The sequence below is a fragment of the Hyperolius riggenbachi genome, chromosome 4 (genome assembly GCF_040937935.1).
Source record: "Hyperolius riggenbachi isolate aHypRig1 chromosome 4, aHypRig1.pri, whole genome shotgun sequence".
NCBI lineage: Eukaryota > Metazoa > Chordata > Amphibia > Anura > Hyperoliidae > Hyperolius > Hyperolius riggenbachi.
Genome location: NC_090649.1, coordinates 7,482,924 through 7,555,012, shown reverse-complemented (window position 1 = coordinate 7,555,012; position 72,089 = coordinate 7,482,924). Strand labels below are relative to the sequence as shown.

General features: G+C 48.3%; 1 protein-coding gene across 1 annotated transcript; it reads right to left on the bottom strand.

The window, feature by feature from the left end:
- Positions 1-38,382: 38,382 nt before the first annotated feature.
- LOC137571119 (E3 ubiquitin/ISG15 ligase TRIM25-like) lies at positions 38,383-53,770 on the bottom strand. Its single transcript, XM_068279827.1, has 2 exons — positions 53,572-53,770; positions 38,383-42,610 (listed from the first exon to the last, which is right to left on the bottom strand). The coding sequence occupies exon 2, from the start codon at positions 42,602-42,604 to the stop codon at positions 41,042-41,044; it is 1,563 nt and encodes a 520-aa protein (XP_068135928.1). The 5' UTR covers positions 42,605-42,610; positions 53,572-53,770; the 3' UTR covers positions 38,383-41,041.
- Between the last annotated feature and the right edge of the window lie 18,319 nt (positions 53,771-72,089).

The following is a 72,089-nucleotide window of genomic DNA, read 5'->3' as shown; positions in this document are numbered from 1 at the left end:
GTAAAGCAAGGTCGGCAACAGGAGATCAGATTGGCAAAAGTACAAGAGGATTAGGCAAGGGCAAGGTCAAGAACGAGCAAAAAGGTCAAAGGCACAGATAAATCACAATGGTATGTTTCTTCCAGTACTTATATATTGGCAGTACCAATATATAAGTATACTGTGGATCCGAGAGCTAACACAGGTGTGATCGCTACAGCGGACACAGAATACTGACAGTCTGCTGCTTAAATGCAGACTGTCACTTCAGCAAACTCCACCCCCCCCGATGATGTCAGGAAGGAGGCGGCAACTGTCCCGGCAGCCTGCTCATGTGATTTTCCTCCTCAGGGCATAAAGGGCGTGACGCTCCGTGCGTGCGCGCGTTGCCCTGCCCTGCTGAGACATGCTCCTGGTGGTACGCTGAGCGGAGGAGGATGCCGCCGGGACAGACCGGAAGTTCGGGGTCCCGATGACGTCAGCCGCGAGCGCGGCGTTCGCACTACCGCTGGCGGTGGGGGTGAGTCCATGCCTGACATTACCCCTCCCCTGAGGCGTGGTCTCCGAACGCGCCAATGAAGGTCTATCAGGGTTTGTATCATGAAATTCCCGTATGAGTTCCTGTGCATGAAATTGATGTGCTGGTACCCAGGATCTCTCCTCCGGACCATAACCCTTCCAATGAACCAGATACTGAAGAGAATTCTGAACAAACCGGGAATCCAGAATTCTCTCAACCTCATACTCAGGTTCACCGTCAACAAGCACAGGAGGGGGGCCAGAGTCCACCTGTACTGCGGGTTTCAGCAATGACACATGAAATGTTCTTACTCCCCGCATTGACTGAGGTAATGTCACTTGATAAGATACCCTATTGATCCTTTTGGCTACAGGATATGGACCTATAAATTTAGGTCCAAGTTTAGCTGATGGCTGTCGTAAGGCGATATGCCGAGTGGAGATCCAGACAAGATCTCCGGGAGAGAACTCCCACTCAGGAGAACGCCTTCGGTCAGCCTGTTGTTTCTGGGCCGAGACTGTTTTCCTTAAATTATTATTAACCTCCCTCCACAGAGTTCTTAGCGTCTCTTGCCAGACCTCTAGGGCAGGAAAAGGTGAGGACCTGACAGGGAGTGATGAAAACCTTGGTGACCTTCCATTGACAATTTGAAAAGGTGAAAACCCAGAGGAAGAACTCCGAAGATTATTATGGGCAAATTCAGAATATGGTAAGTACTGAACCCACTCTGTTTGATTGTCTGCCACATAACATCGGAGGTATTGTTCCAAGGACTGATTCATTCTCTCCGTTTGCCCATTAGTTTGGGGATGAAACCCAGATGAAAAGGAGAGGGTGATCCCTAATGCCTTGCAAAATTCTCTCCAGAATTCTGAAATGAACTGCACCCCCCTGTCAGATTGTAAGGAAACGCGGAAATGCCGCCGTCTCTCAAGGTGAGGCGGCTGTTTCCGCGTCCAGCATGGCGTCACAACGCGGAAAAAACGCTGCATGCCGCATAGGCAGTGCGGCGGAATCCGCATCAGAGGCGGCCCCCGCACTAGATACATTGCATGACAGTACTGGTGTGGCTGGGACTGATAGTCCACCAAGATTCAGACTTACACGCGCGCGAGCAGAAAGGCAGAGTTTAAATAACAGTTAGAAGGGTGTCGGCTGACCAGCTGGGTCAGCTGACAAATTCCACTGCTCTCATTGGACCAGCAATTAGGGAGGTCCTGGAAAGGTCCTAGAGTATATATACTGCTGGTTGTTCACTTGCTCTTTGTCTGGCGTGCGATCACATACGTGGGAGCACCCAGATCCGTAGTCAGATCCTGAAGTGTGCCGGGACCAGCTGGAGCTGTAATCCTACACTTAGCTAGATATTTGATAGCTAAAGTACTAGTTTGATTGTGATTATATGTTATGACTTTTGCCTGCCTCGACTATCCTCCTGAACTCTGACCTTGTACCTCGATATTTCTGATACTCTGTTGCCGAACCTCGGCTCGTTCCAAGACTCTGTTTCTGCCTCCTGATTTTGTACCCCGATATATCTGATACCCCGTTGCCGAACCCTGCCTGTACTTTGACTCCGCCTTTGCCTACTGTATTTGTACTTTATCTGTCCGTGTGTGTACGACCTGGCTTGTCTGACCTCGAGAACCGACCTCACGATTGGAGGCGGTTCCCAGTCCTGTTAGTGACACTTCTTCCTGAGTGTCACTCTCGGACTTTCCTTCCTACTGTCAGTCTGACTCCTCCCGTCTTTGAGAGCTCAGGTCTGCAGAAGGAATACGTGCAGTTCCCCTTGCTGCACTGAGGCCTAGGCCTCCTAGTGTTACTGTTACACCAAAACACTACACTCTACTCAGGCGAACAGAGGTTAGTTTGTATATCGGATTATCGGTGAGACTGCAGATCACTTATAATCTGGTATATATCTGTATTTCCGGCGATACTGCAGATCACCGGTAAATCAGATACTCTCTGCGCCCACCGATCGTTACAGAACGCCAGACCAAAATACAAAATGGACGCAAACACTGATTGTCTGGGTGTACTTGCCGCTTCGGTGGACAACATCAATCAAGTACTGGGCACCCACATAACTCTTATTGATGCCCTATCAGGGTCTGTACAAACCCTCCAGACATCAGTGAATCATGTGCGATCCTCTCCTAGCTCTGACATACGTATGCCTGTCCCTGAAAGCTTTTCCGGCCACAGATCTTACTTCCGGAATTTTAGGAGTAGAGTATTTTCCTATTTTGAGTTGAGACCCCAATCTTCGGGTACTGAGACCCAGAGGGTCACGTTTATTAAAACTTTGTTGTCCGGCGACTCCCAGTCATGGGCATATAGCCTGCCCACCGGAGACAAAGCGCTTACCTCTGTAGAGGAATTCTTTAAGGCTATGGCGGTAATTTACGACGATCCAGACCTTGCCTCGACTTCTGAGCGGAAGCTCAAGCTATTGCGTCAAGGCGAAGGTCCGGTCGAAGATTACGCGGCCGAGTTTAGGAGGTGGTCAGTTACGGCCAGGTGGGACACTCATGCCCTGTTAGATTGTTTCTTGTCAGGGCTGTCCGATGAGGTCTCTGACATGATGTTAAGTCAGCCCGAACCCAGAACAGTCGATGAGGCCATCTCAGCGGCCATCCGGATCGACCGCAGGCTGGGCTACCAAAGGCAGACCAGGGGTAGTTCCCGTGTCAGAGGGGTGTCTTATGCCACAGCCCCAGTGATTCCACCTCCTACTGTTTCGTCTTCTCCGGTCTTGCTTCCATCCGAGCCAATACAGATTGGTCGGTCAAAATTGACACAGGTGGAGCGAAGACGGAGAATGATCGAACAGCTGTGTCTGTATTGCGCTGAAGGGGGGCATATAGTACGAAACTGCCCTAATAAGCCGGGAAAACGCTACCGCCTGGGAGTGGTAGGGGGTAACACCCTGGGCGTCCGACTTTTACCCTTAGAAGAAAAACGGTTGCTTCTTCCCTGCACCATTACGTGGGAAGATAAAACCGAGGTCACGGAAGCCTTTATCGATTCAGGCTCCGTGGCAAATTTTATGGATTTTGAGTTTGCTAAGAAATTGGGTATCCCACTCACACCTGTACAACCACCCATCTAGGTTACGGCAGTGGATGACTCTCCTCTGCAAGGGAGTCACCCACTGTCTCAGACACCAGAGGTGGGAGTCACCATAGGGGTTCTGCACTGGGAAAAATTACAATTCTTGGTGTTGCATATGTCTACTTCCACCATTATACTCGGCATGCCATGGTTGCACCTTCATTCTCCGCACATCGATTGGGCCACCGGCCAACTGGTTTCTTGGTCAGCACGCTGCTTTCAGCAATGTTTAGGGAAGGTGACACTGGGCCAAACCAGGGTTCATGTACAAGGGGTACCTGAGCAATATTTAGAATATTCTGATGTGTTCTGTCCCAAGGCAGCAGACAAATTACCCCCACATCGCTCTTTTGATTGCCCCATAGATATCCGTTCTGGTTGTATGCCTCCTCGGGGTCATCTGTACAATTTATCTGGGCCAGAAAAGTTGGCCATGCAAGAATTTATCCGTGAGAATTTAGCCAAGGGTTTCATTCGTCCGTCCCGATCGCCTGCTGGAGCAGGTTTCTTTTTCGTTAAAAAGAAAGACGGGGGCCTGCGGCCCTGTATCGATTACCGGGGACTGAATAAAATCACGGTAAAGAACCGATATCCGTTACCCCTGATAGACGATTTATTTACGCAGGTCACAGACGCCAAGATCTTCTCAAAACTGGATTTACGGGGCGCGTACAACCTGGTACGCATAAGAAAGGGTGATGAGTGGAAAACGGCCTTTAACACGCCAGACGGGCATTACGAGTACCTAGTGATGCCCTTTGGGTTATGTAATGCCCCGGCCGTTTTCCAGGAACTCATCAACGAGGTCTTCAGAGAGGTGTTGGGGAGATTCGTGCTGGTCTATCTAGACGATATACTTGTTTTCTCCAACAACCTCTCTGAGCACAGAACGCATGTGAAATTTGTACTCAGCAAACTAAGACAAAACTCGTTATACGCTAAACTTGAGAAATGTATTTTCGAAGTAACATCTGTCGCCTTTCTGGGTTACATTATTTCCACCACGGGCCTGTGTATGGATCCCGCCAAAGTCTCTGCTGTGTTAGAGTGGCCCCAACCCGTGGGGTTAAAATCTTTACAGCGGTTCTTAGGCTTTGCGAACTATTACAGAAGGTTCATAAAGGGGTATTCCACGGTCATTTCACCCCTCACCAGTCTTACAAAAAAAGGGGCAGATACTAACCACTGGACTCCAGAAGCTCTACGAGCATTCTCCACTCTGAAAGACTTGTTTTGCTCAGCACCCATTCTGAGGCACGTTGACACTTCTTACCCCTTTATTGTTGAGGTGGACGCCTCAGAGGTCGGGGTAGGGGCTGTGCTGTCTCAGCGATCAGGGTTGCAGGGAAGATTACATCCCTGTGCCTATTTCTCTCGTAGGTTCTCTCCGGCAGAGAGAAACTACGATATAGGCAACAGAGAGCTCCTTGCCATTAAACTTGCCTTTGAGGAGTGGCGTCATTGGCTGGAAGGAGCAGAGCATATGATTACGGTATACACCGATCACAAAAACCTGGAATACATCGAGGGGGCTAAGAGGTTAAGTCCCCGTCAGGCTCGATGGTCGTTATTTTTTTCGAGGTTCAGGTTCCTGATTACATACACCCCGGGCAGCAAGAACGTTAAGGCAGATGCTCTGTCCAGATGCTTTGAGCCAGAGACAGCCGAGCCTCCTGCCCCAGAGTCCATTATCCCACAGAGGCTAGTGTTAGCGGCAGCTGAGACTTGGGAGGACTGGACAGAGACCCTGAGGCCTTTTCAGCAGGATGTCCCCGAAGGGAAACCTGAAGGGGTGATGTTTGTACCCCTACCCTTTCGTCTCCGCACTTTGCAGATGTTTCATTCTCACAAGAATGCGGGACACCCTGGGGCATCTAGAACTCAGGATCTAGTATCCAGGTGTGCCTGGTGGCCTTCTTTAGCAGCAGACTGCAAGGAGTTCGTTAGGGAGTGTGCAGTTTGCGCTAAGAGTAAACCCTCCCGGCTGGCACCTGTGGGTACCTTGCAGCCTTTACCCACCCCGAGTGAGCCATGGACTCATTTGTCCATGGATTTTGTGGGCGAACTTCCCAAGTCAGAAGGTATGTCGGTCATTTGGGTGGTAGTCGACCGCTTCAGTAAAATGGCCCATTTCGTGCCCTTGAAAGGACTCCCCTCAGCCCAGGAATTGGCCGACTTGTTTATTACACATGTCTTCCGGCTGCACGGCATTCCGGAGAACATAGTGTCGGATCGGGGAGTCCAGTTCGTTTCTAGATTCTGGAGGGCATTCTGCCAACAGATGGGCATGAAGCTGTCATTTTCATCGGGCTACCACCCACAGACCAATGGGCAAACGGAGAGAATCAACCAGTCATTGGAGCAATTTTTGAGGTGCTACGTTGCGGAGACGCAGAGCGACTGGGTTAAATTTCTGCCCTTCGCGGAGTTCGCACAAAATAATTTGAAAAGCTCTTCCACCGGATTCTCTCCGTTCCAGGTTGTGTCTGGAAAATTGCCCAAGTTCTCACCATTTCCAGTGGCCTCCACCCCGTTTCCAGCTCTGGAGGCCTGGCAGAGGTCTTTTAAAGACATTTGGCGCACGGTGAGAGATAGTTTACAAAAGGCGTTTTTGAGTCAGAAGGGTCAAGCTGACAAAAAACGCTCAGTGGAGTGGAGGTTCAGACCAGGGGACTTGGTCTGGGTATCTACACGTCACTTGACCCTGAGACAACCTTCTGACAAACTTGGTCCCAGGTTCGTGGGTCCATTCCCGGTTGCTAGGAAGATCAACGAGGTCACATATACCGTTGATCTTCCCACCAGCATGCGGGGAGTGAGGTCCTTCCACGTATCACTTCTTAAACCCGCAGTCCAGGTGGGTCCCACTCCTCCTCCTCCTGTGTTAGTAGATGCCCAACCTGAATATGAAGTGGAAAAGATTTTAGATTCCCGCACGGTTCAAAACTCGGTTCAGTACCTCGTACATTGGAAAGGGTACGGCATTGAGGAGAGACAATGGGTACCGGGTTCACGCATGCATGCAGACGAGTTAAGAAGGGAGTTTCATGCCTTACATCCCGAGAAACCTGGTAGGAGTTGTCCGGAGTCCACTCCTCGGGGGGGGGGGGTACTGTAAGGAAACGCGGAAATGCCGCCGTCTCTCAAGGTGAGGCGGCTGTTTCCGCGTCCAGCATGGCGTCACAACGCGGAAAAAACGCTGCATGCCGCATAGGCAGTGCGGCGGAATCCGCATCAGAGGCGGCCCCCGCACTAGATACATTGCATGACAGTACTGGTGTGGCTGGGACTGATAGTCCACCAAGATTCAGACTTACACGCGCGCGAGCAGAAAGGCAGAGTTTAAATAACAGTTAGAAGGGTGTCGGCTGACCAGCTGGGTCAGCTGACAAATTCCACTGCTCTCATTGGACCAGCAATTAGGGAGGTCCTGGAAAGGTCCTAGAGTATATATACTGCTGGTTGTTCACTTGCTCTTTGTCTGGCGTGCGATCACATACGTGGGAGCACCCAGATCCGTAGTCAGATCCTGAAGTGTGCCGGGACCAGCTGGAGCTGTAATCCTACACTTAGCTAGATATTTGATAGCTAAAGTACTAGTTTGATTGTGATTATATGTTATGACTTTTGCCTGCCTCGACTATCCTCCTGAACTCTGACCTTGTACCTCGATATTTCTGATACTCTGTTGCCGAACCTCGGCTCGTTCCAAGACTCTGTTTCTGCCTCCTGATTTTGTACCCCGATATATCTGATACCCCGTTGCCGAACCCTGCCTGTACTTTGACTCCGCCTTTGCCTACTGTATTTGTACTTTATCTGTCCGTGTGTGTACGACCTGGCTTGTCTGACCTCGAGAACCGACCTCACGATTGGAGGCGGTTCCCAGTCCTGTTAGTGACACTTCTTCCTGAGTGTCACTCTCGGACTTTCCTTCCTACTGTCAGTCTGACTCCTCCCGTCTTGGAGAGCTCAGGTCTGCAGAAGGAATACGTGCAGTTCCCCTTGCTGCACTGAGGCCTAGGCCTCCTAGTGTTACTGTTACACCAAAACACTACACTCTACTCAGGCGAACAGAGGTTAGTTTGTATATCGGATTATCGGTGAGACTGCAGATCACTTATAATCTGGTATATATCTGTATTTCCGGCGATACTGCAGATCACCGGTAAATCAGATACTCTCTGCGCCCACCGATCGTTACACAGATACTATGTTCTCAGGAACCCCGTGAAGACGAAGAATGTGGATTACGAAAAGATCTGCAAGTTCTTTAGCGGAAGGAAGTTTCTTCAAAGGTACAAAATGAGCCATCTTAGAGAATCGGTCCACAATGACCCAAATCACCGTATTACCGTCCGAGGGTGGTAATTCCCCCACAAAATCCATGGATACATGAGTCCAGGGCTCGGAGGGTATAGGCAGCGGCTGGAGGGTACCCATCGGAGATACACGTGAGGGTTTACTCCGTGAACACACTGAACAAGACACAACAAAATCCTCAACATCACTCCTCCACGAAGGCCACCAGACGCTCCTGGACAATAATTCTCTAGTTCGAGCCACTCCAGGGTGACCAGCTAGCTTATGAGCATGAAAGAATTGAAGTATTTGTAATCTGAACTGTAACGGTACAAACATGAGGTCAGACGGTTTCCCTACTGGACTATCCTGTTGGTAGGGAAGCAGGACAGAGGCAATATCCCTCATAGAGTCTATACTGGCTACGACAATTTTCTCAGATAAAATTGGATCTGGTTCGGAGGGCAGTACTGATTCAATGTCAAAACATCGTGAGAGAGCATCAGCCTTGATATTTTTGCTTCCAGGTTTAAACGTGATGATGAAATCAAACCTAGAAAAGAATAAAGACCACCGTGCCTGCCTGGGATTTAACCTCTTAGCCCCCTTCAGATATTCCAGGTTCTTATGATCCGTATAGACCGTAATCACATGTTCCGCCCCCTCCAGCCAGTGTCGCCACTCCTCAAAAGCCAACTTCACGGCTAATAGCTCCCTGTTCCCGATATCGTAATTCCTCTCTGCCTCAGAAAATTTTTTCGAAAAAAACGCGCAAGGGTGAAGTCTCCCTTGTGATCCGGAGTACTGTGACAAGACTGCCCCAACCCCGATCTCTGATGCGTCTACCTCCACTATGAATGGCCTGGACGAATCGACATGGTGCAAAATGGGGGCCGAACAAAAGGCAGTTTTAAGACTCGTAAAAGCAGAAATGGCTTCGGGAGACCAACTGCTAACATTAGCCCCTTTCTTAGTCATGTCAGTGAGGGGAGCTACCAGAGCGGAGTACCCCTTTATAAATTTCCTGTAATAGTTAGCAAACCCCAGAAAACGTTGTAGGGCCTTTAGATCAACTGGTTGCGGCCAGTCTAAAACTGCCGCAACTTTACTGCTATCCATAGCTAACCCAGATCTGGAAATGATATAGCCAAGAAATGGGACTTCATTGACTTCAAACAAACATTTCTCCAACTTGGCATATAATGAATTCTCCCGTAACTTTTGTAATACATACTGGACCTGAGATCTATGTTCCCTGATATTGCGAGAAAAAATCAGAATGTCGTCCAAATAAACGACCACAAATTTCCCTACCACCTCCCTAAAAATGTCATTAACTAATTCTTGGAAAACAGCGGGGGCATTACACAGACCAAAGGGCATGACTAGGTACTCGTAATGCCCATCCTGAGTATTAAATGCCGTCTTCCATTCGTCACCCTGTCTAATTCTGACCAGATTGTAAGCTCCCCTGAGATCTAGTTTAGTAAAGATCTGGGCACCTGTGACCTGAGAAAAAAGATCATCAATCAGTGGGAGTGGGTATCGGTTCTTTATCGTTATGGCATTAAGAGCTCGATAGTCGATGCAGGGACGCAGCCCCCCATCTTTTTTCTTTACGAAGAAAAATCCTGCCCCCGCGGGTGATCTAGAGGGTCTAATGAACCCCTTATCTAAGTTTTCCTGAATGTACTCCCTCATGGCCACCTTTTCGGGTCCCGTGAGATTATAAAGATGACCTCTAGGGGGCATGGTTCCTGGTCTAAGCTCGATTGGACAGTCATAAGGCCTATGAGGTGGTAGTGAATCGGCCGATCGTGGACAAAACACATCAGCGAAGGAGCTATAAGGCTGAGGTAAACCTTGAGGGGTTAATTGAGTGGAACGAAGAGGGCATTTTGATATGCAGTGCTTCTGACAGTAGGTTGACCAAGACAGCAACTGACCAGAAGACCAATCAATCTGTGGAGAATGTAACCGTAACCAGGGAAGGCCCAATATAATCGAGCAAGAAGGCATTCTGATAAGGTAAAATCGTAATTTTTCACAATGTAAAACCCCAACGGTGCAGATTAATTCAGGAGTGATAGAGACAGGTTGACTATCTTGTAATGGGGAATCGTCGATTGCAGTGACTATGATACGTTTCTCAAGAGGAACCACCGGTATGCCTAATTTAAGTGCTAAATTATAATCCATAAAATTGGCTGCAGCGCCCGTATCAATAAAAGCCTGCAGTGCAATGTCTTGTTTGTCCCAAGAAACGGAAATGGGAAATAAGATTTTATCTTTTGGAGGTACGGAATTCTCGCCCAGGGTAGTACCCCCGACTAACCCTAGGCGGAGAAGTTTTCCGGCTTCTTGGAACAAACAGAGGCAATATGACCCTTGTCCCCACAATATAAGCACAGACCCTCTTTTCTCCTTCTCAATTTCTCTGTCTCGGATAATTTAGAGTGACCCAGCTGCATGGGCTCCTCAGTAGAAGGGGAAGTGGTAACACTTGTGGAAGGTTGTGAGCGCATGAAGGGTCGCTGCCTGGTAGACCTGTGAAAACGTACTCTGCGGTCTATTTTGATGGCAAGACTTATGGCCTCATCTAAAGTTCTAGGTTCAGGATGACTTAGCATTAATTCCGACACAGAATCAGACAACCCCGTTAGGAAGCGATCCAAAAGAGACTGCGCCTCCCACCTGGTAGAAAATGACCATTTGCGGAATTCCGCAGCATAGGTTTCCACTGAATTCTGACCCTGTTTGAGTCTTTTTAGTTTCCTCTCAGCTGTGGCGGAAGTATCTGGATCGTCATACACGACCGCCATGGCTTCGAAAAAATTTTCTACAGAGGTAAGAGCCTCATGACCCAAGGGTAGGCTATAGGCCCATGTCTGTGAGTCTCCTTGTAAAAGGGTTTTTATGAGCGTGACCCTTTGCAACTCAGAACCAGAGGAAATGGGACGCATTTGAAAATATGATTGACACCGATCCCGGAAATTACGGAAATCGGAGCGTTCTCCTGAAAACAATTTGGGTAACGGCATTTTGGGTTCAACCGGTAATACAGGAGCGGGATTAACTGGTGCTTGCAGGTTTTGCACAACCTCAGCTAGTCGGTTAAGCTGGACCTGCTGATCTTTAACGGTCTGGTTTAATTGAGCGACGACTGTCGTCAAAGTGTTAACCTGCTGGACCAGAGCATCCATTTTTTGGTCCGCTGTACTGTCACGATCTGTGACGATAGGTGGACGCAGAGAGTGTCTGATTACCGGTAATCTGCAGTATCACCGGCACACAGACGTATATCTGATTATGGGTGAGCTGCAGTCTCACCGACAATCCGATATATAAACTAACCCCTGCCCACTCAAGGTGTATAGTGATTGGTGCAACAGTAATAGGCACTACGCAGTGGCGAGACACACTGCTAGCGGCAACTTCCGTCCAGCGGCAAGGGCCCGCTGGAGGAGGATAGTGAAACAAGCAAAATTCGGCAACAGAGTATCAATAAAGCAAGGTACAGAATCAGGAGGCTAGGACGGAGTTTAATAACGAGCCGGGGTTCGGCAACAGGAGATCGGAATATCAAGGTACAGTATCACAGATCAGAGGCGAAAACGTGAGGTATAGCAAGGTCGGCAACAGGAGATCAGATTGGCAAAAGTACAAGAGGATTAGGCAAGGGCAAGGTCAAGAACGAGCAAAAAGGTCAAAGGCACAGATAAATCACAATGGTATGTTTCTTCCAGTACTTATATATTGGCAGTACCAATATATAAGTATACTGTGGATCCGAGAGCTAACACAGGTGTGATCGCTACAGCGGACACAGAATACTGACAGTCTGCTGCTTAAATGCAGACTGTCACTTCAGCAAACTCCACCCCCCCCGATGATGTCAGGAAGGAGGCGGCAACTGTCCCGGCAGCCTGCTCATGTGATTTTCCTCCTCAGGGCATAAAGGGCGTGACGCTCCGTGCGTGCGCGCGTTGCCCTGCCCTGCTGAGACATGCTCCTGGTGGTACGCTGAGCGGAGGAGGATGCCGCCGGGACAGACCGGAAGTTCGGGGTCCCGATGACGTCAGCCGCGAGCGCGGCGTTCGCACTACCGCTGGCGGTGGGGGTGAGTCCATGCCTGACAGGTAATGTATAAATGTGCATGTATGTGTGTATATATACGTTACCTCTCCTGTGTCACGGTGCCGTCCCTCTTCTGAATCCATCAGCCCCATACATTATTATACATTAGCGTGTATAGGGCTTATGGAAGAGAGGCGGATTCAGAAGGAGGATGGGCACCGCGACACGGGACAGGTAATGTATAAATGTGCATGTGTGTGTGTATATATACGCTACCTCTCCTGTGTCACGGTGCCGTCCCTCTTCTGAATCCATCAGCCCCATACATTATTATACATTACCGTGTATAGGGCTTATGGAAGAGAGGCGGATTCAGAAGGAGGATGGGCACCGCGACACGGGACAGGTAATGTATAAATGTGCATGAATGTGTGTATATATACGCTACCTCTCCTGTGTCACGGTGCCGTCCCTCTTCTGAATCCATCAGCCCCATACATTATTATACATTACCTGTCCTGTGTCACGGTGCCGTCCCTCTTCTGAATCCATCAGCCCCATACATTATTATACATTACCGTGTATAGGGCTTATGGAAGAGAGGCGGATTCAGAAGGAGGATGGGCACCGCGACACGGGACAGGTAATGTATAAATGTGCATGTATGTGTGTATATATACGTTACCTCTCCTGTGTCACGGTGCCGTCCCTCTTCTGAATCCATCAGCCCCATACATTATTATACATTACCGTGTATAGGGCTTATGGAAGAGCAGCGGATTCAGAAGGAGGATACGCACCGCGACACGGGACAGGTAATGTATAAATGTGCATGTATGTGTGTGTATATATACGTTACCTCTCCTGTGTCACAGTGCCGTCCCTCTTCTGAATCCATCAGCCCCATACATTATTATACATTACCGTGTATAGGGCTTATGGAAGAGAGGCGGATTCAGAAGGAGGATGGGCACCGCGACTCGGGACAGGTAATGTATAAATGTGCATGTATGTGTGTATATATACGCTACCTCTCCTGTGTCACGGTGCCGTCCCTCTTCTGAATCCATCAGCCCCATACATTATTATACATTACCGTGTATAGGGCTTATGGAAGAGCGGCGGATTCAGAAGGAGGATGGGCACCGCGACACGGGACAGGTAATGTATAAATGTGCATGTATGTGTGTATATATACGTTACCTCTCCTGTGTCACAGTGCCGTCCCTCTTCTGAATCCATCAGCCCCATACATTATTATACATTACCGTGTATAGGGCTTATGGAAGAGAGGCGGATTCAGAAGGAGGATACGCACCGCGACACGGGACAGGTAATGTATAAATGTGCATGTATGTGTGTGTATATATACGTTACCTCTCCTGTGTCACAGTGCCGTCCCTCTTCTGAATCCATCAGCCCCATAGATTATTATACATTACCTGTCCTGTGTCACGGTGCCGTCCCTCTTCTGAATCCATCAGCCCCATACATTATTATACATTACCATGTATAGGGCTTATGGAAGAGAGGCGGATTCAGAAGGAGGATGGGCACCGCGACACGGGACAGGTAATGTATAAATGTGCATGTATGTGTGTATATATACGTTACCTCTCCTGTGTCACGGTGCCGTCCCTCTTCTGAATCCATCAGCCCCATACATTATTATACATTACCGTGTATAGGGCTTATGGAAGAGCAGCAGATTCAGAAGGAGGATACGCACCGCGACACGGGACAGGTAATGTATAAATGTGCATGTATGTGTGTGTATATATACGTTACCTCTCCTGTGTCACAGTGCCGTCCCTCTTCTGAATCCATCAGCCCCATACATTATTATACATTACCGTGTATAGGGCTTATGGAAGAGAGGCGGATTCAGAAGGAGGATGGGCACCGCGACTCGGGACAGGTAATGTATAAATGTGCATGTATGTGTGTATATATACGTTACCTCTCCTGTGTCACGATGCCGTCCCTCTTCTGAATCCATCAGCCCCATACATTATTATACATTACCTGTCCTGTGTCATGGTGCCGTCCCTCTTCTGAATCCATCAGCCCCATACATTATTATACATTACATACCGTGTATAGGGCTTATGGAAGAGAGGCGGATTCAGAAGGAGGATGGGCACCGCGACACGGGACAGGTAATGTATAAATGTGCATGTATGTGTGTATATATACGTTACCTCTCCTGTGTCACGGTGCCGTCCCTCTTCTGAATCCATCAGCCCCATACATTATTATACATTAGCGTGTATAGGGCTTATGGAAGAGAGGCGGATTCAGAAGGAGGATGGGCACCGCGACACGGGACAGGTAATGTATAAATGTGTGTGTGCATATATACGTTACCTCTCCTGTGTCACAGTGCCGTCCCTCTTCTGAATCCAGCAGCCCCATACATTATTATACATTACCGTGTATAGGGCTTATGGAAGAGCGGCGGATTCAGAAGGAGGATGGGCACCGCGACACGGGACAGGTAATGTATAAATGTGCATGTATGTGTGTATATATACGTTACCTCTCCTGTGTCACGGTGCCGTCCCTCTTCTGAATCCAGCAGCCCCATACATTATTATACATTACCGTGTATAGGGCTTATGGAAGAGCGGCGGATTCAGAAGGAGGATGGGCACCGCGACACGGGACAGGTAATGTATAAATGTGCATGTATGTGTGTATATATACGTTACCTCTCCTGTGTCACGGTGCCGTCCCTCTTCTGAATCCAGCAGCCCCATACATTATTATACATTACCTGTCCTGTGTCACGGTGCCGTCCCTCTTCTGAATCCATCAGCCCCATACATTATTATACATTAGCGTGTATAGGGCTTATGGAAGAGCGGCGGATTCAGAAGGAGGATGGGCACCGCGACACGGGACAGGTAATGTATAAATGTGCATGTATGTGTGTATATATACGCTACCTCTCCTGTGTCACGGTGCCGTCCCTCTTCTGAATCCATCAGCCCCATACATTATTATACATTACCGTGTATAGGGCTTATGGAAGAGAGGCGGATTCAGAAGGAGGATGGGCACCGCGACACGGGACAGGTAATGTATAAATGTGCATGTATGTGTGTGTATATATACGTTACCTCTCCTGTGTCACAGTGCCGTCCCTCTTCTGAATCCATCAGCCCCATACATTATTATACATTACCGTGTATAGGGCTTATGGAAGAGAGGCGGATTCAGAAGGAGTATGGGCACCGCGACTCGGGACAGGTAATGTATAAATGTGCATGTATGTGTGCATATATACGTTACCTCTCCTGTGTCACGGTGCCGTCCCTCTTCTGAATCCAGCAGCCCCATACATTATTATACATTACCGTGTATAGGGCTTATGGAAGAGAGGCGGATTCAGAAGGAGTATGGGCACCGCGACTCGGGACAGGTAATGTATAAATGTGCATGTATGTGTGCATATATACGTTACCTCTCCTGTGTCACGGTGCCGTCCCTCTTCTGAATCCATCAGCCCCATACATTATTATACATTACCGTGTATAGGGCTTATGGAAGAGAGGCGGATTCAGAAGGAGGATGGGCACCGCGACACGGGACAGGTAATGTATAAATGTGCATGTATGTGTGTATATATACGTTACCTCTCCTGTGTCACGGTGCCGTCCCTCTTCTGAATCCATCAGCCCCATACATTATTATACATTAGCGTGTATAGGGCTTATGGAAGAGAGGCGGATTCAGAAGGAGGATGGGCACCGCGACACGGGACAGGTAATGTATAAATGTGTGTGTGCATATATACGTTACCTCTCCTGTGTCACAGTGCCGTCCCTCTTCTGAATCCAGCAGCCCCATACATTATTATACATTACCGTGTATAGGGCTTATGGAAGAGCGGCGGATTCAGAAGGAGGATGGGCACCGCGAGACGGGACAGGTAATGTATAAATGTGCATGTATGTGTGTATATATACGTTACCTCTCCTGTGTCACGGTGCCGTCCCTCTTCTGAATCCATCAGCCCCATACATTATTATACATTACCGTGTATAGGGCTTATGGAAGAGAGGCGGATTCAGAAGGAGGATGGGCACCGCGACACGGGACAGGTAATGTATAAATGTGCATGTATGTGTGTATATATACGCTACCTCTCCTGTGTCACGGTGCCGTCCCTCTTCTGAATCCATCAGCCCCATACATTATTACACATTACCGTGTATAGGGCTTATGGAAGAGAGGCGGATTCAGAAGGAGGATGGGCACCGCGACACGGGACAGGTAATGTATAAATGTGCATGTATGTGTGTATATGTACGTTACCTCTCCTGTGTCACGGTGCCGTCCCTCTTCTGAATCCAGCAGCCCCATACATTATTATACATTACCGTGTATAGGGCTTATGGAAGAGCGGCGGATTCAGAAGGAGGATGGGCACCGCGACACGGGACAGGTAATGTTTAAATGTGCATGTATGTGTGTATATATACGTTACCTCTCCTGTGTCACGGTGCCGTCCCTCTTCTGAATCCATCAGCCCCATACATTATTATACATTACCGTGTATAGGGCTTATGGAAGAGAGGCGGATTCAGAAGGAGGATGGGCACCGCGACACGGGACAGGTAATGTATAAATGTGCATGTATGTGTGCATATATACGCTACCTCTCCTGTGTCACGATGCCGTCCCTCTTCTGAATCCATCAGCCCCATACATTATTATACATTACCTGTCCTGTGTCACGGTGCCGTCCCTCTTCTGAATCCATCAGCCCCATACATTATTATACATTACCGTGTATAGGGCTTATGGAAGAGAGGCGGATTCAGAAGGAGGATGGGCACCGCGACACGGGACAGGTAATGTATAAATGTGCATGTATGTGTGTATATATATGTTACCTCTCCTGTGTCACGGTGCCGTCCCTCTTCTGAATCCATCAGCCCCATACATTATTATACATTACCGTGTATAGGGCTTATGGAAGAGCAGCGGATTCAGAAGGAGGATACGCACCGCGACACGGGACAGGTAATGTATAAATGTGCATGTATGTGTGTATATATACGTTACCTCTCCTGTGTCACGGTGCCATCCCTCTTCTGAATCCATCAGCCCCATACATTATTATACATTAGCGTGTATAGGGCTTATGGAAGAGCGGCGGATTCAGAAGGAGGATGGGCACCGCGACACGGGACAGGTAATGTATAAATGTGCATGTATGTGTGTATATATACGTTACCTCTCCTGTGTCACGGTGCCGTCCCTCTTCTGAATCCATCAGCCCCATACATTATTATACATTATCGTGTATAGGGCTTATGGAAGAGCAGCGGATTCAGAAGGAGGATGGGCACCGCGACACGGGACAGGTAATGTATAAATGTGCATGTGTGTGTGTATATATACGCTACCTCTCCTGTGTCACGGTGCCGTCCCTCTTCTGAATCCATCAGCCCCATACATTATTATACGTTACCTCTCCTGTGTCACGGTGCCGTCCCTCTTCTGAATCCATCAGCCCCATACATTATTATACATTACCGTGTATAGGGCTATGGAAGAGCGGCGGATTCAGAAGGAGGATGGGCACCGCGACACGGGACAGGTAATGTATAAATGTGCATGTATGTGTGTATATATACGTTACCTCTCCTGTGTCACGGTGCCGTCCCTCTTCTGAATCCATCAGCCCCATACATTATTATACATTACCGTGTATAGGGCTTATGGAAGAGAGGCGGATTCAGAAGGAGGATGGGCACCGCGACACGGGACAGGTAATGTATAAATGTGCATGTGTGTGTGTATATATACGCTACCTCTCCTGTGTCACGGTGCCGTCCCTCTTCTGAATCCATCAGCCCCATACATTATTATACATTACCGTGTATAGGGCTTATGGAAGAGAGGCGGATTCAGAAGGAGGATGGGCACCGCGACACGGGACAGGTAATGTATAAATGTGCATGTATGTGTGTATATATACGCTACCTCTCCTGTGTCACGGTGCCGTCCCTCTTCTGAATCCATCAGCCCCATACATTATTATACATTACCGTGTATAGGGCTTATGGAAGAGCAGCGGATTCAGAAGGAGGATACGCACCGCGACACGGGACAGGTAATGTATAAATGTGCATGTATGTGTGTATATATACGTTACCTCTCCTGTGTCACGGTGCCATCCCTCTTCTGAATCCATCAGCCCCATACATTATTATACATTAGCGTGTATAGGGCTTATGGAAGAGCGGCGGATTCAGAAGGAGGATGGGCACCGCGACACGGGACAGGTAATGTATAAATGTGCATGTATGTGTGTATATATACGTTACCTCTCCTGTGTCACGGTGCCGTCCCTCTTCTGAATCCATCAGCCCCATACATTATTATACATTATCGTGTATAGGGCTTATGGAAGAGCAGCGGATTCAGAAGGAGGATGGGCACCGCGACACGGGACAGGTAATGTATAAATGTGCATGTGTGTGTGTATATATACGCTACCTCTCCTGTGTCACGGTGCCGTCCCTCTTCTGAATCCATCAGCCCCATACATTATTATACGTTACCTCTCCTGTGTCACGGTGCCGTCCCTCTTCTGAATCCATCAGCCCCATACATTATTATACATTACCGTGTATAGGGCTATGGAAGAGCGGCGGATTCAGAAGGAGGATGGGCACCGCGACACGGGACAGGTAATGTATAAATGTGCATGTATGTGTGTATATATACGTTACCTCTCCTGTGTCACGGTGCCGTCCCTCTTCTGAATCCATCAGCCCCATACATTATTATACATTACCGTGTATAGGGCTTATGGAAGAGAGGCGGATTCAGAAGGAGGATGGGCACCGCGACACGGGACAGGTAATGTATAAATGTGCATGTGTGTGTGTATATATACGCTACCTCTCCTGTGTCACGGTGCCGTCCCTCTTCTGAATCCATCAGCCCCATACATTATTATACATTACCGTGTATAGGGCTTATGGAAGAGAGGCGGATTCAGAAGGAGGATGGGCACCGCGACACGGGACAGGTAATGTATAAATGTGCATGTATGTGTGTATATATACGCTACCTCTCCTGTGTCACGGTGCCGTCCCTCTTCTGAATCCATCAGCCCCATACATTATTATACATTACCTGTCCTGTGTCACGGTGCCGTCCCTCTTCTGAATCCATCAGCCCCATACATTATTATACATTACCGTGTATAGGGCTTATGGAAGAGAGGCGGATTCAGAAGGAGGATGGGCACCGCGACACGGGACAGGTAATGTATAAATGTGCATGTATGTGTGTATATATACGTTACCTCTCCTGTGTCACAGTGCCGTCCCTCTTCTGAATCCATCAGCCCCATACATTATTATACATTACCGTGTATAGGGCTTATGGAAGAGCAGCGGATTCAGAAGGAGGATACGCACCGCGACACGGGACAGGTAATGTATAAATGTGCATGTATGTGTGTGTATATATACGTTACCTCTCCTGTGTCACAGTGCCGTCCCTCTTCTGAATCCATCAGCCCCATACATTATTATACATTACCGTGTATAGGGCTTATGGAAGAGAGGCGGATTCAGAAGGAGGATGGGCACCGCGACTCGGGACAGGTAATGTATAAATGTGCATGTATGTGTGTATATATACGCTACCTCTCCTGTGTCACGGTGCCGTCCCTCTTCTGAATCCATCAGCCCCATACATTATTATACATTACCGTGTATAGGGCTTATGGAAGAGCGGCGGATTCAGAAGGAGGATGGGCACCGCGACACGGGACAGGTAATGTATAAATGTGCATGTATGTGTGTATATATACGTTACCTCTCCTGTGTCACAGTGCCGTCCCTCTTCTGAATCCATCAGCCCCATACATTATTATACATTACCGTGTATAGGGCTTAAGGAAGAGAGGCGGATTCAGAAGGAGGATGGGCACCGCGGCACGGGACAGGTAATGTATAAATGTGCATGTATGTGTGTATATATACGTTACCTCTCCTGTGTCACGGTGCCGTCCCTCTTCTGAATCCATCAGCCCCATACATTATTATACATTACCGTGTATAGGGCTTATGGAAGAGCGGTGGATTCAGAAGGAGGATGGGCACCGCGACACGGGACAGGTAATGTATAAATGTGCATGTATGTGTGTATATATACGTTACCTCTCCTGTGTCACGGTGCCGTCCCTCTTCTGAATCCATCAGCCCCATACATTATTATACATTACCGTGTATAGGGCTTATGGAAGAGAGGCGGATTCAGAAGGAGGATACGCACCGCGACACGGGACAGGTAATGTATAAATGTGCATGTATGTGTGTGTATATATACGTTACCTCTCCTGTGTCACGGTGCCGTCCCTCTTCTGAATCCATCAGCCCCATACATTATTATACATTACCGTGTATAGGGCTTATGGAAGAGCGGCGGATTCAGAAGGAGGATGGGCACCGCGACACGGGACAGGTAATGTATAAATGTGCATGTATGTGTGTGTATATATACGTTACCTCTCCTGTGTCACGGTGCCGTCCCTCTTCTGAATCCATCAGCCCCATACATTATTATACATTATCGTGTATAGGGCTTATGGAAGAGCAGCGGATTCAGAAGGAGGATGGGCACCGCGACACGGGACAGGTAATGTATAAATGTGCATGTGTGTGTGTATATATACGCTACCTCTCCTGTGTCACGGTGCCGTCCCTCTTCTGAATCCATCAGCCCCATACATTATTATACGTTACCTCTCCTGTGTCACGGTGCCGTCCCTCTTCTGAATCCATCAGCCCCATACATTATTATACATTACCGTGTATAGGGCTATGGAAGAGCGGCGGATTCAGAAGGAGGATGGGCACCGCGACACGGGACAGGTAATGTATAAATGTGCATGTATGTGTATATATACGCTACCTCTCCTGTGTCACGGTGCCGTCCCTCTTCTGAATCCATCAGCCCCATACATTATTATACATTACCGTGTATAGTGCTTATGGAAGAGCGGCGGATTCAGAAGGAGGATGGGCACCGCGACACGGGACAGGTAATGTATAAATGTGCATGTATGTGTGTATATATACGTTACCTCTCCTGTGTCACGGTGCCGTCCCTCTTCTGAATCCATCAGCCCCATACATTATTATACATTACCGTGTATAGGGCTTATGGAAGAGAGGCGGATTCAGAAGGAGGATGGGCACCGCGACACGGGACAGGTAATGTATAAATGTGCATGTGTGTGTGTATATATACGCTACCTCTCCTGTGTCACGGTGCCGTCCCTCTTCTGAATCCATCAGCCCCATACATTATTATACATTACCGTGTATAGGGCTTATGGAAGAGAGGCGGATTCAGAAGGAGGATGTGCACCGCGACACGGGACAGGTAATGTATAAATGTGCATGTATGTGTGTATATATACGCTACCTCTCCTGTGTCACGGTGCCGTCCCTCTTCTGAATCCATCAGCCCCATACATTATTATACATTACCTGTCCTGTGTCACGGTGCCGTCCCTCTTCTGAATCCATCAGCCCCATACATTATTATACATTACCGTGTATAGGGCTTATGGAAGAGAGGCGGATTCAGAAGGAGGATGGGCACCGCGACACGGGACAGGTAATGTATAAATGTGCATGTATGTGTGTATATATACGTTACCTCTCCTGTGTCACGGTGCCGTCCCTCTTCTGAATCCATCAGCCCCATACATTATTATACATTACCGTGTATAGGGCTTATAGAAGAGCAGCGGATTCAGAAGGAGGATACGCACCGCGACACGGGACAGGTAATGTATAAATGTGCATGTATGTGTGTGTATATATACGTTACCTCTCCTTTGTCACAGTGCCGTCCCTCTTCTGAATCCATCAGCCCCATACATTATTATACATTACCGTGTATAGGGCTTATGGAAGAGAGGCGGATTCAGAAGGAGGATGGGCACCGCGACTCGGGACAGGTAATGTATAAATGTGCATGTATGTGTGTATATATACGCTACCTCTCCTGTGTCACGGTGCCGTCCCTCTTCTGAATCCATCAGCCCCATACATTATTATACATTACCGTGTATAGGGCTTATGGAAGAGCGGCGGATTCAGAAGGAGGATGGGCACCGCGACACGGGACAGGTAATGTATAAATGTGCATGTATGTGTGTATATATACGTTACCTCTCCTGTGTCACAGTGCCGTCCCTCTTCTGAATCCATCAGCCCCATACATTATTATACATTACCGTGTATAGGGCTTATGGAAGAGAGGCGGATTCAGAAGGAGGATACGCACTGCGACACGGGACAGGTAATGTATAAATGTGCATGTATGTGTGTGTATATATACGTTACCTCTCCTGTGTCACAGTGCCGTCCCTCTTCTGAATCCATCAGCCCCATACATTATTATACATTACCTGTCCTGTGTCACGGTGCCGTCCCTCTTCTGAATCCATCAGCCCCATACATTATTATTCATTACCATGTATAGGGCTTATGGAAGAGAGGCGGATTCAGAAGGAGGATGGGCACCGCGACACGGGACAGGTAATGTATAAATGTGCATGTATGTGTGTATATATACGTTACCTCTCCTGTGTCACGGTGCCGTCCCTCTTCTGAATCCATCAGCCCCATACATTATTATACATTACCGTGTATAGGGCTTATGGAAGAGCAGCGGATTCAGAAGGAGGATACGCACCGCGACACGGGACAGGTAATGTATAAATGTGCATGTATGTGTGTGTATATATACGTTACCTCTCCTGTGTCACAGTGCCGTCCCTCTTCTGAATCCATCAGCCCCATACATTATTATACATTACCGTGTATAGGGCTTATGGAAGAGAGGCGGATTCAGAAGGAGGATGGGCACCGCGACTCGGGACAGGTAATGTATAAATGTGCATGTATGTGTGTATATATACGTTACCTCTCCTGTGTCACGATGCCGTCCCTCTTCTGAATCCATCAGCCCCATACATTATTATACATTACCTGTCCTGTGTCACGGTGCCGTCCCTCTTCTGAATCCATCAGCCCCATACATTATTATACATTACATACCGTGTATAGGGCTTATGGAAGAGAGGCGGATTCAGAAGGAGGATGGGCACCGCGACACGGGACAGGTAATGTATAAATGTGCATGTATGTGTGTGTATATATACGTTACCTCTCCTGTGTCACGGTGCCGTCCCTCTTCTGAATCCATCAGCCCCATACATTATTATACATTATCGTGTATAGGGCTTATGGAAGAGCAGCGGATTCAGAAGGAGGATGGGCACCGCGACACGGGACAGGTAATGTATAAATGTGCATGTGTGTGTGTATATATACGCTACCTCTCCTGTGTCACGGTGCCGTCCCTCTTCTGAATCCATCAGCCCCATACATTATTATACGTTACCTCTCCTGTGTCACGGTGCCGTCCCTCTTCTGAATCCATCAGCCCCATACATTATTATACATTACCGTGTATAGGGCTATGGAAGAGCGGCGGATTCAGAAGGAGGATGGGCACCGCGACACGGGACAGGTAATGTATAAATGTGCATGTATGTGTATATATACGCTACCTCTCCTGTGTCACGGTGCCGTCCCTCTTCTGAATCCATCAGCCCCATACATTATTATACATTACCGTGTATAGTGCTTATGGAAGAGCGGCGGATTCAGAAGGAGGATGGGCACCGCGACACGGGACAGGTAATGTATAAATGTGCATGTATGTGTGTATATATACGTTACCTCTCCTGTGTCACGGTGCCGTCCCTCTTCTGAATCCATCAGCCCCATACATTATTATACATTACCGTGTATAGGGCTTATGGAAGAGAGGCGGATTCAGAAGGAGGATGGGCACCGCGACACGGGACAGGTAATGTATAAATGTGCATGTGTGTGTGTATATATACGCTACCTCTCCTGTGTCACGGTGCCGTCCCTCTTCTGAATCCATCAGCCCCATACATTATTATACATTACCGTGTATAGGGCTTATGGAAGAGAGGCGGATTCAGAAGGAGGATGTGCACCGCGACACGGGACAGGTAATGTATAAATGTGCATGTATGTGTGTATATATACGCTACCTCTCCTGTGTCACGGTGCCGTCCCTCTTCTGAATCCATCAGCCCCATACATTATTATACATTACCTGTCCTGTGTCACGGTGCCGTCCCTCTTCTGAATCCATCAGCCCCATACATTATTATACATTACCGTGTATAGGGCTTATGGAAGAGAGGCGGATTCAGAAGGAGGATGGGCACCGCGACACGGGACAGGTAATGTATAAATGTGCATGTATGTGTGTATATATACGTTACCTCTCCTGTGTCACGGTGCCGTCCCTCTTCTGAATCCATCAGCCCCATACATTATTATACATTACCGTGTATAGGGCTTATAGAAGAGCAGCGGATTCAGAAGGAGGATACGCACCGCGACACGGGACAGGTAATGTATAAATGTGCATGTATGTGTGTGTATATATACGTTACCTCTCCTTTGTCACAGTGCCGTCCCTCTTCTGAATCCATCAGCCCCATACATTATTATACATTACCGTGTATAGGGCTTATGGAAGAGAGGCGGATTCAGAAGGAGGATGGGCACCGCGACTCGGGACAGGTAATGTATAAATGTGCATGTATGTGTGTATATATACGCTACCTCTCCTGTGTCACGGTGCCGTCCCTCTTCTGAATCCATCAGCCCCATACATTATTATACATTACCGTGTATAGGGCTTATGGAAGAGCGGCGGATTCAGAAGGAGGATGGGCACCGCGACACGGGACAGGTAATGTATAAATGTGCATGTATGTGTGTATATATACGTTACCTCTCCTGTGTCACAGTGCCGTCCCTCTTCTGAATCCATCAGCCCCATACATTATTATACATTACCGTGTATAGGGCTTATGGAAGAGAGGCGGATTCAGAAGGAGGATACGCACTGCGACACGGGACAGGTAATGTATAAATGTGCATGTATGTGTGTGTATATATACGTTACCTCTCCTGTGTCACAGTGCCGTCCCTCTTCTGAATCCATCAGCCCCATACATTATTATACATTACCTGTCCTGTGTCACGGTGCCGTCCCTCTTCTGAATCCATCAGCCCCATACATTATTATTCATTACCATGTATAGGGCTTATGGAAGAGAGGCGGATTCAGAAGGAGGATGGGCACCGCGACACGGGACAGGTAATGTATAAATGTGCATGTATGTGTGTATATATACGTTACCTCTCCTGTGTCACGGTGCCGTCCCTCTTCTGAATCCATCAGCCCCATACATTATTATACATTACCGTGTATAGGGCTTATGGAAGAGCAGCGGATTCAGAAGGAGGATACGCACCGCGACACGGGACAGGTAATGTATAAATGTGCATGTATGTGTGTGTATATATACGTTACCTCTCCTGTGTCACAGTGCCGTCCCTCTTCTGAATCCATCAGCCCCATACATTATTATACATTACCGTGTATAGGGCTTATGGAAGAGAGGCGGATTCAGAAGGAGGATGGGCACCGCGACTCGGGACAGGTAATGTATAAATGTGCATGTATGTGTGTATATATACGTTACCTCTCCTGTGTCACGATGCCGTCCCTCTTCTGAATCCATCAGCCCCATACATTATTATACATTACCTGTCCTGTGTCACGGTGCCGTCCCTCTTCTGAATCCATCAGCCCCATACATTATTATACATTACATACCGTGTATAGGGCTTATGGAAGAGAGGCGGATTCAGAAGGAGGATGGGCACCGCGACACGGGACAGGTAATGTATAAATGTGCATGTATGTGTGTATATATACGTTACCTCTCCTGTGTCACGGTGCCGTCCCTCTTCTGAATCCATCAGCCCCATACATTATTATACATTACCGTGTATAGGGCTTATGGAAGAGCAGCGGATTCAGAAGGAGGATACGCACCGCGACACGGGACAGGTAATGTATAAATGTGCATGTATGTGTGTGTATATATACGTTACCTCTCCTGTGTCACAGTGCCGTCCCTCTTCTGAATCCATCAGCCCCATACATTATTATACATTACCGTGTATAGGGCTATGGAAGAGCGGCGGATTCAGAAGGAGGATGGGCACCGCGACACGGGACAGGTAATGTATAAATGTGCATGTATGTGTATATATACGCTACCTCTCCTGTGTCACGGTGCCGTCCCTCTTCTGAATCCATCAGCCCCATACATTATTATACATTACCGTGTATAGTGCTTATGGAAGAGCGGCGGATTCAGAAGGAGGATGGGCACCGCGACACGGGACAGGTAATGTATAAATGTGCATGTATGTGTGTATATATACGTTACCTCTCCTGTGTCACGGTGCCGTCCCTCTTCTGAATCCATCAGCCCCATACATTATTATACATTACCGTGTATAGGGCTTATGGAAGAGAGGCGGATTCAGAAGGAGGATGGGCACCGCGACACGGGACAGGTAATGTATAAATGTGCATGTGTGTGTGTATATATACGCTACCTCTCCTGTGTCACGGTGCCGTCCCTCTTCTGAATCCATCAGCCCCATACATTATTATACATTACCGTGTATAGGGCTTATGGAAGAGAGGCGGATTCAGAAGGAGGATGTGCACCGCGACACGGGACAGGTAATGTATAAATGTGCATGTATGTGTGTATATATACGCTACCTCTCCTGTGTCACGGTGCCGTCCCTCTTCTGAATCCATCAGCCCCATACATTATTATACATTACCTGTCCTGTGTCACGGTGCCGTCCCTCTTCTGAATCCATCAGCCCCATACATTATTATACATTACCGTGTATAGGGCTTATGGAAGAGAGGCGGATTCAGAAGGAGGATGGGCACCGCGACACGGGACAGGTAATGTATAAATGTGCATGTATGTGTGTATATATACGTTACCTCTCCTGTGTCACGGTGCCGTCCCTCTTCTGAATCCATCAGCCCCATACATTATTATACATTACCGTGTATAGGGCTTATAGAAGAGCAGCGGATTCAGAAGGAGGATACGCACCGCGACACGGGACAGGTAATGTATAAATGTGCATGTATGTGTGTGTATATATACGTTACCTCTCCTTTGTCACAGTGCCGTCCCTCTTCTGAATCCATCAGCCCCATACATTATTATACATTACCGTGTATAGGGCTTATGGAAGAGAGGCGGATTCAGAAGGAGGATGGGCACCGCGACTCGGGACAGGTAATGTATAAATGTGCATGTATGTGTGTATATATACGCTACCTCTCCTGTGTCACGGTGCCGTCCCTCTTCTGAATCCATCAGCCCCATACATTATTATACATTACCGTGTATAGGGCTTATGGAAGAGCGGCGGATTCAGAAGGAGGATGGGCACCGCGACACGGGACAGGTAATGTATAAATGTGCATGTATGTGTGTATATATACGTTACCTCTCCTGTGTCACAGTGCCGTCCCTCTTCTGAATCCATCAGCCCCATACATTATTATACATTACCGTGTATAGGGCTTATGGAAGAGAGGCGGATTCAGAAGGAGGATACGCACTGCGACACGGGACAGGTAATGTATAAATGTGCATGTATGTGTGTGTATATATACGTTACCTCTCCTGTGTCACAGTGCCGTCCCTCTTCTGAATCCATCAGCCCCATACATTATTATACATTACCTGTCCTGTGTCACGGTGCCGTCCCTCTTCTGAATCCATCAGCCCCATACATTATTATTCATTACCATGTATAGGGCTTATGGAAGAGAGGCGGATTCAGAAGGAGGATGGGCACCGCGACACGGGACAGGTAATGTATAAATGTGCATGTATGTGTGTATATATACGTTACCTCTCCTGTGTCACGGTGCCGTCCCTCTTCTGAATCCATCAGCCCCATACATTATTATACATTACCGTGTATAGGGCTTATGGAAGAGCAGCGGATTCAGAAGGAGGATACGCACCGCGACACGGGACAGGTAATGTATAAATGTGCATGTATGTGTGTGTATATATACGTTACCTCTCCTGTGTCACAGTGCCGTCCCTCTTCTGAATCCATCAGCCCCATACATTATTATACATTACCGTGTATAGGGCTTATGGAAGAGAGGCGGATTCAGAAGGAGGATGGGCACCGCGACTCGGGACAGGTAATGTATAAATGTGCATGTATGTATGTATATATACGTTACCTCTCCTGTGTCACGATGCCGTCCCTCTTCTGAATCCATCAGCCCCATACATTATTATACATTACCTGTCCTGTGTCACGGTGCCGTCCCTCTTCTGAATCCATCAGCCCCATACATTATTATACATTACATACCGTGTATAGGGCTTATGGAAGAGAGGCGGATTCAGAAGGAGGATGGGCACCGCGACACGGGACAGGTAATGTATAAATGTGCATGTATGTGTGTATATATACGTTACCTCTCCTGTGTCACGGTGCCGTCCCTCTTCTGAATCCATCAGCCCCATACATTATTATACATTAGCGTGTATAGGGCTTATGGAAGAGAGGCGGATTCAGAAGGAGGATGGGCACCGCGACACGGGACAGGTAATGTATAAATGTGTGTGTGCATATATACGTTACCTCTCCTGTGTCACAGTGCCGTCCCTCTTCTGAATCCAGCAGCCCCATACATTATTATACATTACCGTGTATAGGGCTTATGGAAGAGCGGCGGATTCAGAAGGAGGATGGGCACCGCGACACGGGACAGGTAATGTATAAATGTGCATGTATGTGTGTATATATACGTTACCTCTCCTGTGTCACGGTGCCGTCCCTCTTCTGAATCCATCAGCCCCATACATTATTATACATTACCGTGTATAGGGCTTATGGAAGAGAGGCGGATTCAGAAGGAGGATGGGCACCGCGACACGGGACAGGTAATGTATAAATGTGCATGTATGTGTGTATATATACGCTACCTCTCCTGTGTCACGGTGCCGTCCCTCTTCTGAATCCAGCAGCCCCATACATTATTATACATTACCGTGTATAGGGCTTATGGAAGAGAGGCGGATTCAGAAGGAGGATGGGCACCGCGACACGGGACAGGTAATGTATAAATGTGCATGTATGTGTGTGTATATATACGTTACCTCTCCTGTGTCACAGTGCCGTCCCTCTTCTGAATCCATCAGCCCCATACATTATTATACATTACCGTGTATAGGGCTTATGGAAGAGAGGCGGATTCAGAAGGAGTATGGGCACCGCGACACGGGACAGGTAATGTATAAATGTGCATGTATGTGTGCATATATACGTTACCTCTCCTGTGTCACGGTGCCGTCCCTCTTCTGAATCCAGCAGCCCCATACATTATTATACATTACCGTGTATAGGGCTTATGGAAGAGAGGCGGATTCAGAAGGAGTATGGGCACCGCGACTCGGGACAGGTAATGTATAAATGTGCATGTATGTGTGTGTATATACGCTACCTCTCCTGTGTCACGGTGCCGTCCCTCTTCTGAATCCATCAGCCCCATACATTATTATACATTACCGTGTATAGGGCTTATGGAAGAGAGGCGGATTCAGAAGGAGGATGGGCACCGCGACACGGGACAGGTAATGTATAAATGTGCATGTATGTGTGTGTATATATACGTTACCTCTCCTGTGTCACAGTGCCGTCCCTCTTCTGAATCCATCAGCCCCATACATTATTATACATTACCGTGTATAGGGCTTATGGAAGAGAGGCGGATTCAGAAGGAGTATGGGCACCGCGACTCGGGACAGGTAATGTATAAATGTGCATGTATGTGTGCATATATACGTTACCTCTTCTGTGTCACGGTGCCGTCCCTCTTCTGAATCCAGCAGCCCCATACATTATTATACATTACCGTGTATAGGGCTTATGGAAGGGAAGCAGTAGATTTGGGCGCATGAGACAAGTGGACAAAAAGGGCGCCCCATTCACTTCCATTATAAATATCGTTTAATGGGCGCTGAACGGGGAAAATAAGGCGCCGGAGATTTTTAAGGATTTATAACGGCGCCCGGAGATTTTTAAGGATTTATAACTATGTTTGTGATGATTTAAGTTTACAAAATGAGCCCGTGACGAATAACGTTTATGAAGATAATAAATCACTATTTCTAAAACATTTCTAACACATTATTATCCACCCAAAAAAATAATTTACATTTTTTTTCTTTACATTTTTTATTTATTAATGTCTGTAAAACATTATTATCCATAGGGGGTTTTAGGTTTAGGCACCAACAGGGGGGTCTTAGGTTTAGGCACCAACAGGGGGGTCTTAGGTTTAGGCACCAACTGGGGGGTCTTAGGTTTAGGCACCAACAGGGGGGTCTTAGGTTCAGGCACCAACAGGGGGGTCTTAGGTTTAGGCACCAACAGGGGGGTCTTAGGTTTAGGCACCAACAGGGGGGTCTTAGGTTTAGGCACCAACAGGGGGGTCTTAGGTTTAGGCACCAACAGGGGGGTCTTAGGTTTAGGCACCAACAGGGGGGTCTTAGGTTTAGGCACCAACAGGGGGGTCTTAGGTTTAGGCACCAACAGGGGGGTCTTAGGTTTAGGCACCAACAGGGGGTCTAGGGGTTAGGGATAGGTACAGGGAGGGTTTTTAATAAACGAAAATATAAGTTTCACTTTACAAACAGGGAAGATTAACGTTTTAAGAATTGCCGATCTCATACACATTATTTAGTGATTTATAAATTCTTAAAACACTATTTATAAACGAAATTCTACACAATAATTTCTATAAACGATATTTCCATTTATCGTTTATACCACGCGCCCTTTTTTCCCGACGCCCTTTTCGTACGTACGCTTATGGAAGAGAGGCGGATTCAGAAGGAGTATGGGCACCGCGACTCGGGACAGGTAATGTATAAATGTGCATGTATGTGTGTGTATATATACGTTACCTCTCCTGTGTCACGGTGCCGTCCCTCTTCTGAATCCATCAGCCCCATACATTATTATACATTACCGTGTATAGGGCTTATGGAAGAGCGGCGGATTCAGAAGGAGGATGGGCACCGCGACACGGGACAGGTAATGTATAAATGTGCATGTATGTGTGCATATATACGTTACCTCTCCTGTGTCACGGTGCCGTCCCTCTTCTGAATCCAGCAGCCCCATACATTATTATACATTACCGTGTATAGGGCTTATGGAAGAGCGGCGGATTCAGAAGGAGGATGGGCACCGCGACACGGGACAGGTAATGTATAAATGTGCATGTATGTGTGTATATATACGTTACCTCTCCTGTGTCACGGTGCCGTCCCTCTTCTGAATCCATCAGCCCCATACATTATTATACATTACCTGTCCTGTGTCACGGTGCCGTCCCTCTTCTGAATTCATCAGCCCCATACATTATTATACATTACCTGTCCTGTGTCACGGTGCCGTCCCTCTTCTGAATCCATCAGCCCCATACATTATTATACATTACCGTGTATAGGGCTTATGGAAGAGAGGCGGATTCAGAAGGAGGATGGGCACCGCGACACAGGACAGGTAATGTATAAATGTGCATGTATGTGTGTATATATACGTTACCTCTCCTGTGTCACGGTGCCGTCCCTCTTCTGAATCCATCAGCCCCATACATTATTATACATTACCGTGTATAGGGCTATGGAAGAGCGGCGGATTCAGAAGGAGGATGGGCACCGCGACACGGGACAGGTAATGTATAAACGCACACATACATATACATTTATACACTGGGGGAACAGTGGCAAGGCAGCAGGCTCAGACAGTTCATGCGAGATTTTTCACATGAAATTGATCAGGAACTGGTCTGCTGTGTATGGGCAGCTGACAGATCTCTCTCTAATCAGATTCCATTAGAGGGAGATTTGTCTCTTGGTCACATCTGCCCATCATGGCTAGATGTGTGGCCACCTTTAGGCTATTTTAGAGGTTTTATTTATGTTTAAACAGTGACTCCACTTGGACAGTTTCTCCAGTTTTACATCAGCAGTGTTCTCCCCAGGCTCTTTTAGCCGGGTCCTCCACCCGGCTGGTTTTGGTGAGCCCCCGGCTGTCATCGGATCACCTCCTCCTGTGCTGCAAGCAGAATTGTGCAGAGAAGCATCCTCTGCATGCTCTCATCTCACTCCACCCAGCTACTTTTTCATGCCACCCGGCTGGAAAATAATTCTGGGGAGAACCCTGCATCAGTGAGACATTTATTATACGGAGAGGAGGGAATCTGCTGGTCTGTGAGTCTGATCTGCTAGCGATTAGTACCTGTTGGCTGGAGTAGCATATTTGGTTCACAAATATAATGCGTAAAGTTCTGTTCAGGGGCGAGACTAGAAGTCCTCGGCCCCCCCTGCAAGAAATTGAGCGGGCCCCCATCCCCACCCCACCGGCCCCGCTTATGGTCGTTTGGGGGGGGCAGGAGGGGTCGCAGCTAGAGTTGAGCCGAAATTTTCGTAATTTCGCATTACTATAATTACGCATGCGAAATTTGCGATTACGATGCGAAATTACGGTAGCGTAATTGCCATTAAAATCGTAATTGAAAATACCGTAAGCGTAATTTTCAACGCGTAATTTCGCGTTTCGTTCATGCCGTAATTTCGCATTAAACGCTACCGTAATTTCGCGTTAAACCGTAACGCTCCGTATAGTATAAAAAAGCCGCCGACTTTAAGGGTTAATAGGAAAGCCCCCTTAAATGCTAAGAGCCTCAAATTTGGAGAATATATAAAGGAGATCAGGAGGAATAAGAGGAAAAAATTTTTTGCAAAAAGACCTTATAGTTTTTGAGAAAATCGATGTTTAAGTTTCAAAGTAAAAATGTATACATTTAAAAACCCGCCGACTTTAACGGTTAATAGCAAAGCCTGCTTAAAGTTTAGGAACACCAAATTCCTAGGGTATATTAAGGGGATCAGTGGGAATAAGAGGATTTTTTTTTTTTTTTCAAAAAGACCTTATAGTTTTTGAGAAAATCGATTTTTAAGTTTCAAAGGCAAAAATGTCATTTAAATGCGGAAAATGTCAGTTTTTTTTGCACAGGTAACAATAGTGTATTATTTTCATAGATTCCCCCAAGTGGGAAGAGTTTTACTTACTTCGTTCTGAGTGTGGGAAATATAAAAAAAAATAGACGTGGGGTCCCCCCTCCCAGACCTCTTTAACCCCTTGTCCCCCATGCAGACTGGGATAGCCAGAATGCGGAGCACCGGCCGCGTGGGGCTCCGCACACTGACTATACCAGCCCGCATGGTCCATGGATTGGGGGGTCTCGGAAGGGGAGGGGCAGCCAAGCTTTCCCCTCCCCCTCCGAGCCCTTGTCCAATCCAAGGACAAGGGGCTCTTCTCCACCTCCGATGGGCGGTGGAGGTGGAGGCTGCAATTTCCTGGGGGGGGGGGGGGGGGTCATGGTGGAATCTGGGAGTCCCCTTTAAAAAGGGACCCTCCCAGGAGAAATGAGTATAGAGGTACTTGTACCCCTTACCCATTTCCTTTAAGAGTTAAAAGTAAATAAACACACAAACACTTAGAAAAAGTATTTTAATTGAACAAAAAACATAACCACGAAAAAAGTCCTTTAATATTCTTAATTAACCATTAATACTTACCTGTCCCTTTAAAAAAATGATCCCACGCAATATCCTCGGAAATGTCCTATCAGTTACAATGTAACAAAGTTATTACAATGTAACAACTTTGTTACATTGTAACTACGCCGCACCCGACGCCACTCGCCGCTCAGCCGCCGCATACGCGTCCGTGCAGGACGCTAAGTCCTCGCTGGCCCCCGCTGTCCACCCCGCCCACATCTGTCACCCACATGTCACCCACATGTGGGTGACATGTGGGTGACATGTGGGAGAGGCGGGGAGGGCAGCGGGAGCCGGCGGGGACTTAGCGTCCTGCACGGACCCGACAGAGCTCTGAGCTATATAGCTCAGAGCTCTCTAAGCATCTTTGTATTTGGGCTCCAAGGAGCCCCATTGGTCCTTAGCAGACCAATGGGGTTCCTTCTGATTTGAAGGAACCCCATTGGTCTGCTAAGGACCAATGGGGCTCCTTGGAGCCCAAATACAAAGATGCTTAGAGAGCTCTGAGCTATATAGCTCAGAGCTCTGTCGGGTCCGTGCAGGACGCTAAGTCCCCGCCGGCTCCCGCTGCCCTCCCCGCCTCTCCCACATGTCACCCACATGTCACCCACATGTGGGTGACATGTGGGTGACAGATGTGGGCGGGGTGGACAGCGGGGGCCAGCGGGGACTTAGCGTCCTGCACGGACGCGTATGCGGCGGCTGAGCGGCGAGTGGCGTCGGGTGCGGCGTAGTTACAATGTAACAAAGTTGTTACATTGTAATAACTTTGTTACATTGTAACTGATAGAACATTTCCGAGGATATTGCATGGGATCATTTATTTAAAGGGACAGGTAAGTATTAATGGTTAATTAAGAATATTAAAGGACTTTTTTCGTGGTTATGTTTTTTGTTCAATTAAAATACTTTTTCTAAGTGTTTGTGTGTGTATTTACTTTTAACTCTTAAAGGAAATGGGTAAGGGGTACAAGTACCTCTATACTCATTTCTCCTGGGAGGGGGGGTGGGCATCTGGGGGACCCCTTTTTAAAGGGGACTCCCAGATTCCACCATTAACCCCCCCCCCCCCAGGAAATCGCAGCCTCCACCTCCACCGCCCATCGGAGGTGGAGAAGAGCCCCTTGTCCTTGGATTGGACAAGGGCTCGGAGGGGGAGAGGAAAGCTTGGCTGCCCCTCCCCTTCCGAGACCCCCCAATCCATGGACCATGCGGGCTGGTATAGTCAGTGTGCGGAGCCCCACGCGCCCGGTGCTCTGCATTCTGGCTATCCCAGCCTGCATGGGGGACAAGGGGTTAAAGAGGTCTGGGAGGGGGGACCCCACGTCGTTTTTTTTTATATTTCCCACACTCAGAACGAAGTAAGTAAAACTCTTCCCACTTGGGGGAATCTATGAAAATAATACACTATTGTTACCTGTGCAAAAAAAACTGACATTTTCCGCATTTAAAAGACATTTTTGCCCTTGAAACTTAAAAATCGATTTTCTCAAAAACTATAAGGTCTTTTTGAAAAAAAAAAATTCCTCTTATTCCCACTGATCCCCTTAATATACCCTAGGAATTTGGTGTTTCTAAACTTTAAGCAGGCTTTGCTATTAACCGTTAAAGTCGGTGGGTTTTTAAATGTGTACATTTTTACTTTGAAACTTTAACATCGATTTTCTCAAAAACTATAATTTTTTTTCCTCTTATTCCTCCTGATCTCCTTAATATATTCTCCAAATTTGAGGCTCTTAGCATTTAAGGGGACTTTGCTATTAACCCTTAAAGTCGGCGGCTACCTCACATTGATCCATGCGTCAACTTTTCCGCTTGGGAGCATGGCCATACGCATTAATTTCGTAATACCCACTGTAATGCGAAAATTACGCGAAAATTACGCTTACGCGAAATTTCGCGAAATCGTTCTTCATTACGATTATGTACTTACGGCCATAATCGTAATTACACTAATTACGCGAAATTTTGCGAAATAGTAATTACGTCATTACGCTCATCTCTAGTCGCAGCATGAGGGGAGAGCTTTGCACATCAGTGGGGAGGGGGACAGTCCCCTTCCCCCTCACCTCAGGCTATGATAGTCCTGGGAATGTTTCTTGAAACTCTGACAACAAAGATCTCCCCACAATCTCCTCAGGAAAGAGTCTGTTCATGAAATCCCTCATTAATCTTCAAGAAGAACCTGGGACAGTAAATGAGAAAAGTTTCATAAAAGAATGATAATGTATACTTGCAATTATTTAAATCCCCTGGCACTGTGATTCTTTCCAGATTTTAGGGTCTAAAAAAACCTGGAAAATATCCTGCTGCTAAGGAGATCAGCAGCAGCCCAGCACTCACTCATCCCCCCCCCCCCCCTAGGCTCCAGCACTGCAGTTCTCCCTCTGTCCTCTGGGTGGCACTGTATCCCTATAATGAGATTGCCGGCTATCATCATGATGACAGATGGCAATCACACCAGGGGGAGGCAGAGCCTCGCAGGAGAGGAAGTAGAATGTCCATCTACGTCGGGATCCCCCAGGAGGTGAGTGATAAACACCTGCTGCACGCATTGTTCTGCACAGACCTCCTGGCGGGTACCTCGAGTTCAGCTCGGGGTTACCGCTCCTCCTGGCATGTTTTTTCCACCCTGAGCTGAACTTGTGATTACTGCTAAGGAGGTTAAAAGCAGTATATCGGCAAATAACAGCAGACCACAGTGTAAAGGATCCCTTTTGGTCACAAAAATGGGGGATGTGTTTGCCAAGGTTGCTCAGATAGCCCTGATAATAAATACGAGTGATCACGAGCATGACTCCGCCCACTTCCGAATTGACTTGTGGTCACGATCATGAGTAGAAAGAGATATCCAACTCGAGTGTGGTTTTGAGTCGAATAACTGCATGTAATCACTAATCACAAGTCGGTATTCATGATTGTTGTGATATAGCAGGCAGTTTGTGTAACTAGTATCTTGTGGGCACCTCCATTTTCTGTATGAGCTTCATTTTGTGTAGGCCTAGGCAATGTGGTTCATTGGGAGAGCGTGCAGACTCTCCATCTCCAATGCAAAGGGGTGAGCGTTTGAATTCCCTCGGAAGTTTACACATAACGACATGTAAATATTGCCCCTGCCAGCAGCTGACATTCAGTAGCACACGTGTCTGAAAGAACCTGGCCATAGGCATTGTTAAGCTAAGGTCAATGCAAAGACCTTATTGTCAAATGTAAATATCTGGACTGTATTCGGTGTCTCAGAGGCTACAAAGAGTGGATGCAGAAAGGAACCTGTGAAATGTGCATATAATAGCAAGCTGGGATGTTACAGAGGTCTTTGCAAACCATGACATCACCCTCTGAGTAAATTATATTTTTTCTGGATTGGTAGCCTCAGGTTACGCTTCTTGCTATAAAAAATCAGTGTGGAAGACACAGAATTGGTAGTTCCCCAGGAGATAGCAAGAAACTTGGACTACCCTGGTTTCTGACCAGCTGCGCCCCCCCCCCCAAAAAAAAAAAAAAACCCACTTCGTGCTGGTAACGTTGATTCTTCAGTTATTCCCATTTTTATTTTTGCAAACTGTCTTGTTGTGTACCTTTGTACTTTTTTACTTTGTTTTCATGTAAATATTTGTTATATATTTCTTTCTGCACTGTTCCACTTTTTGGAATATTAAATCTTTATTTAATAAGCCTGTCTTCTGACGTACTAAGCAGAGCTTGCATCTCCTAGAGAGAGACTGCAGTGTAATTTCATTACAAGTTCAGTGCTTGATCATATGCTTGGATTGTGCCTTGCTACCATGTGATTGCATTGGGTGTGTGGCGTTCTCATACTCTGGCCTAAAGCTTGAAGCTGACCCAGAGTATGTAAACGCCAGTCTAAGTGCAGGCCGCTCGACAGCAGAGTGAGAATTGCTAGTGTGTGTTGGTGGGTTGGTGGGTTTTATGCACAGTAGCCATATTTATATTAAAACTATAGGGGATGAAATTGGAGAAATAGTGTATTTTGTTTTTCATTTTTTCCTTGTTTTTCCCTTTAAAATGCATAGAAAATAAAGTAATTACTGAAAACAAATATCAACCTCAAAAATTGGTGGTGAAAAAAACAAGATGTAGATCATTTCATTGTGATTAGTAGTGATTAAGATATTGGCAAATGAAAGGGATGAGCACTGAAAGGTGAAAATCGTTCTCATCTGTTACGGTAAAAAACACTTTGGAGTGAAGTGGTTAAGGAATACCATTTATATGATAGGTATGGAAATTATATCATTCTGCCGGTCCAGATCCCCTGAATATTTTACTATTATATTTATGCCACTGACATACCCAGCCACTGTGGTATTCAGCTGCTTTGTGCCAGATCATGTGACACTATCCAAGTCTGATATCATAAGAATTGTCATATTCTGAGGACTGTGAATCTGTGATTGTTATTTGTGTGCGGGAAGTGGGAGAGGAAATATGGAAATGTCATATTTTTGTGGACTCCAACGTTCCACCCAAAAGGTTAGCCACACCCAGTACAGCCCAGGGGCTGACCCTGAGATCCAGCCCGAAAACCTGGGTCATTGAAAAGGACTTGACTTGAACTCCTCCCCAGTCCTCCATGTTAACAACGTAATAAGAGCATGCTGCTGACCTGAGGCCTGAGCCAGTGGCCATCTTGCTTGAACTTTGGTCTGAGACAAAGGATTTTAACTTGTTCCACAAATAAACATATTTCATCTGAAACTTAAGTATTCATTTATTTATTTCCCTTTTTATTTTACACTGGGTTATCATTGTCTAATTGTTACTTTTAATGATTTTCTGTATATAATATTTATATTGAATTTATTAATAAAATACTCTAAAGTCATTTATTTCTCAGCTACACCTACTATTCAGCCACACAGCACACACCCTAGCTTTCCAAAGAGTCGCCACTACTGTTTATATAGCCAGATAAAATAGAGTGTGTTTTAACCTTTTTGATCCGCAGGTCTTAGAATCAGTTAGATTAGGTCTTCTGTCCTTCTACAGAAGTGGTGGCAGCTTTGTACCTTGAAATAGTGTGTAATTTGTGTTAGGCTAGGTTTCCATTTGTGCTGCGGCATGCGTCTTGCGAGCTGCTGCCTCTCACAGCCGAATCCCTCTAGCCGTGCTATGTGCGGCTATGGGATTCGGACAGCTACGCATGAAATGATGCTGCAGGGCCTCAGATTTTTCCTTGCCCAAAATTCGGATGGCTCTCATAGACTTCTATAGGCTGCTGAAATCCATCCGAATTTGTGGGCGGGGAATCGGCCCGGATTCGCAGCAGTGGAAACCCGGCCTTACTGTAGTTCGCAAGCCCTATTCTAGCCTGTCTGTGGCAAAATTCCAGCGGTTTCAACTCATCAATTGCGTCCAAGAGGTTGGACAGTCTTTGGGTTAAAATACATTGGAAGGCACTGAGCGGCGTGGCCATTAGGGGACCTGTGATAGGGAAGCAATGTGAAATTGATGGGGAAGTGATGGGTGAGCGATGAGGAAGCAATGGGAAAGAGATGGGGAAGCGATGGAGAAGTGTTAATAAGTGATGGGGAAGTGATGGGAAATGGATGAGAAAATCACAGGGAAGTGATGGCAAAGCAATGATAAAGTCATGGGGAAGTGATGGGGAAGTGATAAGGAAGCGATGGGGAAGTGATGAGGAAGCAATAAGAAAGCGATGGGGAAGTGATGGGGAAGCGTTGAGAAAGTTATGGGGAAGTGATGAAGAAGTGATGGGAAAGCGATGGGAAAGCAATGAAAAAGTCATGGAGACGTGATGGAGAAGAAGGGGAAGTAATGAGGAAGTGATTGAAAAACGATGAGGAAGTGATGGGGAAGTGATGAGAAAGCCATGGGGAAGTGATGCAAAGGAGATGAGAAACTAATGGGAAAGTGATGTTGAAGCGATATGGAAGTGACAGAGAAGTGATGGGAAAACCATGAGGAAGTGATAGCAAAGTGATGGAGAACTGATGGGGAAGTATGGGAAATTGGTGAGAAAGTGATGGGGAAGTGATGAGGAAGTGATAAAGAAGTGATAGGGAAGTGTTGGGAAACCAATGATAAAGTCATAGGGAAGTGATGAGGAAGCGTTGAGAAAGTCATGGGAAAGTGATGAAGAAGTAATGAGGAAGCAAAAGGAAAGTGATAAGAAAGTCATGGAGAAGTGATGGGGCTGAAGGGGAAGTGATGAGGAACCAATGAGAAAGTCATGGTAAAGTGATGGGAAAGTGATGAGAAAATGACGAAGAAGTGATGGGGAAGCAATGGGAAAGTCATAGGGAAGCGATGGGGAAGTGATGAGTGAGTCATGGGAAAGTGATGAGTGAGTCATGGGGAAGTGATGAGGAAGCGATGGGGAAGAGTGGGAAGTGATGAGGAAGCGATGAGAAAGTCATGGGGAAGTGATGAGGAAGCGATGGGGAAGTGATGAGTGAGTCATGGGGAAGTGATGAGGAAGCGATGGGGAAGTGATGAGGAAGCAATGAGAAAGTCATGGGGAAGCGATGAGAAAGTGATGAGGAAGCAATGGTGAAGAGTGGGAAGTGATGAGGAAGCGATGAGAAAGTCATGGGGAAGTGATGAGGAAGCGATGGGGAAGTGATGAGTGAGTCATGGGGAAGTGATGAGGAAGCGATGGGGAAGTGATGAGGAAGCAATGAGAAAGTCATGGGGAAGCGATGGGGAAGTGATGAGGAAGCAATGAGAAAGTCATGGGGAAGCGATGGGGAAGTGATGAGGAAGCAATGAGAAAGTCATGGGGAAGCGATGAGAAAGTGATGAGGAAGCGATGGTGAAGAGTGGGAAGTGATGAGGAAGCAATGGGGAAGTGATGAGGAAGCAATGAGAAAGTCATAGGGAAGCGATGGGGAAGAGTGGGAAGTGATGAGGAAGCGATGGGGAAGTGATTAGGAAGCGATGAGAAAGTCATAGGGAAGCGATGGGGAAGAGTGGGAAGTGATGAGGAAGCGATGGGGAAGTTATGAGGAAGTGATATGTGAGGCATGGGGAAGTGATGGAAAAACAATGAGGAGGTGATGGGAAATCGATGATAAAGTCACGGGGAAGTGATGCGGACTGAACTATACTGGGACATATGGGTCATTTTCCACATATATTGGGAGCAGGATTTATTCTGCGTTAATAAATCTTGTTTTTGTTTTTTTGTTTTTATAATTCCTGGCCTAAGTGTTTCAGCATTGAGTTTAGCTGCACAATGATGTGATGCCAGTGATCTAATATTCTGCCCCAGATGTCCCCAGCACAGTTTCTGTGCCTCTGTTTGATATTACTGTATGGGATGTTCCCACAGTTGCCCCCTTACAACTCCTCCCTCAGTGATGTCACCAGACTTTTCACAGATTGCTTTACATTCCCTAAATCTCCCCAACTATTTGTACACGACCCTTTTCCACATATAATACAGCATGGAGGGGCTCAGTGAAGGTGGCAGTGAAGGTGTGGAGATGTCGGATCGGGATACCAAACTCATAAAATGAGATGAGCCCGGCCCAGTAATCCAGGCAGATCCTGATTCTATTAGCTGAGACACTGTGAGGTAATGGAGTCTCAGCATAACCATGCATAACTTTGTATTCTTTACCAGAACTCATTAAACACCAGGAGTTGCCACTATATCCAATCAAGGAATAGCCATCATTCTTGGATATACTGGGGTAACACATTCCGACTCTCCAGTCATCCGATTCTCCAACATCCACTTCCCAGTAATGTTGCCCAGAGTTGAAACTCTGGCTGCTCAACACCTGAGGATACACCTGAAATCTTTCCGGTGTATAATCACGATGTTGAAGTGGTGACTTGGATGCAATTTTCTTGTCATCTGATATATGTACGTTATTAAAAGCTGTGTTTACATCCAGAGACAAAGCTTCTGGTTTTGGTATATACATTCCTCTATTCGCCCCTGTTATGATTGCAGATAACCCTGTGTATAATGTATGTGAGATGCCAGCCACATCCAGATTCCCTCTACCGTGGAGTTGTATGTCCTCAAAGTGTCCCTCCTCCGTGTCACACAAGTCACCTGTGTCTGATTCCTGTAGGACAGTCAGTGGATTAGTCATGCTACACAGTTCCTCTATCTGATGGATCTTCCTGGACAGCTCCTCCACCTTCATCTCCAGCTGCTGGATGTCATAGTCACACGTACGTGATGCCCCCTCTGCCTGCCAGGATATGTCACCCAGAACTCTCCTCTCCAGGGTGTCCAGTCGTCTTCTGAGGTCTCTGAAGATAGTGGTGACTTTCTTTGTTACATCAACTGCATTTACTTTTACTTTTCTCTTATTTTCCTGCATACTCTGAACTGTTTTCTCAGCCTCCTGTTTTATTTTAATGACTTCTGTCATAAAATCTCCTAGTTTAGTCTTCCTCTTCTCAGAGGCCTCAGCCACAGTCTCCACCTGGTGTCCTTGATGTTCATCATCTGAGCAGGATGCACAGATACAGGCAGAGTCCTCAGTGCAGTAATACTCCAGGAGTTTCTTATGGACGGAGCATTTCTTGTTCCCCAAGGAAGTGGTGGGGTCACATAAGACGTGTTCTGGTGACTTGCTGTGGACTTTCATATGTTTTTCACACAAAGAAGCTTCACAATGCAGGCAGGTTTTAACAGCCGGTATTGGAGAATCCACACAGTAAGTGCAGAAGACCCCGGTCTCCTTCTCTTTTGGTGGAGCACTCAGCAGGCTCCTCACGATGTTATGCAGCACTATATTTTTGTGCAATGCTGGCCGTTCTTCAAACTCTTCTCTACATTCCGGGCAGGAATACCTTCCAGACGCCTCCTGTGAATCCAGGAAACGCTCAATACAGATCCGGCAGAAGCTGTGACCACATCTTAGCGTTGCTGGATCTGTGTAAATGTTCAGACAGATGGAACAATCTATCTCCTTCTTCAGATTTGCAGATGCCATCACTAACTGCAAAACAAGTGAGAAGAATTGTTACAACCAGGAAGTGGCAGATGCTATGGAATAATGTGGGTATGTGTACAGGTGGGGACGATAAAGATTCTTGAGTCGGGTTTGGTTTAGAAATACACACTACCTGATTAAATTACTCAACACATTGCTAACCTGAAGGAAGACTAAAGTATAAAACATAACTTTTATTAATGCAATTAAAAGGGAGAGGTGCAACTACTGCTTGTTAGAAATGGTTACCTGAAGCCGGGGTACAGGTAGGTTTATGGATCTGAAAAGACTGTATGTATCACTGTTTAGGCATACAAATTGCACCCCTCGTCTGCTTGCTATTAGTTACCGTTGACTACATAAATTAGTGAACCCCACCACCAACCCTACATGTTTCGCCCCCTCAAAATGGGGGGCTTCGTCAGGGGACACGGTGCAGCTGCTGCTCTATGGCTGAAAGGCCATTTTTTGCTTTTCATATCTGAAATGTATATTTAATATCAGGTTTCTTTGCACTAGCACCTCGACACTAAGCACTTTGTCCTCTGACGAAGCCTCCCATTTTGACTGGGTGAAACATGTAGGGTTGGTGGTGGGGTTCACTCATTTATGTAGTCAGCAGTAACTAATAGCAAGCAGTTTAGCGGTGTGATTTGTATGCCTAAACAGTGATCTATACAGGCTTTTCAGATACATAAACGTACCTGTACCCCGACTTTAGGTAACCATTTCTAACAAGCAGTAGTTGCACCTCTCCTGTTCAATTGCATTAGTAAAAGTTATATTTTATCCTTTAGTCTTCCTTCAGGTTAGCAATGTGTCGAGTTGGGTTTGGTTTAGACAAGTTCTGCTGCCAGAGTATTTCCCAAGGCTACACAAACCTAACCTGCTAGGCTGCATTCCAGAGAAACAGGTTCTGAGCTATATAAGAGTGTGCAGGCTCTCTGCTGGAACTGGGTATAATAAGGTGGGGCCGTTTCTAGACTTTCCGCTGCCTTAAAGGGGTTCTGTGGGGGTTTCTGAAGAGAAAAACTGCCACTTACCTTGGGCTTCTATGAGCCCCATGCAGCGGTAATGTCCCACGACGTCCTGCTCCCATCCGCCGTTCCCCGCAGCCGGCACCGGGCTATTATTCGTTTGACATACAGAGGAATAATGCGCGTTGCCATGCCTCCGCTCGCGTCATCTGAGGCTTACTGCGCAGGCGCAGTACAACGGAGCCTTGTACTGCGCTTGCGCAGTAAGCTTCCGATGACGCAGGCGGAAGCGAGCGGGTGCGCGGCCACTCTAGCGCAGCCGCAGTTGGATCCCATGCCGCTTAGACCGGGGCCGGCGGCGGAGAACGGCAGATGGGAGAAGGACGGCGTGGGACATTACCGCTGCACAGGGCTGATAGAAGCCCAAGGTAAGTGTCTGTTTTTCTCTTCCACAACCCCCCACAGAACTCCTTTAAGCAACATTTTGGAGGCAGTGCCCCACCCAAACACAGATACATACAGTAGGTAGATAGATAGACAGATAGATAGATAGATACCGTAGATATTTACCTTCAATCATATACACCTCATATAATACATACCCCCCATATCAACCCCATCACTTGCGAGAGATCACCATGGCCACCATGGCACGCAACCAGTCAGTCGGGGGTGCTGGCACAAGGCCAGCCAATCACATCTGCCCCTACTCCTTTTGCTGACTGGTGCCAATGGTCTGGTGGACGGGATCATTCTACCATCATTGGGCCAATCACTGTTCTCGATCAGTAGCAATGACCTATCAGATGTTTTACCGTAGCATGCCTCACATTTATTTGCTTATGATGTCATAGGGAAGGGTGCCTCTGGTCAAAAGAGGACGGGGATACGGGGATGAGGCGGTTAGGGTGTGTGCCCGGAAGGCAGGCAGGAAAGCGGAGAGGAGGCAAGCTTTAGGTGGTCCAAACTGTTTTTCCAAATGCTGCCCCCTAGATCTTAGATCAAGTGATTAAACGCCTATGGTGTCAGTGTGTTTTATATGTAGACTAGCTGATGGCCCGGCGTTGCCTGGTGTTGGCTCCGCCCACTTTTTCTAACTCTAACACACAATTACTCAATGACCAAGTTTGTGAGCTTTGGCATCAATAATTTATATATTCCCATAGAAATTAAACAAATCAGATTGGCTGTTTGTGGCTCCGCCCCTCTCCAGCATTTGAACCACAGTCACCCAGTGATCAACTGTAGCAGGTTTGAGGCATCTGCTATTACCAGTGTAAAAATTGCAGCAAATTAAATATTCCACTTGAAAATGAACAGGTGAATTTTGATTGGCTATTATAGGCTCCACCCACTTCCCTGAATATTAACCCAGTGACCACCTGGGCAAAGTTTGAGAGCCCTGCCATTAACAGTGTAAGAATGGCTGCAGTTTATATTTTCCCAGTAAAATTTGTTTTTGACTCCACCCACTTTTTGTAACCTTGACACACAGTCACTCAGTGACCAAGTTTGTGAGCTTTGCGGTTCTTGGCATCAATAATTTGTATTTTCCAGTAAAGAGGCCCATGGTGACTCTGGATGAGCTGCAGAGATCTACAGCTCAGGTGGGGGAATCTGTCCATAGGACAACTATTAGTCATGCACTGTACAAAGTTGGCCTTTATGGAAGAGTGGCAAGAAGAAAGGCATTGTTAACAGACAGCATAAGAAGTCCCGTTTGCAGTTTGCCACAAGCCATGTGGGGGACACAGCAAACATGTGGAAGAAGATGCTCTGGTCAGATGAGACCAAAATTGAACTTTTTGGCCAATATGCAAAGCGTTATGTGTGGCGGAAAACTAACACTGAGCATCACTCTGAACACACCATCCCCACTGTCAGATATGGTGGTGGCAGCATCATGCTCGGGGGGTGCATCTCTTCAGCAGGGACAGGGAAGCTGGTCAGAGTTGATGGGAAGATGGATGGAGCCAAATACAGGGCAAACTTGGAAGAAAACCTCTTGGAGACTGCAAAAGACTTGAGACTGGGGCGGAGGTTCACCTTCCAGCAGGACAACGACCCTAAACATAAAGCCAGGGCAACAATGGAATGGTTTAAAACAAAATATATCCATGTTTTCGATTAGCCCAGCCAAAGTCCAGATCTAAATCCAATCGAGAATCTGTGGCAAGATCTGAAAACTGCTGTTCACAAACGCTGTCCATCTAATCTGACTGAGCTGAGCTGTTTTGCAAAGAAGAATGGGCAAGGATTTCAGTCTCTAGATGTGCAAAGCTGGTAGAGACATACCCTAAAAGACTGGCAGCTGTAATTGCAGCAAAAGGTGGTTCTACAAAGTATTGACTCAGGGGGCTGAATAATTATGCACACCCCACTTTGCAGTTATTTATTTGTAAAAAATGTTTGGAATGATTTTCGTTCCACTTCTCACGTGTACACCACTTTGTATTGGCCTTTCACGTGGAATTCCAATAAAATTGATGCATGTTTGTGGCAGTAATATGACAACTTGTGGGAAACTTCAAGGGGGCCAAATACTTTTGCAAACCACTGTATATAGATAAGTGTTTTAGAGGTTAATAAAAGACACATACAGACCCATGAATCCTAGAAGAGATTGATGTTTTATTTGCCAAAGCCCTAATTTTCTTTTTCCTTTCTTTCTTTTTCTTTTTTTTTTCTATTTCTCTCCTTCTCTTTTCTTTTTTGACAATTGTTGTGAGATAGAGTGTCCTGAGATGGCCGCCTATCGGTACGCATTGATGAAGGCAAGTTGGCCTGACAGGCCTAATTTTATGATAAATGCTGATCTTTATGAATATGAAATGAGTGGAATGGGGGAGGGGAGCTGGGGGAAGGGGAGCTGGGGGTGGGGGAAGGGGATATTTGCTGGTATACTAAATTCTTGGGTAAAATTAAGAATAGAGAAAGGGAGATTAAAATCAAGGAAAAGAAAATGTTTGAAGCAGACTATGATGCAAACTACAAACGTGTAGCCTGGAAAGTGGCTGACATTATTGGTTCAACTGGCCAGTCTATTAAATTATTACAACTGATGTCTGCAAAAAAAAAAAAAAGAGAAAAAGGAAAAGAAAAGAAAAAAGAAAAAAAAGGGGGAAGGAAAAATAACTGGTGCTGAGACAATCAGGGAAATGACTGTGAATCTGCTGAGTGTTTAAAAGGTAAGGGACAGGCAAAGGTCACATGAAGGCCTCAACATTGGCTCTTAACCTTCTCTCTGCCAGGGTGGAGATCATAACAAGAGATGGGTGGACTCTGCACTTCTAAACCAGATCCACCCCCCTCATTAGGGAAAATAGAGATATAATAAAATACATGAAAATGCCATGTCTCCCTGGCAGCACCTCAGTAGAGATGGCCCGAACGGTTCCCGACGAACTTCCATGGTTCGCGATCGCGGAGAACCACAAACTTTACTGGAAGTTCGGTTCGCCCCCATAATGCATCACGAGGGTCAACTTTGACCCTCTACATCACAGTCAGCAGGCACATTGTAGCCAATTAGGCTACACTCCCTCCTGGAGCCACTCCCCCCTTATAAAAGGCAGGCAGCATCAGCCATTTTACTTGTGTGCCTGCAGTAATTAGAGAAGGGAGAGCTGCTGCAGACTCTCAGAGGGAAAGATTAGTTAGGCTCTTGGCTTGTTAGCGTGCTCCTTGCTGATTCTTATTGCTAAAATAGCACCCCTCAACAGCTCTTTTGAGAGCTAATCTTGTTCCTGTGATCTATTTTTTGTGTGTGTCCCACTGACACTTGTGTTGCATAGACAGCCTTGACAATTCCTGACTGTGTGTGCTACTGCCAGCCAGGCCCAGCACATTCAGTGACTACCTGTGTGTGTGCCACTGCCAGGCCCAGCACATTCAGTGACTACCTGTGTGTGTGTGACAGGTGCACATTGTAATACCCATCAATGCATATACCTACCTGCCTGTTGTTCACAGTGCACCCACCTACCTACGTGAGCTGAGCACACGCAGTGTCACTGTGCCTGTCCGCTACTTGTCTATGTGTGACAGATGCACATTGGAATACCTATCACTGCATATACCTACCTACCTGTTGTTCACAGTGCACCCACCTACGTACGTGAGCACACACAGTGTCAATGTGCCTGCCTGTTACCTGTCTGTGTGTGACAAGTGTACATTGTAATACCCACTGCATTTACCTACCTGTTATTCACTGTGCACCCACCCACCTACGTGAGCGCACGCAGCCAATTTTATTTTATTTTTTTTTTGGGGGGGGGGGGGGGGGATTTTAAGTCCCCACATCATCAATTAGTGTTTCCCTTTAAAAAATAATGATGCTACACTTACTCCCCAAAAAACGTTTTTAAAGCAATTTAAAGGCCACTTCCGTTTTTTCTATCCAGATATCCGAATCCAGCCGGAAACCCTGGATACTGAGGTTGGAAATCCGATTCGGATCGCAAAATTTTGCACTTGGATATCCGACCCGGATCGGATATCTGAGTATCCGGATCCGAATCGGATCCGGATTTTGAAAAGGGGTATCCGAGCACCACTGCTGAGCAGTCACACAGGATGAGATTTCTCATCATGGCACCCACAGGGGGGCTGGCCAGGGTTCCCTTCTGTGATTGGGTGCCAGGGATTAGGCTGGGAGCCCTCTGATTGGCTCAATGAGGTCAGGTGGGGCTGGCCAAGGTTCCCTTCTGTGATTGGTTGCTAGGGCTTCTGCTGGGAGCCCTCTGATTGGCTCAATGATGTCATCTCCTTAGTTACAGTATTCGGATCTGGATATCCGCCTGATATCCACGTATATTCGGGGTATACGACCAGATATCCGCAGATAGCTTTCCGGATTTGAAAAAAAAAATCCAGAATCTGAATCCAAATCGGATAGCTGAAAAAAGTTTGGATATCCGGGTTACCCGGATATCTGGAATCCGGATGAGCACCACTGCTGCATACCTTTCACTGCATCTTTGACTGCACATTGTATTATACCTGGCAGTCAGTGCATACCTTTCACTTGAATGGATCGCAGACTTGCCCTCCATAACAGATCCTCGTTAAAGGATTTAAAGCAGTAGGATTAGCCATACTATGCCAGGGAAAAAAAAACCACATATATAAGTAGATAAATACTTGATCTACTTACATAACACATGTATTATACTGTCCATGTTTTGATTTCAGTGAATGTTATATAGTAAATGATGAGAATTCTGTTCCTGGTGGGGGCCATGTCTTTTGCCCACAGTTAAAGGCCCATACACACGTCTGATTTTTGCGAACGACGGGTCGTTTGAACGTCCCGTTGTTCAGTCGTCCGCACGCCAAATCCGGCGTGTGTACAGACTGTCGTTCGCGTGATAAGACTGAGTTCGCTCAAACTCAGTCTTATCACGCGAACAACAGTCTGTACACACCTAGTCTAGTTGGGCAGATATCCGGATAGCTATCTGCGGATAGTTTCACCAGGATATCCGCGGATTTCTCCCAGATATCCGGATTACAATCTCTCTCTCTCTCTCTCTCTCGTCTTGCAGGTCTCATATGACTGTCTATAAGTAAGCTTTAGGTTAGCAGGAATGGTTGCATGGCCACCAAACTTTTCATCCTTCCCACCCTTGCCCTGGAATCTTCCAGACTTCAAAGTGCTGTCCTTTCCTGTGTGTGTGGTTGTTGGTGTAGTGGTGAGCATAGCTGCCCTCCACGCAGTCAACCGGGGTTTGATTCCTGGCCAAGGTATGTGAGCTTGCTTTTGACATAGTACAAACCCCTGCAAGACCAGAGAGAGTGGTGGTGGTGGTGGTATGTTTTTAGCTTCTAAAACTGGATAAGAAGCCTTGAAAAGACCATTTCTTGTTTTCAATTCGGATATCCGATACTGGGGCCGGATATCCGAATTCGGCCGGATACTGGGGTCGGATATCCGAATTCAGTTCAGGTATAAAAATGTCAAATTCGGATATCCGACCCGGATCAGATATCTGGATATCCGGATCCGAATTAGTTCCAGATAGTAAAAAGCGGTATCCAAGCATCCCTGCATGCCACAATTACTAATCAGCTTTTAAAATGTTCATATTTTGGTAAGTGACAATCCCCCTTTAGTTATGTACAGCTGGTGTTAGCAGGAATATGGAAATATGACAAATTGTGGATATTCATTATTCCTAGGTGAATCATTAGGTTCAACCTCCCTCTGCCCCTCCTCTGGCATTTCCCACTCATGCCCCCACTGGGGGAGATTTATGGCCCAGGCCCCATTCTGCTTCTCAGTTTCTTGTCTGCTTCTTATTGATGTCCATATCTAAAGGGTTCTCTTGCTTCCAGAGAGTCTGGAGTTGAGGGCACTTATATGGGTTTATGGCCTCTCTAGCAGCCAGGACTGGGCCATTAGCTCCTACACCCATATCCTCTGGAAGCCCTCTGCAATCTCAAATAAACAATACTTCCTCTCTTTACAAACTCTTTCTGTCCTCTGGCACAGAATGTTCACTGAATTGTGAAGGAATGGTGATCATTTGTCAGTTACAGTTCAATCAACACCCTAATAAAATTCCCTGTCACCCCTCTGCTCTGCTGGAGACCCCCAGCCACACCACACAGCTGCTGATCCCCTCTGTCACCTCTCTGCTCTTCTGGAGACCCCCGGCCACACCACACAGCTGCTGATCCCCTCTGTCACCCCTCTGCTCTCCTGGAGACCCCACCCCCCCGGCCACACCACAGCTGCTGATCCCCTCTGTCACCTCTCTGCTGGAAACCCCCAGCCACACGACACAGCTGCTGATCCCCTCTGTCACCCCTCTGCTCTGCTGGAGACTCCCGGCCACACCACACAGCTGCTGATCCCCTCTGTCACCTCTCTGCTCTGATGGAGACCCCCGGCCACACTACACAGCTGCTGATTCCCTCTGTCACCCCTCTGCTCTGCTGGAGGCCCCCGGCCACACCACACAGCTGCTGATCCCCTCTGTCACCTCTCTGCTCTGCTGGAGACCTCCAGCCACACCACACAGCTGCTGATCCCCTCTGTCACCCTTCTGCTCTGCTGGAGACCCCCGGCCACATCACACAGCTGCTGATCCCCTCTGTCACCTCTCTGCTCTGCTGGAGACCCCCGGCCAAACCACACAGCTGCTGATCCCCTCTGTCACCTCTCTGCTCTGCTGGAGACCCCCGGCCACACCACACAGCTGCTGATCCCCTCTGTCACCTCTCTGCTCTGATGGAGACCCCCGGCCACACCACACAGCTGCTGATCCCCTCTGTCACCCCTCTGCTCTGCTGGAAACCCCCGGCCACACCACACAGCAGCTGATCCCCTCTGTCACCCCTCTGCTCTGCTGGAGACCCCCGGCCACACCACACAGCTGCTGATCCCCTCTGTCACCTCTCTGCTCTGCTGGAGACCCCCGGCCACACCACACAGCAGCCGATCCCCTCTGTCACCTCTCTGCTCTGCTGGAGACCCCCGGCCACACCACACAGCAGCTGATCCCCTCTGTCACCCCTCTGCTCTGCTGGAGACCCCCGGCCACACCACACAGCTGCTGATCCCCTCTGTCACCTCTCTGCTCTGCTGGAGACCCCCGGCCACACCACACAGCAGCTGATCCCCTCTGTCACCCCTCTGCTCTGCTGGAGACCCCCGGCCACACCACACAGCTGCTGATCCCCTCTGTCACCTCTCTGCTCTGCTGGAGACCCCAGGCCACACCACACAGCTGCTGATCCCCTCTGTCACCCCTCTACTCTGCTGGAGACCCCCGGCCACACCACACAGCTGCTGATCCCCTCTGTCACCCCTCTGCTCTGCTGGAGACCACCGGCCACACCACACAGCTGCTGATCCCATCTGTCACCTCTCTGCTCTGCTGGAGACCCCCCCCCCCCTGGCCACACCACACAGCTGCTGATCCCCTCTGTCACCCCTCTGCTCTGCTGGAGGCCCCCGGCCACACCACACAGCTGCTGATCCCCTCTGTCACCTCTCTGCTCTGCTGGAGATCCCCAGCCACACCACACAGCTGCTGATCCCCTCTGTCACCTCTCTGCTCTGCTGGAGACCCCCGGCCACACCACACAGCTGCTGATCCCCTGTCACCCCTCTGCTCTGCTGGAGACCCCCGGCCACACCACACAGCTGCTGATCCCCTCTGTCACCCCTCTGCTCTGCTGGAGACCCCCGGCCACACCACACAGCTGCTGATCCCCTCTGTCACCCATCTGCTCTGCTGGAGACTCCCGGCCACACCACACAGCAGCTGATCCCCTCTGTCACCCCTATGCTCTGCTGGAGACCCCCGGCCACACCACACAGCTGCTGATCTCCTCTGTCACTCCTCTGCTCTGCTGGAGACCCCCGGCCACACCACACAGCTGCTGATCCCCTCTGTCACCCCTATGCTCTGCTGGAGACCCCCGGCCACACCACACAGCTGCTGATCCCCTCTGTCACCCTTCTGCTCTGCTGGAGACCCCCGGCCACCACACACAGCTGCTGATCCCCTCTGTCACCTCTCTGCTCTGCTGGAGACCCCCGGCTACACCACACAGCTGCTGATCCCCTCTGTCACCCCTCTGCTCTGCTGGAGACCCCCGGCCACACCACACAGCTGCTGATCCCCTCTGTCACCCCTCTGCTCTGCTGGAGACCCCCGGCCACACCACACAGCTGCTGATCCCCTCTGCCACCTCTCTGCTCTGCTGGAGACCCCCGGCCACACCACACAGCTGCTGATCCCCTCTGTCACCCCTCTGCTCTTCTGGAGGCCCCCGGCCACACCACACAGCTGCTGATCCCCTCTGTCACCTCTCTGCTCTGCTGGAGATCCCCAGCCACACCACACAGCTGCTGATCCCCTCTGTCACCTCTCTGCTCTGCTGGAGACCCCCGGCCACACCACACAGCTGCTGATCCCCTGTCACCCCTCTGCTCTGCTGGAGACCCCCGGCCACACCACACAGCTGCTGATCCCCTCTGTCACCCCTCTGCTCTGCTGGAGACCCCCGGCCACACCACACAGCTGCTGATCCCCTCTGTCACCCCTCTGCTCTGCTGGAGACTCCCGGCCACACCACACAGCAGCTGATCCCCTCTGTCACCCCTATGCTCTGCTGGAGACCCCCGGCCACACCACACAGCTGCTGATCCCCTCTGTCACTCCTCTGCTCTGCTGGAGACCCCCGGCCACACCACACAGCTGCTGATCCCATCTGTCACCCCTATGCTCTGCTGGAGACCCCCGGCCACACCACACAGCTGCTGATCCCCTCTGTCACCCCTATGCTCTGCTGGAGACCCCCGGCCACACCACACAGCTGCTGATCCCCTCTGTCACCCCTCTGCTCTGCTGGAGACCCCCGGCCACACCACACAGCTGCTGATCCCCTCTGCCACCTCTCTGCTCTGCTGGAGATCCCTGGCCACACCACACAGCTGCTGATCTCCTCTGTCACCCCTCTTCTCTGCTGGAGACCCCCGGCCACACCACACAGCTGCTGCTCCCCTCTGTCACCCCTCTGCTCTGCTGGAGACCCCCGGCCACACCACAGCTGCTGATCCCCTCTGTCACCCCTTTGCTCTGCTGGAGACCCCCGGCCACACCACACAGCTGCTGATCCCCTCTGTCACCCCTCTGCTCTGCTGGAGACCCCCGGCCACACCACAGCTGCTGATCCCCTCTGTCACCCCTCTGCTCTGCTGGAGACCCCCGGCCACACCACACAGCTGCTGCTCCCCTCTGTCACCCCTCTGCTCTGCTGGAGACCCCCGGCCACACCACAGCTGCTGATCCCCTCTGTCACCCCTCTGCTCTGCTGGAGACCCCTGGCCACACCACACAGCTGCTGATCCCCTCTGTCACCCCTCTGCTCTGCTGGAGACCCCCGGCCACACCACACAGCTGCTGATCCCCTCTGTCACCTCTCTGCTCTGCTGGAGACCCCCGGCTACACCATACAGGCATTGCTACTTACCCTTGCAGATGTTTGTTTGCCGAGTAGTAATGAGAGGTTGTCACTCGGATCGTGTCAGTTCTGTGAGTGTCAGGGTTGGGCGTTGTCTCTCTGTAGATTCTGTATAATTTCTGTAATGTTTGCTGCAGGGCTGGGACAAGGTCCACCACCAACAAAGGCTGAGCAGTCCGAGTGTGCCTTCCCCTCTCCCCTCTCCATAGGACTGTATTCAGTATGCATACAGTAATCATCACATCAGCAGTAGTACAGATGAATTTAAGTCAGCTACTCTGGCTGTTATTTTTATCAGGCGCTTCCAGCGCCAAAGTTTCTTATAAAAGCTGCTAATCGTGGCTATTAACATGGGTTCCCAAGATCATAGCTCCTATCTGTCCTTTTTTTGGGAGGGACAGTCCCTCTTTGGGAATCCTGACTCCTGTTCCTCTTTACTCCTCATTTGGACATTGTTTCCCTGTAGAACCTGTATAATCTCTGTACAGTTTGCTGTATGCAGGTTCCTGGGTCAGGAATGTGTGCTGGAGTTGGCACAGGAGAGGATCAGGGTCAGAGTAGGGTGTTTTCTCCCTGTAGATCCTGTATAATCTCTGTATAGTTTAATGTATCCAGGTTCCAGGGTCAGCAGCACACTAGAGAGGTCTTCTGCTGATCTGCTAATAAAGATCTTCCCCTGGGTACAGATACAGGAACATGGTAATGTATGTGGCATTTGACATACAAAACTCAACCTTAACCATTTGCGGACCGCAGTGATAGAGATCTACGCCCTGTTTTGATGGGCTCCTGGCTGGCAGGGCGTAGATCTCTATCACCGGCGCCGCCGCTCCCCGCCGCGATCGCGCGCACCGAACCGGCTGCACTTAGCTGTCTTATGACAGCTAAGGCTTCCGGGTATCGGCAGGAGCCGTCACTGATTGGCTCCCTGCCGTGTGATCGCTGTGAGCCAATCACAGCGATCACCCTCCGAAAGGCAACATAGTTGCCGTTCCGCCTCCCTCTCCCTGTCACTGTGGATCTTGTGTGACAGGGAGAGACGCACAGCCTGCAGCCGTGACAGGCTGTGCGATTTTAGTGTAAAAATAAACTTTTTTTATCCAGCTCTCCCCCCCCATGTATCCCTTGATCCCCTCCCAACCACCTATATATATATATATATATATATATATATATATATATATATATATATATATATATATATATAGATCTATATATATATAGATCTATATATATGTTATGGCCAAAACCAGAAATTGGCCAATTCTAGAATTGGCCGGCCGTTTCTAGAACTGGCCGATTTGACGTCGGCCAAAGTCCACAATGCTGGGAATTTCTGACATTGGCCGGCCAGTTCTAGAAATGGCCAAAGTCAGTCGGCCAAAGTCCAAAACGTACAAATCCCAGAACATCCCGTGTCCTGTCCAGCACCATGAATGGCACTCGGAACTTCCTCTCTGCTCAGAAAATGATACAAATCCTGCAATAAATCTGCAGGGTGTCTTCATCCTGCTTTCTTGGGAGCAAATTTTTAACATCCTGTGCTTTTAAATTAACTGCTCTGGTGTGGCAGTCACACAAGGTAGAGATCAAACTACAGTGGTGATTAGTCACAGATGAGGGGGGGATGCATGGCTGGGGGCACTTTGCGTGGCTGGGAGCTTTGCATGGTCTGGCGGGGGGTGCTTTGCATGGCTGGGAGCTTTGCATGGTCTGGCGAACGGGAGGGGGGGAGGGAGGGGGGGCGCTCTGCATGGTTGGGGGGGTCTTTTCTGGCCGCTTTGCATAGCTGGGGGTGCTTTGCTGGGCACTATGCATGGCTGGGGGGTCTTTTCTGGGGGGCTCTGCATGGCTGGAAATGCTTTGCTGTGTATGAATGGGGGGGGGGGGTCTTTGCTGGGGGTGGGGGCTCTGCATGGCTGGAGGGGGCATCTTTGCTGGGTGCTTTGCATGACTGGGGGGGTGCTTTGCATGACTGGGGGTGCGCTTTGCATGGCTGGGGAGGGGGGTCTTTGCTGGCCGCTTTGCATAGCTGGGGGTGCTTTGCTGGGCACTATGCATGGCTGGGGGGGGTTTTACTGGGGGGCTCTGCATGGCTGGAAATGCTTTGCTGTGCTTGTCTGGGGAGGGGGGTCTTTGCTGGGGGGGCTCTTCATGGCTGGGGGTGGGCTTTGCTGGGTACCTTTTTAAGCTGGGGAGCTTTGCTGGGCAGTGGGCTGGGGTGCTTTGCTGGGCTGGGGCTTTTCTGGAGTCTGCCTGCATTACTCTGACCTCCGTTCAGGGCAATCAGAGAGGCGGAGGGAGGCAGCGCGCACGCTACTCGACCGGACTCATACACTTCATATGCGGAAGTGTTCAATGATGTCACTTCTGCATTGAAGTGTTTGCGTCCTGCGGGTCGCGTGAGCTGCCGCTCTCCGTCTCTCTGGTCGCCCTGATCAGATGTTTGAGTAGCGGCAGGCCGGCAGCGGGGGGAGGAGCGATGAGCGGGGCTTCCTGGGGAGATGCGAGCAGCGGGGAGCGGTGAGCAAAACTTCGGGACTTGGCCGGCCACGTTAAGTTACAACGCGTTCTGGCCGGCCAAAGCCCGATATGCGTGCCCGTTCCGCACATTGGCCGCAGGAGCCGGCCACTTCGCATTCTGACCGGCCAAAACTAGTGTTGGGCGAACACCTAGATGTTCGTATTCGAGAACGTTCGCTGAACATGGCCGCGATGTTTGGGTGTTCGACCCGAACTCCGAACATAATGGAAGTCAATGGGGACCCGAACTTTCATGCTTTGTAAAGCCTCCTTACATGCTACATACCTCAAATTTACAGGGTATGTGCACCTTGGGAGTGGGTACAAGAGGAAAAAAAATATTTGAAAAAGAGCTTATAGTTTTTGAGAAAATTGATTGTAAATTTTCAAAGGAAAAACTGTCTTTTAAATGTGGAAAATGTCATGTTTCTTTGCACAGGTAACATGCTTTTTGTCGCCATGCAGTCATAAGTGTAATACAGAGAAGAGGTTCCAGGAAAAGGGACCGGTAACGCTAACTCAGCACCAGCAGCAGCACACGTGATGGAACAGGAGGAGGCGCAGGAGGAGAAGGCCACGCTTTGTGAGACACAACAACCCAGGCCTTGCATGAGGACAAGAAGCGTGCGGATAGCATGCTTTGTACCGCCATGCATGCAGTCATAAATGTAATAAAGATAAGAGGTTCCATAAACAGGGACCGGGCGGCAACGCTAACCCAGCAGCAGCAGACGTGATGGAACAGGAGGAGGCGCAGGAGGAGAAGGCCACGCTTTGTGAGACTCAACAACCCAGGCCTTGCATGAGGACAAGAAGCGTGCGGATAGCATGCTTTGTACCGCCATGCAGTCATAAATGTAATAAAGATAAGAGGTTCAATAAACAGGGACCGGGCGGCAACGCTAACCCAGCAGCAGCAGACGTGATGGAACAGGAGGAGGCGCAGGAGGAGAAGGCCACGCTTTGTGAGACACAACAACCCAGGCCTTGCATGAGGACAAAAAGCGTGCGGATAGCATGCTTTTTACCGCCATGCATGCAGTCATAAATGTAATAAAGATAAGAGGTTCCATAAACAGGGACTGGCAACGCTAACCCAGCAGCAGCAGCACATGTGATGGAACAGGAGGAGGCGCAGGAGGAGAAGGCCATGCTTTTTGAGACACAACAACACAGGCCTTGCATGAGGACAAAAAGCGTGCGGATATAGCAGCAATGCTTTATGCCGCCATGCAGTCATAAATGTAATACAGATGAGAGGTTCAATAAACAGGGACCGGAAACGCTAAACCATCCCAGATGTTCATTGGTCATGTTACTTGGTTGGGGTCCTGGAGTGTTGCGTAGTCGTTTCAAATCCAGGATTGATTCATTTTAATTTGAGTCAGACGGTCTGCATTTTCTGTGGAGAGGCGGATACGCCGATCTGTGACGATGCCTCCGGCAGCACTGAAACAGCGTTCCGACATAACGCTGGCTGCCGGGCAAGCCAGCACCTCTATTGCGTACATTGCCAGTTCGTGCCAGGTGTCTAGCTTCATGCCCGGTTTCAGGTCCAGCGGTGCCAGCCACAAATCCGTCTGTTCCTTTATTCCCCCCCAAATTTCATCCCCTGTGTGCTGCTTATCCCCAAGGCAGATCAGCTTCAGCAACGCTTGCTGACGCATGCCAACAGCTGTGCTGCACTGCTTCCACGATCCTACTGCTGCTGGTGCTGGGTTAGCGTTTCCGGATGAGGTACAGCTTTGAGATGCGTTGGAGGAGAAGGAGTCAGAGAGGTAGGTGCTGCTGTTGTTATCCAGTGGGAGGGTCGGCGGTGCAGCTGTTTGCGGCGTGGGCAACACCCGCACCGTAGCAGGTGAGGAATCGCTGCCAGGCTCCACAAGGTTCACCCAGTGCGCGGTAAGGGAGATGTATCGACCCTGGCCGAACGCACTCGTCCAGGTTTCAGTGGTGAGGTGAACCTTGCAGGCAATGGCATTCTTCAAGCTTCGGGTTATTTTGCTGACCACGTGCTCATGCAACTCAGGCACTGCAGAGCGCGCAAAGTGGTAGCGGCTGGGAACCACGTAACGTGGGATGGCCACTGACATCATGCCCTTGAAGCTGTTTGTCTCCACCACTCCATATGGCAGCATTTCGCAGGCCAGAAGCTTGGCCATGCTGGCTGTTACTGCCACGGCCCGGGGGTCATTTGCTGGCAATTTCCTCTTGCGCTCAAACATCTCCGACACAGGCAACTGAACCGTAGGGCTGCACACCGAAGGGCTGTTGGTTGTTGTGTTTGATGAACACTGGGAGACCTCAAGAGCACTAGTCCGGAAAGTGACAGTGTCATCGTCGTCTGATGTTTGTGAATGTTGTGAACCACGCAATGGCTGGGCTACTGCGGCTGCTGAGGCGGGTCTGGTGGTGAGTCTGGTGAACCCAAGGGAGACAGTGTTGCTGGTGGTACCCTGTCCTGCCGCGTTTGCCCACAGAGTGGGATGTTTGGATAGCATGTGGCGGCTCATGCTGGTGGTGGAGAGGTTGTTAATACTTTTCCCCCTGCTCAGGCGGGTCTTGCACACCTTGCAAATCGCCATGGTAACATCCTCAGTGCAGTCTTCAAAGAAAGCCCAGACTTTGGAGCACCTGCCTTGCTGGCGATTTCTGTTTGCGCCTCTTTTGCCTCTCACTTGAACTTCCACACTTGTGGTGCCTGAAATTGCGCGCCGCCTACCTTGTGGCACAAGGCGAACTCGTGCAGAAGTGGGTTCTTCAACAGACTCATCTTTGCTGCTGCTACGACGGCGATGTTCTCGTTCACAAACAAAATCTGGGTCTCTGTCCACATTGTCCATACCCTCCTCTTCCATCTCCTCAAACTCGTCATATGTCATTGTGGGGGGCCGCCGCCGTGGAGTAGAGCTCCCCAGAACAACCTCTGCGCAGCTCACTCCAACGTCGTCTGGTTATCTGGCAGTTGTGTGCATGGTGTCGCTGCCGGTTGTGTCAGCTTTGTGCCCACTGGCTCCTTGTAACTGGCTGAGGACTCGGACCTCGTGCGTGATGATGTGCTGGTGCTGCTTAACCCACTGCTGGACGCTTGAGAGGTCATCCAAGTAATTATCTGGTCCTGTTCTTTTGGATCTGTGAGGGTGGTTGTCCTGGACAACATGGGCGGTATTGAGTGGGTTTTCTTGGGTGCTCCCCTGTGGCCTGTACGTGAACCGTCAGGGGAAACACCTCTTCCCTTGCCCCTCCCTCTTTCACCGGATTTCTTCCTCATTTCACTTATCCTTAAAGTACACGCTGACTGGCAGCAGTACAGTGGCAGTACAGAAATGCTATACAGTGGTGGGTGAGCGGTGTACCACTATTGCCAGCAGTGACACAGAGCACAATGATATACAGTGGCGGGTGAGCGGTGTACTACTGTTCCCAGCAGACACAGAGTGGCATTAAACACAATGCTATATAGTCTGCTATATAGTCACCCGAACGGTTTGGCCGAGCACCGTCAGTTGTTCGGCCGAACTCGAACATCACCCGAACAGGGTGATGTTCTGCAGAACCCGAACAGTGGCGAACACTGTTCGCCCAACACTAGCCAGAACCCGAAGTGGCCAGACTTCGGGTTCTGGCCGTAACATATATATAGATCTATATATATATAGATCTATATATATATATATATATATATCTATATATATATATATATATATATATATATATATATAGATAGATAGATAGATAGATAGATAGATAGATAGATAGATAGATAGATAGATAGATCTATATATATATATAGATCTATATATATAAGTGGAGGCCGCAACGACCGCAATACGCCGATCGGCGGCGGCTCATTGCGGACTAGCTGGCCGGGGATCGCACGCTGGATGTGCCCACCCGCGACGTCAACCTGCCAGCCAATTAGCAACGGCGGCGGGTTGTTAACCCCTGATCTGCCGCATGTAAAGCGGATAATACGCTTTGTAATGTATACAAAGCGTATTATACAGGCTGCCTCCTGCCCTGGTGGTCCCAGTGATTGAGAGACCACCAGGGCAGGTTGCAGCCCTCCTAGTAAGTACCCAAGCACACTGATCCTGCCCCCTGATCGCCCACTGCACCCATCAGACCCCCCCTGCCCACCCCTCAGACACCTGTTTGCACCCAATCACCCCCCTAATCACCCATTAATCACTCCCTGTCACTATCTCAATGCTGTTTTTTAGATTAGGTCCTAAACTGCCCCCTGGGGGCTCCTGAACACCCCCCCCCCACCCTCAGATCCTCCCTAGATCCTCCCCCCTGTGTACTGTATACATCTATTCTTCCCTATAATCACCCACTGATCACCTGTCAATCACCCATCAATCACCCCCTGTCACCACCTGTCACTGCCACCCATCAGATCAGACCCTAACCTGCCTTTTGTGGGCACCTGATCACCCACCCACACCCTCAGATTGCGTGCAGACCCACCCTCAGATCACCTCTGAAAGTGCATTGTTTACATCTGTTCTCCCCTCTAATCATCCACTGATCACCCATCAATCACCCCGTCACCACCTGTCACTGCTACCCATCAGATCAGACACTAATATGCCCCTTGCGGGCACCCAATCACCCGCCCACACCCTCAATTAGCCCCCCAGACCCCCTCTGATCAACTCGCCAGTGCATTGCTTGCATATATTCTCTTCTGTAATCACCTACTGATCACCTATCAACCACCCCGTCACCCCCTGTCACCACCTGTCACTGCTACCCATCAGATCAGGCCCTAATATGCCCCCTGCGGGCTTCTGATCACCCGGCCAAACCCTCACCCGCCTCACCGCAGTGACAGAATTTTTTTTTCTGATCACTGCTGGTACGACTTAATTGCCATGTCCAGGTCACGATTTGAGAACATTCCTGCACTTCAGTGCCAATACAACCTGTCATCTCAGAAGCCACCCTGCTTATGACCGGTTCCACAAAATTCGGCCCCTCATAGACCACATGTTATCAAAATTTGCAGATGCTTATAACCCTGAACAGTCATTTTGAGGCATTTGGTTTCCAGACTACTCCTCGTGGTTTTGGGCCCCTAAAATGCCAGGGCAGTACAGGAACCCCACAAGTGACCCCATTTTAGAAAGAAGACACCCCAAGGTATTCCGTTAGGTGTATGACGAGTTGATAGAAGATTTTATTTTTTGTCAAAAGTTAGCGGAAATTGATTTGTATTGTTTTTTTTTTTTCACAAAGTGTCATTTTCCACTAACTTGTGACAAAAAATAAAATCTTCTATGAACTCACCATACACCTAACGGAATACCTTGGGGTGTCTTCTTTCTAAAATGGGGCCACTTGTGGGGTTCCTATACTGCCCTGGCATTTTAGGGGCCCTAAACCGTGAGGAGTAGTCTAGAAACCAAATGCCTCAAAATGACCTGTGAATAGGACGTTGGGCCCCTTAGCGCACCTAGGCTGCAAAAAAGTGTCACACATGTGATATCGCCGTACTCAGGAGAAGTAGTATAATGTGTTTTGGGGTGTATTTTTACACATACCCATGCTGGGTGGGAGAAATCTCTCTGTAAAGGGACAATTGTGTGTAAAAAAAATCAAAACATTTTAATTTACAGAGATATTTCTCCCACCCAGCATGGGTATGTGTAAAAATACACCCCAAAACACATTATACTACTTCTCCTGAGTACGGCGATGCCACATGTGTGACACTTTTTTGCAACCTAGGTGCGCTAAGAGGCCCGACGTCCTATGAGTACCTTTAGGATTTCACAGGTCATTTTGAGGCATTTGGTTTCTAGACTACTCCTCACGGTTTAGGGCCCCTAAAATGCCAGGGCATTATAGGAACCCCACAAGTGACCCCATTTTAGAAAGAAGACACCCCAAGGTATTCAATTAGGTGTATGGGGAATTCATAGAAGATTTTATTTTTTGTCACAAGTTAGTGGAAAATGACACTTTGTGAAAAAAACAATAAAAATCAATTTCCGCTAACTTGTGAAAAAAAATGAAATCTTCTATGAACTCCCCATACTACTAACAGAATACCTTGGGGTGTCTTCGTTCTAAAATGGGGTCACTTGTAGGGTTCCTATACTGTCCTGGCATTTTAGGGGCCCTAAACCATGAGGAGTAGTCTAGAAAATAAATGCCTCAAAATGACCTGTGAAATCCTAAAGGTACTCACTGGACTTTGGGCCCCTTAGCGCAGTTAGGGTGCAAAAAAGTGTCACACATGTGGTATCTCCGTACTCAGGAGAAGTAGTATAATGTGTTTTGGGGTGTATTTTTATACATACCCATGCTGGGTGGGAGAAATCTCTCTGTAAATGGACAATTGTGTGTAAAAAAATCAAAAGAAATCTCATTTACAGAGATATTTCTCCCACCCAGCATGGGTATGTGTAAAAATACACCTCAAAACACATTATACTATTTCTCCTGAGTAAAGCAATACCACATGTGTGACATTTCTTTTGCAGCCTAGGTGCGCTAAGGGGTCCAAAGCCCTATGAGCACCTTTAGGCTTTACAGGGGTGCTTACAATTTAGCACCCCCCAAAATGCCAGGACAGTAAACACACCCCACAAATGACCCCATTTTGGAAACTAGACACTTCAAGGTATTCAGAGAGGGGCATGGTGAGTCCGTGGCAGATTTCATTTTTTTTTGTCACCAGTTAGCAGAAATGGAAACTTTTTTTTATTTATTTTTTTTGTCACAAAGTGTCATTTTCCGCTAACTTGTGACAAAAGATAAAATCTTCTATGAACTCACCATGCCTCTTAGTGAATACTTTGGGGTGTCTTCTTTCCAAAATGGGGTCATTTGGGGGGTATTTATACTATCCTGGAATTCTAGCACCTCATGAAACCTGACAGGTGCTCAGAAATGAGAGAGATGCTTCAAAATGAGAAAATTCAATTTTTGCACCATAGTTTGTAAACGCTATAACTTTTACCCAAACCAATAAATATACACTGAATGGGGTTTTTTTTGATAAAAAACATGTTTGTCCACATTTTGCGCGCTGCATGTATACAGAAATCTTACTTTATTTGAAAAATGTCAGCACAGAAAGTTAAAAAAATCATTTTTTTGCCAAAATTCATGTCTTTTTTGATAAATATAATAAAAAGTAAAAATCGCAGCAGCAATCAAATAGCACCAAAAGAAAGCTGTATTAGTGACAAGAAAAGGAGGTAAAATTCATTTAGGTGGTAGGTTGTATGAGCGAGCAATAAACCATTAAAGCTGCAGTAGTCTGAATGGAAAAAAGGCTCTGGTCCTGGGGTGAAAAGACTGCGGTCCTTAAGTGGTTAAAATGCAAAATCCAATAAAACACAAGCACTTGGGTTGGAAGATTGGCAGTAGGCATTGTTTATTGAGGTTTACATTCCATCCTCTCGCTATGGCCTTACAGAGCTGTGCTCACCTGAGCCTTGTGCTGCTATCAGGGGAGAGGCTCTGGGAGGGGCAACATGCTCAGCAGCCGGGTAATGGAAACTGAAACTCCAGCAGGCTTGTTATGCAGAGAGAGATGATGAAGGAATTACATCAGGAGGGAAAGGGGAGAAATGAAACTCCAGCCAGCTTGTTATGTAGAGACTGATGATGATCTGTACATCAGGAGGGGGAGGAGGGATAACTGTGTCACACTTCCATTGTCTGCAATTCTTGTCTTGAAAGCGTTGGCCAGTTTTTCAGGTGTGTGAGTACAATGAGTGTGTTTGGGAAATGCTGGTGCCCCACTAGCGGCCGATGTTTGGGCACCACTATAGCTGCCTAATGAAATACCAATTGTGTATTTTGCATTATTTTGCAGCAAGGGCACGTGTACGGCTAGCCACGGGGTGTGGGTGGTGAAGATGGGCAGTTAAGGTTAGCCATATGGGGTTTGTCAGTAACCGGCCCTGCGGCACGCCTGCAGATACGGTTCCCGACTGCGGGTTTGACCAGATCAAGCGGGGAGCAGCCTTATTCAAGCTAAAAACAAGGCTGTGACCCCTCAAACACTTCTCACTGCCACCACTAGCTGCCGCTAGACACTTCCACTCTGCTGTCGAGCGATCTGCATGCAATCTGCGTTTTCATATTCAGGTCAGCTTTGCGCTTTAGGCCGAATACGGGAACGCCACTCACACACACAGTACAATCGTACAGTAGCAAGGCACAATCAGGCACTGACTTTGTAATGCAAAATCATAAATAAACTTTGCCTATCTCAATAGCCACCTTAAATTGTAATACCCACACCTCAATGCGAGGGATCAGCCCCACCAAAATATGTTGTATACTATTATAAGCAGTAAAAATGGGAGAGATCATAGGTATATGCAAAAATAGAAAATTAGCTTTATTGTGACACCGAATCCAATCATGTGTAGTCAAATTAAAATCAATTAAAAGTAGCCTGTATTGAGCACACCACCATCCGCACCTTCATCTCGCACCACACACTCAACCACCCCTAGCGGTACCGGTACCAGCTTAGCTGTATCTTCAGAGAGGGGGAGAGAGTAGTATGTGCTTAATAATGAAGGGCAATCGGAATCCTCTTCAGCTTGCAAGCTAGTTATAACAGAGTCCAGATAGTCTCACCATGAGTAGTTCCGTCATTCAGTTACCGTCACTGCGATGTCATTTGAATGATTCACCACCAAGGTATGGATCTTCGGACAGCGTAGGCTCTCAGGCATCTGCTCCACCCGCTCTGCTGTGATGCCGTGTAGCGGGGAACGTGCACTGATGCCGTGTCCTGCTATCGTGATGTTGCAGCCGTGAGGAGCGCTCCAGGTCACGTGATTCAGACCCGCCCACCGACGCGTTGCGCCCGCCCACTTGCGAGCTTCGTCAGGGTGTACGTGGCTTGCCATTGGCTACACAGTCTGTCTTTTCTACCCATCAGTTACGGGGTGGGGGGTCCTTCAGTACGTCATCATTCCGCGTACATGCGGAAGTCTATGCGCACCACCTCAACACCGTCACACGCTGCTGATGGTATCCATGGCAACTCTTATGTACCAGCTAGAGTTTCAGATCCGCGTTCAGGCGGCGTCTTGTCCGCGTTTGAGCTCACATATTGCTCCTTTTCTCGATGCCTTCGTGTGCACCCATAGATAGAAGGTGAATTCAAAGAAGGAGATTAAATATATGCATATGTATATCTTATTTCCCAAATTGGGACACATAGAGTTTCCATGCTCAGATTGTTTGAGTTCTATTTCCTCTGTTTGCTACAAAAAATCAATCAACAGTTGGGATATCTCATCCCCCTCTCCCTTTCCAATCATAGATGGCTCCTCAAGGCAGCAATATGGGGGTCGTCACCGGTTAGGGCAGGAATGGGGCATAACTCAGTTCACAATTGAGCCCTGCTGATCCCATAGCCCCCAGAAGGTAGATCCACCGGCTTTCTTGCTGCTTCAATATTTTTAATCTGTCTCCCGCTCTCCTATTCATTGGGATTAAAACAATCCCCATTGCTTTCAGGCCTCTTGGGTTGCCATCATGTTCCTGGCAGAAATGTTCTGCAACGGAACTCTTGTATTGTCCATTGTCCTGGAGGCCACTGATAATATTGGATATGTGTTCCATGACACGTGTTTTTAGCTTGCGGGTAGTTAGTCCTACATATATCTTGTGGCATGGGCACTCCAAACGATAAATGACCCATTCACTATCACAGTTAATAAAGCTCCTAATCTTCCATTGTTTCTTACCAGATGCATCTTGGAAGGTTTTGGCTTGCACCATTATTTCACACGCAACACACTTGCCACATCTAAACATTCCTACAGTTTTGCTACGGCCTAACCAGTTGGTCGTTACTGTAGGGACGTATTGTGAAGTTACCAATGCGTCCTTCAAGTTGGGTGCGCGCTTTGCTACGAGCAATGGGCGTTCACCAACAATTCCCTTCAGATCGGGATCGGTCTGCAATATTGGCCAAAATTTAGATAGGATCTCCTGGATTTTCCTCCAGTTGGCATTGTATGGTGTTATAAATCTGGGGGGTTCAAACATTTTATCAGGCCTGCCTCTAGGGCGGCCTGTGTTGCTTGCCAACAACTCGTCCCTTGCTCGCATCCTGGCCCTGTCAAAGCCGGTGCAGAGCACATCATGACGGTACCCCCGCTCCCGGAAGCGGTCATACATGTCTAAGGCTTCCCTGCCGAAGTCACTCTTAAGTGTACAGTTCCTGCGCAAGCGCAGAAACTGACCATACGGAATTCCGTTTTTTAGGTGACCAGGGTGAAGGCTGGCGGCGTGGAGGAGGGTATTGCCTGCTGTGGGTTTGCGGAATGTAGTTGTGTACAAACAGTCGCCCCCGCGTCTTATACGCAAGTCCAGAAATGAAATCTCTGTCTCACTCGCAGTATAAGTCAGGGTGATATTCCTTCCATTGTTATTTAGCTGGTACATGAAGGAATCAAGTTCCCGCATGTCCCCCCTCCACACCACTAGCACATCATCAATAAAACGGAGCCATAATCGGACATGTTGCTCAAACCCCGGGAGGGGATACACGTCCTGGCGTTCCCACTGGCCTAGATGTAAACAGGCATAGGCAGGTGCGCACGCCGCTCCCATCGACGTGCCGCGCACCTGCCTATAGTGGGAATTGCCAAACATAAAACAATTGTGCTCTAACACAAACCTCAACGCCTCAACAAGGAACGAATTGTGTGACTGCGCATCAGGGTTAGCATCCTCCAGAAAAAAACCGAACAGCCCCGATGCCAACCTCGTGGGGAATCGATGTATACAAACTCTCAACGTCGATTCCCACAAGGATGTCACCGGGGCTGAGCCGGACCTCACCGAGGAGTCTGAGCACATCTGTGGAATCCTGCACAAAGGAAGGGAGCGAGAACACCAGTCCCTTCAATTTTGCATCAAGCCATTTGCCTAACTTCTCAGTAGGACTGACTTTGTAATGCAAGTTACACTGCAGTCTCTTCTAGGCTATGAGCGTTAGCTTAGTACAGCAGAAGTCAAATTTATTAAATAACAATTTAATATTCCAGAAAAAAGTGGAACAATGCAGAAAATAATATATACAAAAGATTTACAAAAACAGTAAAAGTTACAAAATAAAAGTTACAAAGGTACACACAAGGATATTTGCTTACCAAAATAAACGGGAATCAAGATAGAAGAACCTTGGACTTGGATTTGTGGACAGACACAGTTCTGGTTGGAGCAGGAGTCCACCTAGCTTCAGCTACCGTCAGGAGCTGACTGATTTTAGGTATCTGCCCCTGCCTTTTATGCTGGGAGATTTGCCTTGAGGCTGCAAGCCCGTTTGGAAGGGGGAGAACTAGTTTTAATTAAATTTACAGACATAATTTAATTCCCAGTTTGTTCTACTTTTCATCTGTCAGAGATTTCCCATCTCCAGGTGACGCGTGACAGCTTGCCAGGCTTCCTGGCTTTCCAACATTCCAACAGGCTGTCATATGTAAATTCCAGAGTTTCCTGATAGCCTTTGAAGTCCCCAGACTCTGGTAGTCTTGATTTGTATATTGGGACAATGGGCTGTGTACATGTACACAGAGTTCAAAAGCCATGCAGACCAGCCTATTCTTCCTCAAGTGGCTGCTAATTAGCAGTTCCATGCTACCAGAGGAACTTAATGCAAACGTAGGCAAATGTAGGTTCATTGACACAATCCCCTTAACAGCTTCCTTGAGCCAGGTGACAATACCTTCAAAGGCCAGCTGCCCGACTGGCCTCTTAACATACATACACATCTGAGGTAGTACCCAGTAGACAGAAACATGAAAGAAATATGTTCCTGTATTACCCTTAACATCATCATGACGCCTTCCCTCTTCATGATGGCGCTGGCAGACGATTCTAACGAATCGTCTTGCCAAAGCCTACACTGACGGCCGGGCCTGGGGGGGTAAATCCTTAGCATTGTCATGAGGGTTTCCCACCTGGCAGTTAGCTCCAAGCTACACGGGTGGAAAACTAGGCAAGGTGGCTGCAATGCGCCGTTGCCCCTGGCAACCTGATGTAACCAACTATGGGGATGATGGTCCGTGACGACCATCAATTTGCGACCATAGAGACAGTGCTGCAGCTGGGGAAGGGTTCAGACCGTCCCTACACGCACTTTCTCTATAGTGGCATGAGCTATCTTTCTGTCCCCTTGGGGAACGATTATCTGCCGGTCTGCCTGCTCCACTTCGGACAGCTCCGAGGGAATAACTTCCCAGAACCCTCTCAGCCCGCCCCTCCCAGCTGGTGACCTGCTGGCCAGACCCCTGAGCTGTTCTAGGCTGCTGTCAAATTGAACAGCCTCAAAGAGCTCAGTGCCGCTTGTCATACATTCCTGGAAGGTTGCAAACGGAGAGGCTCCTGGGCCCTCAGGGCCAGGTTCCGAAGTGGATGTTGTTGACCCAGCAACATTTGTCACTTCAGTGGACAGTCCCTCTGCTGTAGACCCGCTAGCGCTGCTGGTTACCACTGCAGTGGAGAGAGTGTCTGCATCACACATATCATTGCTCCTACATTTGATCTCAACATCTGAAGGGGAAAGATCTGGCCTGGGGCCGTCTGCCCCTTCAGTGGGCAGTTCATCTGCTGCAGCCCAGTGAACACTGCTGGTTACTCCTGCAGCCGACGGAGTGTCCACAGAACAAGCATCATTATGTAGCACAACACATATGATATCCGCATTCTCTGCCTTACACATATTGTCATTTAGAACATCACATACAACATCAACATTATCTTTAGCATTATACACATTTCTACTCAGCAGTTCACAGGTATGATCAACAGTTCCTGCATCGATTACCTCGATTGTCCGTGCGTCATAAATGACATCATCAGATTCTGCATTCTCTGTATCAACATGTCCCACTCCAGGCCTAGGCACTGGAGAATCACTAGGGCTGGCTCCTAGTATACAGTCCGTAGCCCCGGGAGACTCACCAGCACTCCCCACTTGCACAGAGTTATCAAACAGTCCCTTGCAAGAGTCCTGAACTTCTGCTGGGCAGGCGGGCTCCACGGGGGTTGGATTAGGCTCATACCGGGCCACTAACCGTCCCAGGTCAGTACCCAACAAAACGTTTGTGGGGATGGCATCAGTTACCCCCACTTTTCTCATTCCACTGCCGGCACCCCAGTCCAAGTGAACCCATGCAGTGGGTATGGCTGGGCTGACACCCCCAACTCCTTTGACAGCCATAGTCTTGCCAGGAATGTACTCCTCTGGATTTACAAGCTGGGGGTGCACTAGAGTCACCTCTGCTCCAGTGTCTCTCAGGCCGGTGGTAACTGTGTCCCCAACCATGACAGAATCAGAATCAGAATCAATTTTATTTCGCCAAGCATGACTGGGTCAGGCCCGGAATTGGGTTTGGCACAATGGAGCAGTACATAGAAAGAAAGGCAGGAAAAGGGTTAGAATGATACAATCATACTAAAATATAAGCATACACGAATATACAATTCAACAATTAGATATACACAGCCGAAGTCTGCCGCTCCTATGCGGGTGGTAGGTCGCTGATAGGGGATGGTAGCATGTTAAGGGAGTTCAGGAGACTAACGGCCATCGGGAAGAAAGAGTTCTTGTGTCTGGTGGTCTTGGTGGGGATGGCCCGAAGTCTCCGACCCAGTGGAAGTGGGGTGAAAAAACAATGGCCTGGGTGAGAGAGGTCACTTGCAATCCTCAGTGCCCTGGCTCACAGTCTAGTGTTATACAGGTGGTCTAGTGGGGGCAGAGGTCTCCCAATGATCCTCTCCGCCGACCTAATGATCCTCTGTAACTTGTGCCTGTCACTGGCGGTGGCTCCCGCATACCAGACCAAGATGGCGGAGCAGAGGATCGATTCAATGGTGGCGGTGTAAAAGCATGTTAGAATCTCCTGAGCCATGCCGAACTTTCGCAATTGGCGGAGGAAGAAGAGTCGCTGCTGGGCTTTCCGTTGGGTTGACGTGATATTGACTCTCCAGCTGAGATCGCTGGAGATGGTGGTGCCCAGCAGGCGAGCGCAGGGCACTCTGGTCACCTCTGTGCCATCGATGTAGATGGGAGGTGGGGTAGGTGCCGACTTCCTAAAGTCAATTATAAGTTCGACGGTTTTGGCCGTGTTGAGCACCAGGCTGTTCTCCTTGCACCAGTGGAATAGTCTTTCCACCTGCTGCTGGTACTCCCGGATGTTGTCCTTGGTGACGAGGCCGACAATGGTGGTGTCATCCGCAAATTTAATGACTTTGACGGAGTCTGCCGTGGATCTGCACTCATTTGTGTAAAGGGAGAAGAGCAGCGGGGACAGGACGCAGCCCTGGGGTGCCCCTGTGTTGGTTATCACTTCTCGTGAGTAGATGTCCCCCAGCCTGACAACTTGGGATCTGTTAGAGAGAAAGTCAGTGATCCATAGCCGTAGGGTGGAGTGGACCCCGAGTGTGGTCAGGACATTCTGGAGGGTGCGTGGGCATATAGTGTTAAATGCAGAGCTGAAGTCTAGTAGCAGTACTCTGGCATATGCATCCCTCCTGTCTAGATGGTTGTAGATGTATTCCAAACAGATGTTTAGAGCGTCGTCAGTGGACCTATTTGCCCTATAGGCGAACTGGAGTGGGTCTAGTAGGGGCAAGGTGGATAGCTTTAGCGTGGATAAGACCACTTTCTCTAGGGTTGCAGATTCTCTGCATAGCCAGTGGCATTCCTGGTAGCACACAAAGCAGTTAGGACTTCACTGGGGTTTGAGGCCTCACTGGATTTTGGGGCCTCCCTCTTCCTCTCTGGGCAAGTCATGCTGATATGACCCACCCTGTCACATGCAAAGCATTTCCAGGTGTCAGTGGTTGGTTGCTTGAATCCAAGAGACAGTGGTGCTTGCCTCCTCTGGGTGATGGGTGAAGCAGGTTTAGCGATCTGTTCTCCCCTCCAGCTGGGTGCAGTTGTCCTCCGGGACTCGGGTGCTCTATGGGCGGTGTAGGAATTGGCAATTTCGCAGCCTCATCCACTGTCTTTGGTTCTCGATTCAGCACAAACAGCCGGACATCAACAGGACAGGTGTGTAGGAACTGGTCTTTTATCATCAGTTCCTGCAGGGCATCCAAGGTTTTGACTGACAGTCCTTTTAACCACTGCTGGAAGGCAGTGCGCAGCAGGTTGCAAGCATTATCCAGGTAATTGGCATTAGGACCTCGCTGCACTGTCCTGAAACGTTTGCGATACACCTCTGGCGTGAGGTGGTATCACGTAATGATGGCTTTCTTAATTGCCTCAAAGTCTGTTTCTTCCTCCTGGGGAGACTCACAAACGCCACCAGGGCCTTGCCTCTCAGCCCTGGTGTGAGGTATCTTGCCCACTGCTCACGGGTCACCCCATACTGATGAAAAGTCCTTTCAAACCCCTGTAAGAAAGTGCCTATGTCAGAGTCTTTGTCCACAGCGGAGAACTTATCCAGGGGGATTCTGTGGACTCGCTCACCTTCACATTCTGCGGGTCCAGCAGACCGGTTCTGCTGCTGAAGTTTAGCCAGCTCCAGCTGGTGCCGCCATTCAGCACTTTCCCTCTCGGCCTGTTGTCACCATTCCTTCTCTGCCTGTTGCCTTTCACTCTCTGCTTGATGATGTTTCAGGATCAGCTTTAGGCACAGTTCAGGACCATAGCAAAGAAATGAACAGCGCTACTTAAAAACAGACTAGTGCCTACCTGCAAAAGAGTGCAAGCCCCACTTATGGGATAAAATACACACTGAGCATACACATGACCTGTCTACCACTTGGAGGATGTTGGTTTCCTGTAACAGCTTGCATGCAACTTGTTAACCCCCTTGGCGGTATGAAAAATACCGCCAGGGGGCAGCGCAGCAGTTTTTTTATTTATTTTTTTTTTAAATCATGTAGCGAGCCCAGGGCTCGCTACATGATAGCCTCCGGCGATAGGCGATCAGGAAACCCCGTTCAAAGAACGGGATTTCCTGGAGGGCTTCCCCCGTCGCCATGGCGACGGGGCG

Excerpts from the sequence above, each read along its gene's own strand:
- LOC137571119 (XM_068279827.1), bottom strand. The coding sequence starts at position 42,604 with ATGGCATCTGCAAATCTGAAGAAGGAGATAGATTGTTCCATCTGTCTG.